Source organism: Cibotium barometz, chromosome 24 (genome assembly GCF_041138505.1).
Source record: "Cibotium barometz isolate CiBa-2024 chromosome 24, ASM4113850v1, whole genome shotgun sequence".
Taxonomy (NCBI): Eukaryota; Viridiplantae; Streptophyta; class Polypodiopsida; order Cyatheales; family Cibotiaceae; genus Cibotium; species Cibotium barometz.
Window position 1 is genome coordinate 48,899,999 of NC_141069.1, and position 72,089 is coordinate 48,972,087.

Below are 72,089 nucleotides of genomic sequence, written 5' to 3' on the forward strand. Positions count from 1 at the left end.
CAAAGTGCTCGACCAGTAGACAAATGAGGAGTATTATTATAAGAAAATTGGAGAAGATGAATGTACTTATCCCATGAATTAGGTTGTTGGGTGACATAGGCTCTGAGTAGATCCAAGATAGTACTATTAGTAATCTCAGTTTGTCCATTCGTTTCCAGATGGAAAGGTGTGGAAAAATCTACTAAAAAATATTGTGGCAAAGTTGGAGAATACCGTGATCCAAAAGTTACTAAAAAATCTTGAGTCTCTGTCAGAAACAATGACTTTTAGCAATCTGTGATGTACAAAGATTTTTTTGATAAACATATTCGTGGCTTGAGAAGTCAAAGTTTTCTTACAAGGTAATAAATATGCTTGTTTGCTCAAGCGGACAACTATAGTCCAAATCATATCATTAGACTCAATGTAGTAGGCAAATTTGTAATGAAATCCATAGATATTTGTTCCCAAGTATCATTGGAATTGGTAGAGGAGTAAGAAGTCCTTGGGTCTTACCTTTGTAGCTTTTAATTTTCTGACAACAAAACATTCAGCTACAAATTTTTCTACATCTTGTTTAATATGAGGCCAAAAGAATTCTCTAGAGACTAACTGTAGAGTACACTGAAACACCTCAATGACCCATATTTGGTGGTTGATGCATTTTCTCCAGTATGAATTGTCTAAAAGGTAGCGTAATGCACAATCTCTTTTGGAAGATAAGATAACCATCATGGTATGAATAATCACCAATAGGGTTCCAATTATTATCTCTAAGCTTAGTACAAACTTTGGTAAAATTTGGGTATGTATCATAGGATTCTCTCATAGGACTCAATGGTTCACTTTGAATAATAGAAATGTTGTGAACACTAGGACGTCTACTTAAAGCATCTTCAATAACATTTTCTTTTCCTGGTTGATATTGAATCATGGGTTGAAAATTTTGGATGAATGAAGCCCATTTGATATGTTGATCAGAGATCAATGGTTGGGTCAATAAATGACGAATGCTTTGCTGATCTGTCTTAATTAAGAATTCAGATCCCTTTGAATGTTTCCAAAGTCTTAAAGCATGAACAATCGCAGCTAATTCTTTATCATATGTACTATAATTTCTTTCTCCTAGTTTAAGCTTGTGACTTTCATAAGCAATGGTATGTCCATCTTCCATAAGAACAACACCAAAGCCTTGCTTACTTGCATCAGTAAAACTACAATGAAGAATGGTCATTAAAAATCTCGTTAAGTAAGAACTAGTGCATGGGTCAATGCTTTCTTAATTTCAGTGAAGGAATGATCATGTCTACTACTTCAATCAAAATGCCTAGCTTTCTTTAGAAGTTAAGTCAAAGGATGTGTGTGATGTAAGAAAAATTTCTAGCGAACTTCCTATAGTAACTGCATAATCCAAGAAAAGATCAGAGTTCGTGAATATCACATGGTCTAGGCCAATCATCAGCAATGCTTTCAATCTTTTTTGGGGTCTACTCAAATTCCATTAGCAGAAACAATGTGTCTTAGATATTCAATTTCTTCTTGAAAAAATTTTCTCTTTTCAGAATTGACACAGAGCTGATTCTCTTGAAGAAGTGAAAACACTTTTTCTAAATGTTATTTGTGCTCTTGACAATTCTTACTGAAAACTACAACAAAGTTTTAGTCGGACCATTAGTCAAACCGAATGGCATAACTAAAAACTCGTAATTTGTGTTCTAAAGGTAGCCTTGAAGATATCTTCTTTGTCCATTCGAATATGATGATAGCCCGACTTTAGATCATTCTTGCTTGGGCTCCCTTGAGCTTATCTAGCAAGTCATCCACTTGAGGTATCGGATATTGATTCTTAACAGTAATCTTGTTTAGTGCACAATAATAGATACACAATCGATATGTTCCATTCTTCTTTTTAATAACGAGAAGAACTAGAGCACCAAATGGAGAACTATTGGGTCTAATCAATTCTTTTTATAATAGTTCTTTGACTTGGCTTTGGATTTCCTTTTGTTCAAGCATATTGACTCTATAAGGAGCTTTACACGGCGATAAGCTACTAAGGACTTCTAGACGAGGTCTTGGTAAGCCAGGTGGTAAATCATCTATGAAGCAATTAGAGAACTTAGAGATGAAATGGTCATGAGAAACATTTGATTTAGAGTCATCCTCAACAATAAGCTGGTTGACAAAAATAAACCATTTCTTCTCCTTTTTTTGTATAGCTCTTTTTGCTTGAGTATGAGTAAAAAATGGGCCTAATTCACCTTTGGTCTGGCATTGAAGACAAATTTCTTGGTCACCTTTTGTTAACCACATGGTATGGGTATCAGAGTCAATCTAGGGATTATGCTCATGTCTCCATGGCATACTTAAGATGACATCTACACCTTGCAAAAGTGTCACTAAGAATGTTCTCTTTTCTTTTAGTGAATCAATTTGTAATTCTAAATTCTTAAAATCCTTTGTTTCATTGTACTGAATACCTTGAAATGTAGCTTTTACTTTGTAACTAGAGTACGATGCATCTAGGTTAAGTGATTTTAATGCTTTTTTAGAAATGAAATCATACGAGCTATCATCATCATGCAATATAGAAATTGATTTTCCTTTTATTTTACCTTGAATTCTCAATAAAGCATGAATTGAAAACTTACCTTCATCTGAATAGTCAGGATCATAGTTGTTGAGATATCAAGCTCATCTAGTGAGGTGGTGGACACTGATGACCCACTTGGGGGATAGGCCCCACACTTCACCCCCACACTGATGACCCGCTTGGGGGATAGGCCCCACACTTCACCACCACTGGCATGGTTGGTGAGATCATGGGTGATATGCGGCCAGTGGGATGACAAGCTGTGTGACAGCCATTCTAGAGACTGGCATAGTTATAGCGCCAGCTCATTTAGTTGGGTTCACATTATAGAGAACCCTAGTATGTATTTGGTTGAGTACCTTTTCATATTGTGTGTACTCTTATCTTTGTATATGGTGTGTTGAGTGTTGTGTGAAGAAGAAGAAGATTTTCAGTCTCTCACCTTGTGTGTTCTCTTTTAGGGTTTTGTGAGTGTATGTGTGCTTGCAAGAGCTCAAGCTCTCTTCTCCCCTCTCCATCTTTTTATAGTATCAGAGCCTGGTTCATGCTAAGGACTGAGTTGCAAGCAAGAGAAGCACTGGAAGCGTTACAAGGGTAAGAGCTTCATCTACTCTTCCCTATTTGTGTTGGCGACAACTACACCCTTGTGGGAGCTCTACGAGAGGGACCGGCAACCAAACGATCTTTGATTGAGGAGCTTTCTTCGTAGGAGTAAAGCTATAGGGCAACTATAGAGCTTTCTTCACGGGAGTAAAGCTATAGGACAAAAATTTTTGGGCCGAAAACGCGTTTCGGGCGCGTTGGGACCTCCGTTTTTCAAAAAGCACACGATTTCAAGCACTGCGGGTAAGTCATCGATTCTATGCAGAACTCTATTTTAAGAACTGCAGGAAGACAGATTGGTTGTGCAGACATTGTGTGTGCTACAAGGAGGTCAACAGTTACCATTGGGTGTATGTATGCATATTGAGGTCAGTGGTTGTGACATTTGAGTGTAGTACAGTACCGCTGCACTAGTTGTGACATTTGAATAACACTGGTTGTGACATTTGAGTGTAGTACAGTACCACTGCAGAAAATACAGCAGTTTGTGCAGGACAAACCAGAGTGCTATTTTTGGTAAATTTGTGTGTCTGCTAGGGACAAGATGTGGAATGATGGCATAAACCAGATTGTTGCTGAGAAGCTTGATAAGAACAACTTCCATGCTTGGAGGTTCAGGTTGACAAATTTCCTGATGGGAAAGGGTTACTACTGGGACTATATAGAAGGTGAGCATGAAGAGGCACCGAGATACCGGAGATCAATCCGACTACTCTGCAGATGTGAAAGACTTCAAGGATTGGAACCAAGGAGCCAGAAAACTTATGTATTGGCTCTCTACTATCAGTATACAGGGACACCATGATTGGGCACATACAGGATGCCAAGTCCCCCAAGGAGACGTGGGACACCTTAGTAAAACTCTATGAAACGAATACCAAGGCACGAAAGATACAGTTGAAGAATGAACTTCATACTGTGGAGAAAAAGAGTATGTCTTTGAATGACTATGCATTGAAGATCAAGGGTATTGTGGAATCCCTTGCATCTATTGGCGTTTCAGTAGATGATGATGATAAGATGGAAGTCTGTCTACGTGGTCTCGGGCCACAATATAAGCCGTTCAAGACATCTATTCAAACTCGGGAAAACATTCCCAATTTTACAGATTTGGTGTCTATGTTGATTATAGAAGAGAAGAGCTTGGGTGAAGACCAAGAGTCTTCACCCAAGCAAAAACAAAAACCAACAGTCTTTTTGTTTGTGAAGACCAACAGTCTTCACAAACAAAAACAGTTCAGAGCAACAGGCCTTCTGCACAAGTTCAGGAAGAGGATGAGGTAGAGGAGGCCGTGGACGTGGCCAAGGAGGTGGTTGAACAGGTAATCAAAATTATGGCCAGTAGCAGCAACAACAACAGTCCCAGAATTCACAAAAACAACACGCAGGTGGAAGAGGTCAATTCAGAGGCAGGGGGAGTCAAAGAGGTCGTGGAAATTGGCAAAGGCAGTATAATGATACACGTGGATGCTTTTATTGTGGTAAGCTTGGACATGTGCAGGGCAGATTGTTATAAGAAGCAGGCTGACATGCAAAATGGAAAATTGCAGCAAAACAACTATGCATCCTCGAGCTGCATCCTCGAGCAGAAACAATGAGGATAATGAAAGTGCAGCATGTCGTTAATGTCATGTCTGAAAATGTTGAAGCAGCACATAAAGATAATGTATGGTACGTTGATGTAGGTGCTTCGAACCACATGACAAGTCATAGGGAGTGGTTTAAGGAGATGAAAAACCTTGAAAGACCAAGTTTTATGGAAACAGGAGATGACATCCAATTGCCCATGTTGGAGATGTGCCATTGTCTATGCAGGATGGCAAAGTGAAGTACCTTGCACATGTACTTCATGTTCCAAACATAGCAAAGAATCTGGTTTCAATTGGCCAGATGATTGAGCAAGGTTTGCAGGTTCGATTTAATCCTGATGATTGTTATGTTGAAGACTTTAAACACAAGTGTAGGTTGGTTGCAAAAGGCAACAGAGTGGGCAGAATGTTTACATTGAATGTAAACATGCCTGAAGTGAGTGCTGCAATGTTTGCAAATGGTTCAGGAATTGTTGCAGACACAGACATTTGGCATAAAAGAATTGGACATGTGAATGTGCAGAGAATGAAGTAGCTGCAAATTTAACATGGTATCAGAGCCTTGCCTAGAATCCATCAAGTTTATGAGCCTATTATCTTGCTAATCACTTAGCTAATTAGGATTAGTAGATAATTAAAGTTTTTTTACCTCTTTTTCAATTAGCCTCTGTACCCCCAACTGGTGGAGGAGCTCTCTCTCCCTTCATACATAAAATTGGCCGATAGCTACAAGCCTTGTGCTTCAACCCATTCAAACGAATCGCCATTCAAACGAATCGCCAAACCGCCTTCTACAAGTGCAGATTTTCGCTTAGAAAGCAGTGTCCTTAGCTCTCCTCTCACCCCCCCCCCCCCCCCCCGTGTAAAGAGACTTACAGCAGCACCCCTCTCCGCTTCAGCAAAACGTTTTTGTTAAGGACATCTCACAAATCCCCCCCCCCCATTTTATGGACTTTAGCAAGAGGTTTTGACCTTAGAGAGGATTCATGCGCTGTGGTCTTTTGCTCATACGGTGAGCAAACGATCTCGGAATTGAGATCTGATTGGAGCACTACAAGGCAACGTCCAAGATGGCCCCATCCCTGAAACGCCAAAATATTGCCTCGGGAGGAGCACACAACAATGAGATTGGAGAAGATGATCCTAATGTGGCTCCAACCCTCCCGTTACAAGCTCCTCAAGGAAATGCGGGCCAGGTTAGCTTGGTTATCTCTTAAGGAAGAGTTTGTGTAAGTTTTTCCTAGCTTCGACGCTAACTCCGTTCCGTGTTTGTGTAGCCGAGCGGCATCGTTAGCAAAGCCCGGGAATGGCCCAAGGTATCCCTCATACCATTGGGAGAATAAGGTTCACCGATTGAGGTGAGATTATGATGCTGTATAGTTCTGAGGGCCCAGGCTAGTGTGGTGAATAAGCCCACCCTAGTGCGTAGACATCCCTCTGAGGGGAGGGAGGATCGAGCGACGAAGCCTGAGAGGGTGACAGGCTGGCTTGAGTCCTCTCGCCAACGGCCGACGATGAGGTGTATGGTGCCGTAGGGTTTTGCCCAGCATGTAGAGGCTGGAAGGCCAAATTCTAGATCATCGGTAGAATAAAGGAAAAGAATAAGAGAGCCGGTTTGGCTTGTATGGGATTGATTCATGTATAAACTTTTTTTTTAAATCTTGTCTTTGGCATTATTGTACTATGGAAAAGGGCTGTTTTAACAAACCTTGTGAAAAGGACCTTAATTAAGGAACATGTTTTGTGGTAAAATTAATTAGAAAACAAAATTGACACGTGAGTAGGGTGGAAAGTGGGAGGATGGAATGCCCCGATGGCACCATTCTATGGACGGGTGGACCCGATTAGTCGGGTAGCATTCCAACAGATTAAGTGAAAGCCCTATGCTAGATAAATAGGTTCTCGGGCAATTCTATTCTAGAAGACTAGACCAGCGGTTGTGCCTTGCATGGATGAGGAAAAAAGCGGTCTCTAGGAATCAAGACTAGTAGTTGCACAAATTATGATCAATTACCCTATGGGTGATTTGATTTTTAGAAGATCACGCTCCCCCTGCGGGATAAGACTAAGTCTTACCTATGAATCGTATCCTTGAATCTCTGCATGGTCAAGGTTTCGATGAATAGGAAATTTTCTCCAAGTTAAGACTTGTGGCCTATCTTAAGTGTTTCCCCTATTTTGGAAGGGGGGAACCTTACAGGTAGTCACACCACTTACACAACCAATATGAAATTGCCTTTTTCACAGATTCAGCTATCTTTAAAATAATCTTTTAATGAAACCATAGTATCACTGATCATAATCCTCCAAAATATCTGGTTGAATTCTAATTTTCAATCATTCCTTCATCGGTGTACCTATGGCATCATTGGCAACCAGAACGCTCACCACTTGTCTTCTCAGGGGCCTTTTCGATTCATAGTACCCGGAAATGTATTCACTTATAATATTCGAGATGGACTCTCCATTGAAGATCAGCAAGATCAACCAATAGATCCATATAAAAGAGCCATGGACTCATCCGTTGAAGACCAGCAAGTTCAATCAACCAGATCCATGCCCGAGTTCAGAAAACAACTCTAGCACCTTGTTCCATTTTCTTCCTCGACGTACGCATGGGTATCTTCGACGACCTAGAGCCGGAACACCGTATGGTCAGCACCTTGTAGAATCCTTTGCAGGTCACCTAGTGCTTCACTCATAGGCCGCTTCCTTGGTCCCTCATCCACCGTACCAGAAGCTCACTATTTAAATCGAACCGAGGCTGGTTAAGACCTCAGCCAACCTTGCTACGGGAGACGTCCTCCATTGACTCTCCGTCAGCTATTGCAACTTTATCACTTAGGTCTCCACGACCTCATTCACAAGACGGTCAAAATGCTTCCCCACCAGCATTCTTGACATAAAACAGTCATTTAAAAATAGGTCATAAATACAGTTTCTATAACAAACTCTCGTCTTTCCACATTGTTTCACATCAATCTACATTTCTTAACCCATGTCCAATCATATGTATTCCCATAGTCCTTCATCCATTCTCATCCAATCACATCATATTCCATCTCATCACATCTATCCACATTTATCCTTATCACATCTCATCCATTCGCATCTACCCTTGTCCACATCTCATCTATTCGCATCTACCCTTGTCCACATCTCATCACATCATATTCATTCACATTTCATCCATTCATATCTACCCCGATCCACATCACATCACATCCATTTCACATCACATCTCATTCACTCACATCTATCCCGATTCACATCACATTCATTTCACATCACATCTCATTCATTCACATCTATCCCGATTCATATCACATTGATTTCACATCACATCTCATTCATTCACATCTATCCCGATTCACATCACATCCATTCACATTTATCACATGCATTTGCATCACATCACATCCATTCATATCCATCACATTCATTCTCATCACCATCCCATCACATACATTCTATCCACATTACATCACGTCCACATCTATCCACATCATATATCATTCATTCCATCCACATTACATCCACATCTGTTTAGTCATTCACATGCATATCTATCCACATCCATACATACATTCACATTCACATTCACATCCACATATTCACATCACATCACATTTCATCCACATCTCATCACATTCACATCCACATCTCTTTACACCACATCACATCTCATCCACATCCACATCCACCTTCATTTACATCCACATCCACATCCACATCCACATCCACATCACATCTCATCCACATCCACATCCACCTTCATTTACATCACATCCTTTCACATATTCTCACATCTCATTCTCATCTCTTCATTCATATCCACATCCATTTATATCACATCCTTTCACATATCCTCACATCTCATTCTCATCTCTTCATTCACATCCACATTTAGTAACATTTTCTATTTTTGATACTGATGGGACTTTTCTAATATTTTTGCCAATTGCTTAGCCTAGGTAAAGGTTCTTTTTCTCAACGGATATTTTCATATTCTTTCTTAATTTTCTCAAGTGAAATATATTCAATATTCTTCTTTTTGAGTAAAAGATTCATGGGATTTACAAAAATCAATTCTACCCATATTTCCCAATAATGCTCAAAATTTCACTTTTGATAAATACTCATAATTTGAATTATGCTAAAAATTTCTCTTTTTTCCATTTAATTTCTTGGATCTCAAATATCATAGGAATTTCTCTTTTTACATTTAATTGATTGAATTCTAAATGTCATGGGAATTCCTCTTTTATCATCAAATAAATTTATCTAAAATTCCACTTTTCTTTAATAAAAATATCCATTAGTTCAATAAGCCAAGAATTCCACTTTTATTATTTAAATGATTGAATTCCAAATGTCATGGAAATTCCTCTTTTATCATTTAAATATTTCTCATGCATAAAATAAATTTATCTATAATTTCTCTTTGAATTTTAATAAAAATATCTATTAATTAAATATGCTAATAATTTCACTTTTCCATTTAAATGATTGAATTCCAAATGTCATGGAAATTCCTTTTTTATCATTTAAATAAAATTACCATAATTTTCTCTTTTCTTAACTATTTAATTATGCATAAATCTTAAAAATTAGAATGTGATGAAAATCATTCTTTTAGCATAGGATGACCAATCCTAGAATATGGTAGGAAGTCCTCTTTTCATGTTATGCATAAGAATGAATTATGTATCAATTTCTTAAAAATTGTGCCATAGCTCTTACTGATAATTTTTAATATTTTTGAAAAGAATAAACTTAGTAATACAATTATGATAGTATAACTATCTTCTAAACTTAAATCCAATTCATGGATTTAAATCATAAGATTATCATAATTTTAGAAGCATAAAAGTATAAAATACCACTTTCTTAACTTCTAGCTTCACAAGCCTAGAGTTTGATTTATGAATTGAGAATTTATCAGAATGACAAGCATCATAGGAATGACCATTCTTTTGGAGAGAGAGAGAGAGAGATAAACATAAAAGGCATCCTAATTAAGCATACAAAGCATCCTAATTAAGCATCCTAATTAATGAGAAGCATCATAGGAATGACCATTATTTTGGAGAGAGAGAGAGATAAACATAAAAAGCATCCTAATTAAGCATAAATGTAAACTTTTCTTAATTATTTATTACAACTCTTAAGAAAAGCTTGATTTGCATTATAAACACTTAATTTAGAAACTTCTCAAGCTTGAGAGGAGTTGAGAAGTGAAAACATTGAGAATAGTAGAGAAAAACCATGAAATTACACCTTACCTCTTGATTTTGCTTGCTTCTCTATCTTAGAAGAAGATCCCAACCAATCAATTGGTTAGTGTGTTGAGAGGAAAGCTCCAAGGATGGTTGAAGAGAGAGAGAAGCTCCACTCTCTCCAAAAGTAGAGGATTTTTAAGGGATAACAGAAAATATGAGTATTTTAATGTAATACTGGCATGGTATAGTTTTCAGAGATGAGAATACAAAAGAATGAGGGTCTATTTATAGGTGAGGGAGGCCACTAACTGAGTCCAACTAAGTTTTAGAATTTTCCAGCTTCAGTTTGGCTGAATTTGGACAAGATTTGAATTAGTTTGGCTCCCTTTTTTATTTGGTTTGATCCAAGAGAGAGGAGAGATAAAAATATCTTAATATTTTTTATTTAAAAACTCATTCACATGTGTGAAATAGGCGCCTCCTTAAAGTCTCCCCTCCTCCTTACCAAGGTGTCAAAAATGTATCATTATTCCAAAATATCTCATTTTTTTAGTAATATCTCATAGTTTTTAACTAATAAACCTTGTACTTAGTCAACTCTTCATCTTATGTGAGAATTTACTCATTTTTGGGTACTTTCTTTTATTCTTTGGATTTATCTCATCCCCACACTTGGATTAATCCTATTGGCCCATAGGAACCTTAATTGGACCATAATCCAAAATTTTCAGAAAATCTTGACCCTTAGGCTAAGGTCTTTTAAATCATTTTTAATTAATTCCAAATGCACATTGGAAAGTTCTTTTTGAATTTCTATTTCAGGGAAAACCATTTTAGACACTAGGAGGATTTTTATATCCAAAGATATCTCAATTTTGGATTATCTCTCTCTAGATATTTTCTCTCTCTAGGCCAAAATAGGGTAAAACAAGATCTTTCTTTTATTTCAGAGAGGGGAATAATTACAAGAATAGAAGGGGAGGTTCTTACACCTTTACACCTCAAAAGCTGGAGGGAGGAATCTTACATCCTACCCCACTTAAAAAACGTGAGATGTCCTCATCTCGCAGGTGGACTATAATCTCTTTCATCTTCTTCTTCTTTAATCACTTCCAGCGTTATTGCCTTGGAAGTGGACGGCCGATTTGGGAACGTCTCTCTTTGACTTCCCTTATTCTGAGACAGAGGTCTTGCATTACTTTGGATTGAAACTGAGGGTTGGTTAGAGAGTCTACCTCTGGGATTTCCCTGATTTTGGCAGAAAGGAACCTAATTACTCTAGAAGAAAGGAGCCGGAGTCTGGAATCTTGGTCCCTGATTTCCCCGCCCCGAAAACCTTGATCCAAAAGGAGCTGGGCAATCTATACTGCGATGTCCAAATCCTTGAGAGTTATAGCATTTCACTTCCTTGTTGGAACTTATAAAGTTGAATTCCAGGGGATTGAGTTCCCGGAAAAGGACCTTTCTTCCATTCTGAAACTTTCCATATCCTGAGCTTGACTTTGTTGTCTCTTAGGTGGTGGAAGGTTGGAATCACCTTCAAGAGCTAAAAATCTTTTGAAAGATGATGGTGCTAGCTCCGGTGGGACCTTGACATCAAAGGCCTTGGCGAAATCCTTCGCCATCCGCACTGCTTCCGCCATAGAAATTGGCTTGGCATTCTTCACTAGGATATTCAAAGGTTCATTCAGTCCTTGAATGAACCTGGCCACCATCAGCTGTTCTTCATCCAGAGCAGTGGCGAGTCACTTGAGGAGGAGAGCGAACGCTTAGTGATACTCTTCAATAGTTCTGCTCCCCTGGGTTAACTCTAAGAACTCGTTCATCTTGGTTTCCAAAAAGCCAAGAGGACACAATCTCTTCCTTAGGTAAATTTTGAGATCATTCCATGTCTGAGTGTTCCGATCCAGATGGTTTGTCTCGCAGTGGTTTCTCCATGCCACTCTGGCTATTTCTACTATCTTCAGCCTTGCAAGAGCCATTTTGCTCCTCATTGTACCCGGTGACATCGAAGTACTCTTCCATTACTTCGATCCACTTCTCCACAGCCTTGCCCAAGTTTTTCCCTTCACCCTTGAAAGGCCCAGGCTCCGACGATCTATGAAGAGTTTTACGAACATCCAAGTCAAGCTCTTCCTCATCGAGTTGGGGGTTATCATTCCTACCATGACGATCTCGATCCATGATCTTATCAATACAAAAATTCTTGTTAAGTCCCTTTATTTATAATTCAAATCCGACTTTAGATCCAACTAAATTCTGGGGTTCCTATAGTCTGGTCAACCCACGTAGAATCCCGGGATAAAGATCCCTTGTACAAGAAGAACACACATTTATATTCTTAACACAGTAATGGTCCATCAGATCGAAAATTCCATCTGAACATTCCTCCACGGGAATTTTAGTTATGCATGTTCTCAATTTATCATCCCTTAATTAGAGTCACTGGGTCAAGGTTAAATAACAGCAATCTGTCAGCACAATCCACTAATCTCATAGTGATTTGCTGAATTCACAATCATCATTCCAGTTACTATCATCTTCACTGGGATTCGTCCCATTCATCCTCATTGTGGCTTTGTTAAACTTATCTTCTTTTAACTAGAATTCAGGAATCATTATCTTTCAATCAGAATCCAAATCAACTCATCAATTGTCAACCAGAATTCTAAAATCATATCAACTAGCATTCGAATTCATCATCTGGATAGCATTTTTGCTTATAATTTCAAGGTCTTAGATTTACTCGTATATACTGCCAGTAAAGAGCTGCAATTATATCCTCCGTACATACAGGTAGTCACGGTCCTTGGAATTATAAGGTAAATACCATCATGTCTAGGCCTCAAGCAAGTCAGGGATTCCATAAAATTGTGGTACTTCCATCTGAAGACCCAATTACCTATTTATGAATCTTCATTCTGAATATCAATTTGTATGAATTTCATCACACAACTACAGCCTTTTACTGCTACTTCATAAATTTTTGGCATTTCTGGCTTCTCGGTTGATCCACTTTAGCCAATTCGCTCTAACACCAGCTGAGAGATCCCTGCCCCCTCCGCGCAACAAATTTGGGGGTGCTAGCAGTGGAAGTAGCACTTCTTGCACAGGGCAGAGCCTCTCACTCGAGGCCTCGCCCACGGATACCCGGACAAGAGACTAATCCCTCGGTTCCGAACCCAGAAAAACTTCCCTCATCCAGAAAGCATAGGCGATTTCTCGAGGATATTTTTATTCTAACGTAGTCAAGAGCCTTAACTAACCAAACTGATCCAACCGAACCAGTAAGTCATATAGTCAGATCAAGGAAAAGACTTGCACTTGGATCATAGAGACCAACGCTTTTTTCCTCATCGAGAGGCACAACCCTTGATTCTTTTCCATAGAACAAAGACTATTCGGGATTTAATTCATATATCGTACCATAACAGAATTGAGTCTCATTTTAGGATCCATCAGTCCAGCCTAACCCCATCCAACAGTCCCATGGGTTAGCCAACAGCCCAACCACTGTAGTGATAGGATCCATTTAGGGATTTGGTTATGTTTTATCCCGGGTACCAGGGAAAAGAGTTCCCAGCCCCCCTAGCCGGCGCTTCATGCAAACTTCAAGATAGTCACACCACTTACACACCCAATATGAAATTGCCTTTTTCACAAATTCAGCTGTCTTTAAAACAATCTTTTAATGAAACCATAGTATCACTGATCATAATCCTCCAAAATATCCGGTTGAATTCTAATTTCCAATCATTCCTTCATCGGTGTACCTATGGCATCATTGGCAACCAGAACGCTCACCACCTGTCCACTCAGGGGCCTTTTCAACAGTTCCAAGCTCATAGTACCCAGAAATGTATTCGCTTATAAAAATCCAGATGGACTCTCCGCAGCAAGATCAACCAACAGATCCATATAAAAGAGTCATGGACTCATCTGTTGAAGACCAGCAAGGTCAATCAACCAGATCCATGGCCGAGTTCAGAAAACAACTCTAACACCTTGTTCCATTTTCTTCCTCGATGCACGCATGGGTATCTTCAGTGACCCAGAGCCCGAGCACTGTATGGTCAGCACCCTCTAGGATCCTTTTCATAGGTCACCTAGTGCTTCACACATAGGCCGCTTCCTTGGTCCCTCATCCACCATACCGGAAGCTCACCATTTAAATCGAACCGAGGCTAGTCAAGACCTCGGCCGACCTTGCTACTACACGAGACATCCTCCATTGACTCTCAGACAGCTATTGCAACTTTATCACTTAGGTCTCCACGACCTCATTCACAAGACGGTCAAAATGCTTCCCCAACATTCTTGACATAAAACAGTCATTTAAAAATAGGTCATAAATACAGTTTCTATAACGAACTCTCGTCTTTCCACATTGTTTCACATCAATCTACATTTCTTAATCCACGTCCAATCATATGTATTCCCATAGTCTTTCATCCATTCTCATCCAATCACATCATATTCCATCTCATCACATCTATCCACATTTATCCTTATCACATCTCATCCATTCGCATCTACCCTTGCCCACATCTCATCACATCACATTCATTCACATTTCATCCATTCATATCTACCCCCCGATCCCCATCACATCACATCCATTTCACATCACATCTCATTCATTCACATCTATCAAGGCACGAAACAGTGTTGCTTGCCCAACGGTGCGCAAAACCATGCTCCGAAAAGATCAAAAGAACCGATTGTGTGCCATTCAAAAAAGAAGTGAAAAAGTCGTGACCCTAACGGCGCGCAAGAGGGGGATTCTCAAAATAGCTTCAGTGCGCTGTTAGGGTGAGGGCAGTTAACCTTACTATGTGCGAAAATACGAATGAAATAGGAGGAAACGTACCTTAAGAGCTGGTCGAATTTATACCCCCACCTTTTGACAGTTGCTACCACATGGCTAGTGACCGTTGCTACCACATGGCTAGTGACCGTTGGGGCCAGGTGGTTTGTGACCATTCTTACCACATCATCTGCTCGTGATATCACACGTGTACGACATCATGTTCTAGAGCCGTTAGGCCACATGGCCCCTGGCATGCACGCCACATGTCACACCACGATCATACTGAGATGGTATAAAAGGTTTGAATTTGCATTAAGTCTCGTTTTCTTGTCGTGTGCTCCCACTTTGTTGGTTCTTAGTTTTTCTCTATTTTCACAATTTGTCAGCGTGCGTTAATCTTCAATTTAACGGCATTCGGACCAATATTCTCCTTGTGAGAGGCGTTCGGACCAATGTTCCCCTTGTCTCCTATGGCATTCAGACCAATATTGCAGTTGTCCCTTATGGCACACGTTTCAACCATTTGAAGGTCTCTGACGAGCCTTTTGCGTGCCATTAGTGCCTCCTGCATCATCCTTATTTACAGAGATCTTTTCAACCCATTGAATCTTTTTGAAAATCCTTTTACGCGTCGTTTGGTTCTTGTGGCTTGTGCATTCTTGATCTCACATCTTTTCGGATTGCCCTTCTATGCGCCGTTCGGGTCGTCTTTAAAAGATTCTTATATCAAGTTTTTAGCAAGTATGAGGAGGTTACAAAAGCCCTTTGATGAGAATCCAGATATAGGAGAGATAGAGATTGTTGATACAGATGAAACTCCTTCAGAGAAATTGTTTGATCTACTTCACAAAGCAGGGCATCATGGAGCTTTTGACCATGTAAGAGCAATGTTTAATTCAGATTATTTGATCTTAAAAAGGTCATGACATGATGCTCTCCTTATCTCTCTGAGTTCTGTTGGTGACAACTACTTTGAGAGTGGAGAACTAGACTTTTGTCATTTTGATGTCTTTGGTCCTCCTTCCAAAAAGGTGGTCAAAGCTAGAGGACAAGTTATTCCATCCCATATCCAATTATCAAAACATTGTTCTGTTCATAGGGGAAAGATTTGTAAATTTTTGGAGTGTAATGCTACTTTTTTATGTTATCTTTTTGTACAAAAAGAGACAGAAGATCCTTTTGCATCCAAAGCTGATGAGGAGGGTGGTACACTCAAAAGGCTTGGAGAGGGTGATGATGATATTGAGGTTGAGGAAGTGTCCTTGGTGAAGAGGAAGAGAAGAAAATGGCTTTGACTCTTCTCAAATATTTGAATGAGTTACTAATTGAAGAAGAGAGCATTGTTGACATGTCTTCTAATCTTGATGCCATGACACTCCCTGCCCTTCCTTACTTTCCTTTAGAGGGCCAAGAGTTTGTATTGGTAAGTGACATTCAGAAGCTTATGAACCTAAGAGAGGACTAGTGCCTTGGCATCATTGCAGAAGCATGTGAGGAGGAGAAAGATTTTATTAATGACATTGTAGATGTTTTCTCCATACTTGATAAAGAGGTAGTGAACTTTGTTGAAGCAAAGGAAGCACTCAAGTTTTGCATAGGGAAAGCTTTGGAGTATGAGCCTCCATCTGAGGAAGATATTCTTGAGATCCAAGTGAGGGTTCGAATAGGAGGAATGGGAAAAATCTTGGTCATGCCTGAAGCTATCCCAGCAGGTTAAGGATGTCCAGATGACTGAGCCACATGATGATGATGTTTACTAGGTAATATGCAATGTCTTTTTTTTCCCACACTTTGACAATAGAATTTACAAGAACCTTGATAGACTCTTTGAATTTTTTGGTGTAGTCTCTATGAGGTTTGACTTGTCGAAGAAGCTGAACAAATGTATTGAGTTACACCCAAACCTCCATTATGTTCTTTGCCATGAAGGGATCACTTGCCTGATTGGTTGTACATTCACATAACTCTTCCCAGCACTCCCAAACTACATTCAATTGTTTCCCTTCAAAGTTTGAAAAAACACTTCTTGCCTTTGCTCCACCCATGGATACATCAGCTAGCATGTCACCTATTTGACCTAACTGCTTAGGATTCTTTCTAATCTCTACATGACCTCCATGAAAACCCATCTTTGATAACCAGGCTTCACATTTTGCAATACACTCATCAGAAAATTCAGATGATCCATCCTCTTTCCTACATTTTATGGAATAAGCATAATCTAAATGCAGTCTAAGCAGATTGTCCAATATTCGAAGCTGTGCATGCAAGGTGAAAATGTGAACCCTTTCGAGGAAAATTGGTAGCGCAGGATCCCAAACTGTTGTTAGTGAATCTTTCTTTCTATCTCTTGGCTGTTGAGCTAAAGATCCATGCACATGTCTCTCCCTAGATGGAGGTAGACTCAAATTTGAAGATGTGTAACACCAGCAAGCATAGCCTTGTCCCTATGTGCAATAGAGGCATGGGAAGAGTGCATTTGCACCTGACGTTACTCCAAACATGCACTGGAGAGCCTTGAGATCGGCACTCATGTGCCCCTCAACTATGAATGAGCCTATGCTCTCCACTACCAGACATTCTCCTTTGTTCTGAGCATCTATGATGCTTGGAATCTCTGTATGAGAAAAAAGCCATTTCAGAGTCTCATGGCTCTCATGGGAACCTATGTTGCACCCAACCACCAAAGCTCATTCTCAGATTGGACCACTATAGTGCAAGGTGTCCTCACTAACACCCATTGCATAGTCAAATGCTCTGTTCATCAATCCAATGCTGATTCTCTCCATCTTCTGGTGTTTTAAAACCTGGGCCTCATCTAATTTTAACACAAAGATAAGTTTACCACCTGTGTTTTCAACAGACTTCTCGCAGGCCTTCATCATAGCAGTCTGTAACTTCCTCAAGTCAGCCCATATATTGTTGTACTCATTATAATGGAATGAGTTTACATTATTTTCCAGTTGCTTTTTCTTTGACTTGAGGATCACAGGCATGCAATTTGTGATGAGCTCATACTCTCCTATTACCTCTATAATAGCCATGTTCTGCTTGTGCCTCTCCACTGCAACATTGTATAGTCAAGGCAGACCAAATACACGCAGTCAATGTGGTTTAATGCTGTTGACAAGAAATTTTGAAATAGTCCGATAGTAGCCATTTCTGCTTATGGATGTTTCATCACAAAGAACTACATTTTCAGGTCTAACTACACATTTTTTGCTTACATCCTTCAACACACAGACTCACATACGCCCGGCATGAACACACCACGTCTTTGCCGCACGCGGCCTCACCTAGCTCATGACTCAGCTCCACGGGCTCGTCGAGCGCGTCTCGTGCGTTTGCCTTGCGGGTCTCACTGATCACTTGCGTTCATGCCCGGCTCGGCTCCATCGGCCTCACACGGGACTTGCCTTCCATCCATGATCTGCCGGCCCGGCCTCATCTCGGCCCATCGGCACGGCACGGCGCGCCGGCCTCGGCAGGCGACCGTTTTTCCACCGTTTTCGGTCCCGTCGACGTTTTCGGTCCCGACTCCGTCAAGGTGGGGAGGGCATCCCTCGAGGCACTCGGCACCGCGCAACCCCACCCGCAACACGGGAGGCCTAACGTGCCTACTCGGTGCGTGAGTGCGTCTAGGTGCCTACCATGGGTCCATGCCTTGCCTCTCCAAGCACTTCCTCCCCATATAGATGCATTATATTCGGGGCGGTCAAGTATCCCCCTCGGGCACCAAGTCCCTCCGGATAGAAATCCCAACCGTGCGACGCGTCACGAAAAACGGCCGAAACGGCCGAAAAACGACGGACGCGTCACATACACCCCTCCTTTATAGAATTGACGCCCTCTTCCGTAGAAGATTAGTTTTGACCATGGAGATCCTCTCAATCTCATTTTTACAATCCAACCCCAAAGTCTTAAATTGTTTTCTAATGTGCCCTGTAACTAAGTGGAGTGATTTTTACTCGTTGTAGTTCTTTCTAATTGCTTCTCCAAGTGTTTCATCTGCTTCTCCAGGTCAGCTATATGTGTTTTTTTCCTCAATCAAAAGAGTGTTTTGGTCTGCCAAAGTTTTCTATGTTATAGCCATTTGCACCCTATGCACACTGATGGTGGGGCTGAACAAAGTTGCTCTCTACCTCTTGTTATGGTCCTATCATGTTAGTGAGCTAAACGATAGCAGTAACCTAACAATCCATCCTTTCCATCACCTACTATAAACCTGGCAACAGCGTGAAGAGTTTCAAACGTTGGAGGCTCACTGATCATTGGATCAATTGATGATATAGGTAGGTGCCCTTGCACCCCCAAAGGTCAATGCTTTTCTTTCCCTCATTCCGCAATCTAAAAAGCCTCATTCACATCCTACAAAGCTTTCTATTTAGTACTTCTCCATGTCGCATACTCTTCATCAAGCTCCAATCAAATCTAGAATTTCCTTTTTTTTGAGGGCATTGCTGCTGCTGCTGTTCTCCATTGTGTTGCAATCCTTCTCCCATTGGTTGGTGTTTTTTTTGTGTTGTATGTGTCTCCATGGTGTTGCTGTCGACCATGGATATGATGGGCCATGTTGTTAGTGGTCCACTGTTGCAGTGCATTGGCTGAAGGCGATCAAAGGTGTTCTTGCTATTCATACGTAGGTCTTTATTTTGAATCAAGAAAAAACAAAAAGAGCGTAAGCGGGAAAAGTGAGAAGAGTGATGTGGCAGCCCATTAATGATTGAGAATATCTTTTTGAAAATTCCCAAGATATGTGAATCCAGTGCTAACTCCACACATTGACCATAGCCAAATGTAATGGCCACAACTTCCTCTATTTGAAAGAGTTATGGTTTGATTAATGTTCTAATCACTTTCCTTACATGGCCCTTTTTTCTCTGTTGGACCTAATGTTGGAGTCCTAGAGATGGAGATGAGGTTGAAGGGGAGTGTTGAGATGTCAAACTCAACAAGAGCTGACACTTATGACATCACTGGCATGTTTGGTTGGATATTGACATGATGGATCTTCGTCAGTGATTCTACAGCTAGACTATACCAGCTACTAGTCCACCACTAAGTTATGGCATACTTATCTTATCATCTCACTCACTTAGCGTGTTCACACCATGGATCGCATCATGTACATAGTACTTTAGTAAATATATTGTATTTTCCTTATCTCTTTAGTAGACCTCTTTTTTTAGAAGAAGAAGATAAAACTTTCAGCCTCTTATCTTGTGTGTTCTCTTCTAGGATTTGTGTGAGTGTGTGTGTGCTTGCAAGATCTCAAGCTCTCTTCCCCCCTGCATCTTTTCGAGTTGGGCTTTCTAAAAGAGAACTTACCTTTTTCACAGTCATCCTCATATCCTAAATTAATTGTAAACATAACTAGGATCTAGCATCTGGCATCATAAATGGCATTGTAAACCTAATTGGAGTAAGACCTATGAGCACCAGCATGGTCATCATATCCATCATTATAAACAGCAGCTGCTAGGACTAGCATTGTCATGAACTTTAGTCATGGATATTTTTTCAACAGGGAGTTGGATTAATACTCCAAAATATCATTTATGACATTAGGGAACAAGGAACTAAGGTTCATTATGATTTTATCCATGTAAAAGCACCAGTAATTGAGTCAAAAGTCAGAGCCCATGAGTTATAGAGAGGTGGAGAGAATCTAGGCTTTTTGGAGGAGGTTTAGGAGATGATGTAGGAGTTTCCCTCTAGGTTTATTCCCACGAGTTTCATTAAAGGAGCAATTTACCATTGATGCCTATTTAAGAGGCCACTCATCTAATACAATGTGTGCATGATTATGCTAATCACACCAATGTTATGTTAATCATTGTTTTAATCCTTCTTGCTTAATTATTTCATTATGCTTTACCATGGTGTTTCTTGATTACTTTGAACCACCCTAATCACTTCAATGAGGTGGCATGCCATGTCATCAATGATGACATGGCATAGTGAGGTGGTATTCACTCACAAAAAAGGGGGGGCATCACCTGCATGCATAAATTGCAAGAAAACCCCCTATATATGATTCTCATAAGATGATAACACCCCCCTATTTAATCTTATAAGGATACCTTTAAAAATGACAATGGCACCCCCTTGCATATATCTATATTTTTTCTCTAGCATTAACACACCCCCTCTCCTTAAATTAAAGTATATAATTTTGAATCTTATTGAGCAACCATAAGTACTTCCTACATGCTACTGAAATAGATATTAAGTACTAGGAAATCAGCACTGTAAATCACCACAACCTACTTGAATCATTATTAAAGCATGTTGTGACCCTCCTCCCCATCCCCCCCCTCTCCGAATGTTAAAAGAGTGGCTAGCAAACATCATCAAATATGCTAATCACAAATATTAGTCTACTTGATTTACAAGAGACAACACAAAGATTAACAAAAGGAGCATTCCCAATCTATTCACAAGGAGCATTCCCAATCTATTCACAAGAGAGCAACCATAGATGTCTTGTCTCTTGAATAGATGACTACTCACAAAGAAATGAAGCTTGCATAAGCAAGAGAAAATGACTAGAGTATTGTTGCCACAAAGGCTCACTTCTCTATTGCTATCTAAAGGAATACACCACAAAGGCTACAACAAAGAAGTGTCCACCCACATAGGGTGTGGGGGTATTTATACATCAAGCCAAGGGGGGGGGGGGGGGCTAGATTAAGTGGGCATGCCACTTGACTCCACAAGATCATCCTCCACCACATCCAAAAGATGCTTGAGATACCTAAGGTCACCTTGGACCACTATGATTAATCACATCATAGTCCAATGGCTTACAAAGTATTAAAACCACCCACCTAAGGTAGTGTGCCTACAACTAATGTAGATCACATCTTTCAATGCCCGAGACCCCCTTCCCTTAACTTACATTTAAGATTTAGTATTCACCTAAATATATGGCCTTACCCCTCATTTCAAAAAACCCCCCTCTTGTACACTCACATGATATCATAGTCCAATGGCTTACAAAGTATTAAAACCACCCACCTAAGGTAGTGTGCCTACAACTAATGTAGATCACATCTTTTTCAATACCCAAGACCCCCTTCCCTTAACTTACATTTAAGATTTAGTATTCACCTAAATATATGGCCTTACCCCTCATTTCAAAAAACCCCCCTCTTGTACACTCACGTGATATCATAAGTTTTCTAAGAGTGAATCCCCTAGGATGCATGGCCCCATTAGGGGTCTCCACCTAGGTTTAGTACATTACCTAACCTACTTTACCAATCCTAGTTAAACTTGGTTTACACTTTGGAAGGGAAGAAACTACTCAAGTGGAGCTATTTTCACATAAAATGGATAAAAATAGACCTTTTCTTACTCCAATTAAACCAATTATTTTTCTATAGATTCACCATAATTAGCACTACTTTTTTTACATAAAATTCTTGCATAATCACATAAAAATAAATTTTTATGATTAATTTACTAATTATGTTTAGATGCTATGAGAATTTGAAGAAAATTTCTAATGGAGATCTTGGAAAATCTAACCGTTAAGAATGAAATTTGACCATATGGTCACATTATCCTCATAATTTTCTATCCTTGGATTATTCAATCAAGTAAAAATACATAATTTTTTATATAAAGATATAACTTTCAATACATATAATAATCAATTTAAAATAGAAATTATATGCAAAAATTATTCAATAAATCAAGTTAAGATCTCATGTGCAAAGTGGGGATCGAACTAGAGCTAAAACAAGAAAGTTATCAGCGTTTATGATCGTAATGTCTACTTGTCTAAGTTTGGGACATGCATATGTACTATATTTGTGATATAGAAAATTTGGTGTTTGAAATTATTTATTTTCAATTGGACCATATGTTTAAATGCACGAGTAAGGGTGTGATGTTTCATCAGAAGAGCTCAATGCTAAATTCCTTTACCACGTGGGTGAGATTAGCCAATTTTAGTGAAAAAATGATTTTTTTAGTTTTAAAAAATCTTGGGAGGTGATCCAAAGTGAGGACTCTTATTGTACAAGCACCCATGTATGTGCATGTATGTATAGTTTGTTGCAAATGGAAGCAAGATGAGACATATAAAACCACATAAAGCATGGAAACATACATACCAAGAATACCATGAAAGCTCCAACACATAGGGAAAGGGAGAGAGAGAGAGAGAGAGAGAGAGAGAGAGAGAGAGAGAGAGAAAGAGAGAGAGAGAGAGAGAGAGAGAGAGAGAGAGAAAGCATTGGCTCAATCGGCCCCGCAACTGAGTGCCATGAATGGTCTCAGTGGGTATTTATAGTTTTTATTAAGATAACTTTGGCAAAAGCTAGTTACAATGCCTTTTTTTGCCCAATTTAGAACTTTTGATACAAGAGGGTGTTCTCACGTGAAAAGTGTGTGTATACAAATAGTGTGCACATAATAGTGCATGGCCATACATGAATATAGGGTGTCCACATAAATCTTCATGGTTGAGAGTGTTCACATAAATCGCCAATTCCAACATTCTTCCCCGTTGAAAATGCAAAATTCTTCCCTGTTGAAAATGCAACTGTCCTCAGTTGCATAAACAGTCAGTTGAAAACTTTCACTTGTGATGTATGACCTGCACTCATAAAGAAGTAAAACTAGAAAGTAGATTGTTAAATAAAAAGTAAAATCAAAATACATATTACTTAAAAGAAATACAATGTCCCATACACACTATGCACACACTAATTGACTGTTTCCCACAAAACAACTCATAAATGCATCGAGTTAAAGGTGATCAAGCTCGCTCACGCATGATAGTCCATCAATAATGCTAGCATTTCCATCATTCCCATTGCTTAAAAACCTCGTGCAATACCTCAACTCTCGTTGACCTTTGCACGGAATAGATTCAACTGTAAAATATCATACCTCGTGCAATACCTCAATTCGGTGACCTTTACACGCAATAAATCCAATTGTATAATATGAAACCTCGTGCAATACCTCAACTCGGTGACCTTTGCATGGAAAAAGTATAAATTTTAATCGTGTGAGACCTCCATTGGTACCCTCACACGGATGCATTGGTAACACCTCAATCGGTACCCTTACACAAATGCATCAAGAAATTCGTGTGATACCTCACTCGATGACCTTCACATGCTTGCATCAGCCCTTGCACCAAATGCAAGATTAAATGAAATTGTTTGTGAAATAAGTCGATCAAGGCAAGGTGTGTGTGGCCCTAGCATGTTCTAGAATTGCAATGAAGTGAACACTTATCCATATTGAAGAAATAATACCATAGAAAGGGAACTCATCTTGTTTGAAAGTTGAGTGTTGAGCCATGACATCGGAGTCCATGATTTTTGTAGTGTTGCACGAATTTGACGAGGTGAAGGAAGTGAAAGGTTTGAGAAGAAGCTTATAAGGTAGGTGTGAGGGGTACGATGAGGATACACCTACAAAAGGATTAGAACTAGACAAACCTGGCCTATATAATTATATATACATATATATATATATATGTATATACATATATATATATATATATATATATATATATATATATATATATATATGTGTGTGTGTGTGTGTGTGTGTGTGTGTGTGTATATATATATATATACACACACACACACACACACACACACACATATATATATATATACACACACATATATATATATATATACACACACACACACACACACACACACACATATATATATATATATACATATATATATATGTGTGTGTGTGTGTGTGTGTGTGTGTGTATATATATATATATATACACACACACACACACACACACACACATATATATATATATATATACATATATATATATATGTGTGTGTGTGTGTGTGTGTGTATATATATATATGTATATATATATGTGTGTGTGTGTGTGTGTATATATATATATATATATATATATGTATATATATATATATATATGTGTATATATATATATATATATGTATATATATATATATATAGAGAGAGAGAGAGAGAGAGAGAGAATATATGCTAATAAAATCATAAACTTTAACTAAATATATAATTTAGAGAGAAAAAATATGTGCATGTGCATCTCAATTACAAAGCTTCATGTAAAAGAATATACAATATCTACATCGAAGTGTTGATCTGGGAGACTGGAAGATTCAAGTCTTGAAAATAAAGATGCTCGAAGTATGATGCCTTGAAAAACTCATAAAATCCATATGAAGTATTAATAGGTTAGTTCTTTATATAAAAAAAATCAATGAATATGCAAACTTTAAATGAGTTGATGGAAACATGGCTGCCAACCACCATAGTGTGATTCTCACCGCTCATGATGGATTATTTGATAAAGCATGCTAAAAAAAACTAATAATCTCAAAAGAACATGATATCCATATAAATAGAGTTGCTTTTTTGTTTCTAATTTTAGAGAAATATCAATTTATCACACTATAGATAAACATAGATCCCTAATTATTACTTTTTTTCTATTTTTATAAAGGACTTACAAATTTGGCCTATACGAGAGAGAGAGAGAGAGAGAGAGAGAGAGAGAAGCATTAGCTCAATCGGCCCCACAACTGAGTGCCATGAATGGTCCCCTCAGTGGGTATTTATAGTTTTTATTAAGATAAATTTGGCAAAAGCTGATAACAATGCCTTTTTCGCCCAATTTAGAACTTTTGATACAAGAGGGTGTTCTCACGTGAATATATGTATGTATATATGTATAATATATCTATCTATACTATCTATACTTTTGATACAAGAGGGTGTTCTCACGTGAATATATGTATGTATGTATGTATGTATGTATGTATAATATATCTATCTATACTATCTATTATGCACAAGTTTTTGGGAGGTGCTAGTTAGAAGAAAGAAAGTGTTTGTTATGAGAATTACTCTTGTGTTATTAAGAATTATATTTCTTATTTTATATCGGGGATGCCCATGTGTGTTGTGCCAATGAGTACATGTGATTGGATATTATAGTTACCTACTTCTCTTGTTAGCGTTGGGATTGATTGATGTGATTTCAATTGATTATTTAACTAACATGGACTATGTCTATGAGTATAGATAGTGACATATATGAGAGTACTGATTGAGGTATCGCATTGTACAAGGGTACCGATTGAAGTGTCCATACGGATGATGGACTGAGGGATGGTGTGAAATATAGTTAAAGGGAGTAAGAGAGATTTGAGAGAGTTAGACAGAGAGAGAAAGGTACAAAGAGTTAGAGAGAGCGAGAAAGATAGAGAGTTAAGAGTGAGATAAAGTTAGAGAGAGAATTAGGGAGAGATAAATAGGTAGAGAGAGAGAGAGAGAGAGAGAGAGAGAGAGAGAGAGACAAAGTTAGACAAAGAGAGACATAGTTAGAGACAAAGCTAGAGGGAGAGTTTGAGAGAGAAAGAGAGTTAGAGAGAGTTAGATACTATACTATACTAAAGAGTTAGAGAGTTAGATACTATACTATACTAAAGAGTTAGAGTCAAAGAGTCAGTGAAAGTTAGATACTATAATACTGCTTCTATACTATGCTATACTACTACTCATAGTATATACGACCATATATATATAATACTAGAGGAAAAGAGAGTTAAAGAGTCAAAGAGAGTTAGATACTATACTACTACTCTTCTATACTATACTCTATACTACTATATATATATATATATATATATATATATATATATATATATATATATATATATATATATTAAAAATTAGAGGATTAGATTAGAGAGTTAGACTACAAGGTTAGACATGAGAGAGAGAGAGAGAGAGAGTTACAGATAGAAAGAAAAGAAAGAAAGAAAATCATATTAACGTTTGGAAAACATACATCATCATAGAGACCAAAAATCATATATTAACGTTTCGAAAACATACATCATCATAGAGACCAGAGAGGTCTTAAGCCGAGTGTCAAGTCTAGAACAAAAATAACAAAAGCCTAAAATGCCATATTGGTGTTCCACCCATTTACCCCTAAGGCACTCTCAATAGAAATGAAGAATTTGGCTGTCCACTTGTCTTATTTGCGTAAAGAGAGTGAGTTAAAGAGTTAGAGAAAGATAGAGAGTGAGTTAGAGAGAGAATCTTAGAGAAAGTGTTACAAAGAGAGAGTGGACTAACTTGAAAGAAAGAGTTAAAATGTTAAAATGTTTGATAGAGAGAGAGAGAGTGAGGTGAGAGTTAGAGTGTTTGATAGTTAGAGAGAGAGAGAGAGAGAGAGAGAGAGAGAGAGGTGAGAGTTAAAGAATGTTTGATAGTTAGAGAGAGAGAGAGAGAGAGAGAGAGAGAGTTGAATGGTAAAGAGCGAGTAAAATAAAGAAAGTGCAAGGAAGTGTGTGAGAGAGAGATGGCCACTTCGAGACAGAGTAAGAGAGATTAAGAGAGCTGAGAGGAGCGTGAGCTAGTTCAAGAAATAGACAATTACAGAGTTTTAAGAGATTAAAGAGAGAGATTGAGAAGAGAAGGGTTACAAAGAATTAGAGACCACAAAGAGTTAGAGAGCACTTTGAGAGGAGTTTCAAAGAATTAGAAACCACTTCAAGAGAAGAGTTACAAAGAATTAGAGACAACAAAAAGAGTTAAGAGAAGAGAGTTGAAGCGAGAATTAAATATTTTAAAAGACTTTATTTTATTAATGAGACTTTTTTTAAAGGTAGAAAGAGGAGAAAGGAAGAGAGTAACATAAGAATTGATTTAAGAAAAATATTTTTTGTTTTGTTTTAAAGGAAAATATAAAAAAGAGCAAGAGTCACAAAAGTTTTTTTTTTTTTTGTGGCAAGACTACTAGATGAGAGCAAAGTCTTTTGTGAGGACCCCTCATATCCTCTACAAAGTGAGGGCAAGGTAACTATCGGGTGTCCAACCGAGGATCAAAACATGGTACCTCAAGTTACAAATCATCCCCTTCAACCACTAGAACAAGCACCCAATGTTAAGAGTCACAAGTTCTGTTCACACCGACAAAGCATAAAATAAAAAGGGAGAGTTCTGCTCACAGCAGACGCTGTTTAAAAAAGTCACTTTCAACTTCCAAGAAAAAAAACTTCTAGCAACCACGATTGCAAGATTCTTGAGAGATTCAAGAAAAAAAGAATATTTCTTTTATTTCGACCTGACAGAGAAGAAATAGGTCGAAGCAAATGGGTTGCACGAGATTTTACAAAACAAAAATCTCTGCACTAGAGATTACATAGACGATAGTTCTACATGTAAGTTCCGCGACACAAAGATCTATTTAAGGATCATAGCATAAGACTTTTTTTTCAGGTACAAAAATTTATACGTTCATTCAATTTATTTGATCCATTTCAAAAGCAAATGAAAATTGTATAGATTAAGCTTCGATTTCATACACACGCGCAGTTTGATAAGTAAAAATTGTTTGACTAATTCCAACTAACAAAATTCTCTGACGGTAAGGGGGCAAAAATTTATATGTTCATCAATTTATTTGATCCTTTTCAAAAGGAGATAAAATTTGTACAGATCAAGCTCAAATTTCACACACGAGCAATTTGATAAGTAAAAATTTGATAAGTAAAAATAGTTTTTCCCTAATTCCAACTAGGAAGTTTCTCTGACATTAGCATATGAAGATTTTGTACAAAGCAAGCCCTAGATCTCGGTTCACATTCATATAAAGATTTTGTACAAAGCAAGCCCTAGATCTCAGTTCACATTCATATAAAGATTTTGTACAGAGCAAGCCTAGATCTCATATACTCATCATGCGCAGTTTGTTAAGTAGACACGTTTTCCCTAATTCCAACTACCTAGTTTCCAGCCACTATCTTGTCTTCACTTGAGTTAACCAGCAACCAGGTATACTCCGTATACACAACTTCTCCAGTTCGCGTATTATTCAACTACAGGACTATCTGCGTACCTAGAAGCATAAAGCAGATCTTCTATGCACATGTGTGAGAAAATTAAGAGTCCATCACATCACTTGAAGAGAGTTTTTTAGTCCACCTCTTCAATTTTGGGCCCAGAACCGGTGTTGGTACTTCCACCTCCATAGGAAGGTCTCTCCCCACCATACCCACCAGGCATGGGCATATCACCCGCCCCAGCTCCACCTTGATACATTTTGGCAATGATGGGGTTGCATAAAGATTCTAATTCCTTCATCTTTTCCTCAAACTCATCCACTTCGGCCAACTGGTTACCATCCAGCCACTCTATAGTGCTGTTCACTGCCTTCTCAATCTTTTCTTTGTCTGCAGGATCCAACTTCCCTGCAAACTTCTCATCCTTCACAGTGTTCCTCATGTTGTAGGCATAGTTCTCTAGGCTGTTCTTTGCCTCTACTTTCCTCTTCACCTCCTCATCTTCAGCCTTGTACCTCTCTGCATCCTGCACCATCTTCTCAATGTCGTCCTTGGTCAACCGTCCTTTGTCATTGGTTATGGTAATTTTGTTTTTCACACCTGCAGTCTTGTCTTCAGCAGAGACATTGAGGATGCCATTAGCATCAATATCAAATGTGACATTGATCTGCGGGACTCCTCTTGGTGCAGGGGGGATGCCACTGAGCTCAAATTTTCCCAACAAATTGTTATCTTTTGTCCTGGCTCTCTCACCCTCGTACACTTGGATGAGCACACCAGGCTGGTTGTCAGAATAGGTTGAAAAGATTTGCTCCTTCTTGGTTGGAATAGTGGTGTTTCTGGGAATGAGAACAGTCATGACACCACCAGCCGTCTCCAGACCTAGGCTGAGGGGTGTAACATCAAGTAACAGCAAGCTCTTCACCTTGTCATCACCTTCCCCAGTTAGGATGGCAGCCTGCACAGCAGCACCATAGGCTACAGCCTCGTCAGGATTGATGCTTTTGCACAGCTCCTTGCCATTGAAGAAATCTTGTAGTAGCTGCTGCACTTTAGGAATCCGAGTAGACCCTCCCACAAGGACAACCTCCTGAATCTGGCCTTTATCCATCTTTGCATCCCGCAGACATTTCTCTACTGGCTCCATGCATTTCCTGAACAAATCCATGCAGAGCTCTTCAAACCGAGCTCGAGTGATGGTAGAATAGAAATCAATACCTTCATACAGGGAGTCGATTTCCATAGTTGTCTGTGTAGAGGATGACAGGGTCCTCTTTGCTCGTTCACATGCAGTCCGCAAGCGGCGAAGGGCACGAGCATTCCCACTGATATCCTTCTTATATTTCCGCTTGAACTCTTGGACAAAATGATTCACCATTCGGTTATCAAAGTCTTCACCGCCAAGGTGTGTATCACCAGCTGTGGCCTTAACTTCAAAGATGCCTTCCTCAATGGTGAGGATTGACACATCAAAGGTTCCACCTCCCAAATCAAACACTAGGATATTCTTCTCACCTACAGAGGTGGATTTCTTGTCCAGACCATATGCAATGGCAGCTGCAGTAGGCTCGTTAATGATCCTCATCACTGTCAAGCCGGCTATGGTACCGGCATCCTTAGTCGCCTGCCTCTGAGAATCATTGAAGTAGGCTGGCACTGTGATCACAGCATTCTTGACTGAGGTACCAAGAAAAGCTTCTGAAATCTCTTTCATCTTGATCAAAACCATGGAGGATATCTCCTCCGCAGAAAACTGCTTCTGCTCCCCCTTGTAAGTCACCACAATCATAGGCTTGTCACCAGGACCAGGAATAACCTTGAAGGGCCACAGCTTCATATCATTTTGAACCGAGGGATCACTGAAGCGACGGCCAATTAAACGCTTTGCATCTGCAAATTAAAAAAGCAGAAAAAAAAAATGTTAATAAACAAGCGAAATCTCTGAAAAAATGACCATGCAAGATTTTTCATTAAATTTTCCAAGCGCCCTACATCTGTCGAGGTTAAATCTTGATCCTATCAAGCTAACCATCTGTTCTGAGCTAAAAGCCCAAGATTTTACTAAATTTCCAAGCGCTCTACATTTGTATGTGAAAGCTTGATCCCATCAAGCTAGCCATCTCTTCTGAGCTAAAAGCCCTTACAAAGCTAGGAGCTAAGCTCCTACGAAAATTTCTTATCTATTCATAACTAATTTGACAAAGCTACCCTAGCAAGTAGAGAAATGACAATTTTCCCATACAAGTCTCTGTCAGGAAGATCCAAGAAGATCCAATTGACAGGCCTACTTATCATCAGAGAGGAAAAGAGGCTGAACTGCTAATGCTAAGGCCGTTTCCCCCCCTAATTTTGGCAGGCCAACTTGTCATCATGTTAACAGTAAAAGCAAAAGAAGTCTGCACTACCAACGCTAGTAGTTTCTACTTGAATTCCTGATTGTCTTGAAAAAGACAAAATTAATCTATCCATGTTCATTGAACTGACTTCTCAGAGAAAAGGCCTAGCATCCCCAACAGCAAATGGAAAAAAAAAACCAGGCCTTGCTTTCTCAGGAAATCCAACAGCAAAAGAGGGAAAAAAACCCTTCATTAGACTGGCGAACTTGAGAAAGAAAGCTTTGCTTTCTCAGGAAATCCAACAGCAAAGGGGGAAAAAAAAAACCAGGCCTTGCTTTCTCAGGAAATCCAATAGCAAAGGGGGGAAAAAAACCAGGCCTTCTCTCTATCTGAAAATCTTTTCCAAGGCAACGTAGAAGAAGTCGCTACTAATACTAGCGAGGTAAACCTGTCATTCGACGAACCATTTCGACCTCATGCAGCTTCGATTTAGCATATTAGACCTCATGCAGCTCTAACCTGGAGTGCATGATGCAGAGTGATGATGAAGAAAAATAAAAGGATGATGCTCCTTACCGAAAACAGTGTTGCTTGGATTCATGGCGACCTGATTCTTGGCAGCATCGCCGATGAGGCGCTCGGTGTCAGTAAAGGCGACATAGGAAGGGGTGGTGCGGTTGCCCTGGTCGTTGGGAATGATCTCGACACGGTCATGCTGCCAAACTCCCACGCAGCTGTAGGTAGTTCCGAGGTCGATTCCGACGGCCTTACCCTCCACTTTGGCCATGGCGGAGAAAAAGGGCAAAAGCAGGTGATGGAGGAGTAATGGAAATCAGAGAGAGACAGCAAAAACACTAGGGTTTCAAGTTTCGACGTAGCGATGGAGTTTCAACTGTGAATCAGACAGGTTACACAGGTTGATTCTCTTGATTGCTATCGATGTGAAGGAAGGCAGCTGGCAATGGTGCTCGTAATATAGAGAAGCGAAACAAAGAAGCTAGAACCTTCGGGTTTCTTCCTATTTCCTAAGTGTGATCAAATGCTTAATTTGGCCCCCTCTTGATTCCAGTAGGTTCTCGCTTATGACTCATCACTTTTTAAGCCTCTCGAAAGTTCATACACCTACCCTCCACAGGATGATGATTTAATCAATCGATTTTATGACGTCTATTTATTATTCATTTTAAGTTTTCTTTCCTAAATCCATAAGCTTTCCAGACATGAAGCTTTGATTCTTGATAAATGAATTTTAATTGCGTAGCTCTATTCTATTTCTATTGAGGTTATAAATTAATTGTACTACTAGATTTATTTAAAACTAATATTATATAAATAATTAATGATATTCTAACTGATATAAATTTAAAAATCATTATTGTTCTTGAAATAAACATCTTTCAAAATTGATTTTTACAATCTGAGGTTTAAACCTATGTAATATATATGAACATACATACGTACATATGGATGTCTTTATGTTTGTGGGAGAGGGCGGTGTCATTCTACACTTATGTAACATAGCACCTTAGTGTACGGAAGGGAGTTTGTTCGTTTGGGGGACTTATATGCAAAAAGGAGATAAAGAAATAGTTATTTCATATAACTTATTTGTATAAATTTGAAGGCAGGATTTTTAATTCAGAATCCAAACATGTATACTTACAAAAGGGGGGTGAACAATCGTTTTTAAAAATGTATATGGTTGCACGATGCTCCTACTTTATGGATTTACATCCTTTTTTTTGCGAGGAAGTACTCTGTATTTTCAACAAAACTGTATGGGACAGGGTTTACATCTTTAGATGTGATTATATTCACCAAAATCATGATTGGCACTATTTTACTACCCTTTGAGAAAGATTAACCCAATATCCTACACTTTCACATATAATGGCCAATTGTATGACGTTTAAAACATGCCCCTTTACAGGCCTCAAGGGGCATATCATAATCTCAAATCCATTCTTAATTTTACCCTAACACAATTATTTTTCTTGATTTTGTTAAATGCCACCAATGGTGTGAATGTTATCAACGTTATCTACCCTACAAGCACCTAGCATGGTTTTAAAATCCTATCTAGAATGACTTACTTTGGAATTAAGAATGGTTGTGTTGAAAAAACACGCATATTTGTGTTTAAATCATATTATAGAGTAAGCATTGCACTCATTAAAAATGTAGCATCCCATCTTTCATGCGAAACCAATTACAACCAATCTAAATTTTGAACTCTTTTACCATATAATTAACTTCGTTAAACACATGTCAACAAATACATGGCCAGGGTGCAATTGATGTGAGGGTAAGAGTATCCATATGAGAGACCGGCTCATGAGAGGCCAGCTCATGGTGGGCAAAGATAACATGTTCATAGGAGAAAAGTGTCTTGAAAGTCAAAACCTTCAACTTGTGCAAAACCTTTTGCAAACCAGACTTGCCTTGTACTTTTCCAAAGTACCATGAGATCTATATTTTTCTTTGTAAACCCACTTAGTGCTAATTATCTTGCATCTTAGAGGGAAATCTACAAGATCCCAAGTGCGGCTTTTTAGAATGGAGTTATATTTTGCTTACATGGTTGCCCCATCACTTTGAATCCCCTTCTTTAGGCTCCTAAATCTTGAGTACCTCTGTCCTCAATAAGAGCAAAATTCACAAGATTCTCGAGTCCTATTTTGCTCCCTTAAACTTTTGGATCTATAAACATCTTCAGGTGCATCCTTGATGGTGGCCGAAGATTCTTCTCCATCCAAACGTTGCTTAGGGAATGGCTTACCTTTTTGTGGCACATCATGTTCTTCTTCTTCTTCTTCATAATCCATGTCCATAGCAAATGGTATGTGTTTGTGGCACATCATGTTCTTCTTCTTCTTCTTCTTCTTCTTCTTCATAATCCATGTCCATAGCAAATGGTATGTGTTTGCTTCCATCAGAATGCAAGGAATCATGGGCTCCACAATTCTACAGATGGCATGTAGTGTACAAGGATGGACTCGTGTTAAAGGAATGTCAAGTATAGGGTCCCACTTTGGATCCATCCTAACCATTTTTCTGCCATCCCATATGAACGGATCATGAGTCGGTGCACCATCCTTCCCAGTATTCATATTCACGCCTTTTTTCCATTCTTACCCTTTTTCCTCAATGAGCGCATGCAATAAAAGCAAGCTAACCTTGCATTTGCAGCATTTGAGATACCAAACATGCACTTTAGTGTCTTAGATCACCTACAAGATGCCATTCCGCTAAGTAGTCTCCGAAACCATCCACATGTAGAATTTCACCTACTTTTTAATGTTGAACCATAGTAGGAATCTCTATTAGATTGAAAAACATCTTTAAGATCCCATGGTCCTCTTTTGGAACCTCAAATGCTACGAGCCACCAGATTTCATTTTCAGATTGAACATTGAAGTATTGAGGATAACCTGGCTTTATGGAAGGATCCAATACATTGTTCATCAATGTTAAACTTATTCTTTCTATCTTTTGATTCTTTACAATTTCACTCTCATCAAGTTTTAGTACAAATTTCAGTGTGCCACCACATTCTTGAGCAGACATATTATAGAACTTCACCATTACAGCTTGCAGTTTGCACACATCCAAGACAAAATTGTTGTTCGGATTCAGATCAAAGGTCACTTCTTTAGCACAATGCTTGAATACATGTGAGTGAACTATGTGTTTAGGCCCTCACCAAATGAGTTCAAGGACATTATTATTCAATTGTTGTCTTTCTTTTCTAACACTAAAAGGGAATGGCAACGGAGTTACCCTTTTGTTTTGCAACACGGACTTAAAACTTACATCCATTTGTATGTACATCATTGTATAGGATTCTCTACTTAAACCAACTTTGTCACAAATATCTTGAGCTTCAGTTTTTGCAGTAAATGCATTCTTCATATTTTGCAATCATGCATGCATGAGATCATCACTAATTGTTCTGAACTTTGAATGAGAAAGTGTAGACTTCACCATATGTCTTGAGAAGAAGACTTTTGAGAGTGCTCCACTGCCTTGTTTAAGGCTCTTTAACTTATCAATATTTGCATGTATACGACGTTTGTAGTTTTCACTATTTTTTGACAATGTATTAAGTGGTCTTTGTTCTCTTATTCGTTCACGTGCATCCAAATTAGAGGTGGGTCTATGTTTGATTGTCTTCTCTAATACCCCTTCTAATTTGTTGTTCTTGGCCTCTAGATCCTTTGCTTTTTGTTCCAATTCATGGTTCTGCAAAATGCTGAGCATGAACAACTTCTACCAACTCATTGTATTCATTCTCCTTGTAAGACAGTAGAGCATTTAATTGCTTGATCTAAGCTTCCTTCATCTCATCAGCATCCTTAGTGATGATATCCAAACGCTTTGCATATGACGTAATTGTTGAGATTCAAGCTCGATGTCAGTGTGTCCCAGCTATATTATGTGCTGGCATGTTAGGTAGGAACATGTGTGACACATAAATGACCACGTCCAACTAGTCATAGTGTGTGGACATTAGCTAGGGTTAGCTGAGTGTGGACACAACACATAGTGTGTCTTGTGTATTATGGACTATGGCTTTATGCATTGGTTGAGAAGGGAGATGGCTTCCCTCTATGGTTAGGGTTTGCAATATACATTAGGGTTTGCTCCTGTGTGTGTGTCTCCTCTCCCTCTACTTGTTTTTCATCATGGTATCAGAGCCTGGTGCTCTCTATTAGGGTTTATGAGTGAGTGAGTGAGAGAAGAGGGAGAAGAAGCTGTGAAGCTTGCCATTGATGCTGTGAAGCTTGGAGCACACCAATTTCTATCAGATCTGAGAGCTTGGCCTATCGAGTAAGGTCTACTAAACACCCTTGAGCGGATTGCAGGTGATTCAAGCTCAAACACGGCAAATTAGGGTTGCCCAAAGCAAAAGAAAATTTTGTTTTTTTGCAAGCTTTCCATTGGAGCTTGGAAGCAGTGATGTATGGTAAAAATAGATGCAATCTGGCAAAGAAACATGTATCTGGCAAATGGGAATGTATTGGCAGCTCATGTGCAAGCCCTACACTGAATTTGGAGCAAATATGATACATTTAAGTGATTGAAAATTACTATTTTTAAAGCTCTCACAAAACAGAGAAAAAGAGTCACCTGGTGGATGAAATTAGAGCAAGTTTTTGGTAAAAATCAGACAATTGATGGGTTACACACATGCCTTGGAGTGTTAGGCAACTACACATGCTATTAATTGATAATAAAATCAACCCAAATCCCCTCAGGAGCAGGCGGTGCAGCTCATACAGAGAAAACATAGTATTTTTGTTGAAATTTTGCAAGAGAAGGTCAATTACAAGCTATTTGATTGGTTAACTTCAAAATTGGCTTAGCAAATTTGTGATTCACACTAGTGAGGAGGTTGCTACATGATGGGTGAAACAGGCTATCTACTGTGATTAGTGAAACAGAGTGTGATTAATCGGCTAATTACTCTCTCATCTTAAACAATTGGTCTAATTCCTTTTACATGGAGTTAGTGGACATTATTTCTAAGCTAATGAATGCTTTTTCTCTCAATTTGGACAAGCATTGAAGAAATTAGAGCAATTCTACTACTGGTTTTTTTGGTTTTTCTCAAAACAAAGAAGGGGGTTTGACAAAATTGGTATGTACGCACCTTGGTTGGTATTGATATGCAACATTGAGCTTGTTTACGTGTCAATACAAGTTATCCATACTTGATTGAACCACTACATTGCAATTTGGAGCCTTGGAAAGCGTGCCAAAACAGGGTACCTTGGACTGCGTATGCCAGTTCATTTTGGATGCAATCAGTTTGATTTTCTACATCAAAAGTGAAGTTCATTATGTACATTGGAGTATCTGGAACACTTATAGGAGTGTGGTTGAGCTAAGGAAGGCTCGTTTATAGATTTGGACGTGTGTGGAAGATACATTTGCATTGAGCAAATATGTCAGATAATCTAGTACAAATTGAGGGTGAAAAGTTGGATAGGAAGAACTTCCAGGCATGGAAGTACAGGATTAAAAGTTTTCTGAAGGAAAAAGGTTTTTGGAACCTTATTAGAAGTGCGAAGCCAGAGCCGGAACTACCCCGACAACCTACATAGCAGCAGGTTGTAGCTCATAAAGCAATGGTCAGAAAGAGCATACAAAGTTTTGCATTACCTGTCTATATGTATCTCGGATGCTATACTCATACATATACATGATGCTGAGAATCTCAAGGATGCATTGGTAAAGCTGTTTAATATAGACACTAGTGCTCGCAAGTCTCAGTTTACGGACAACATATTCATAATGTGAAACGGAAAGGAAGGAGCATCCATGATTATGTACAAGAGATAAAGAAGTATGCAGATGCATTGGCAACAATCAATGCCCCCATGCCTGATGATGATTTGGTAGACATTACCTTGCGTGGTCTTGGCAACAAGGAGTATAAGTCTTTTGATACATACATCTCGGTTCGAAGTACAAGTTTACCAGATTTTGATGAGTTGATTTCACTCTTGCTTATTGAGGAAATCAAACTCAGTGACTCTTTTCATGATGCATCTACTAGCCATGATGAGATAATGGCAGAAATTAGGCTTTCTATTCACAAAGGGGATTTAGAGGCAAGGGGAGATTTGCATCACGTGGCCGTGGTAATGGTCGTGGATGGCAAGACAGGTCACCACAACAGAATTTTCAACCTACATATGGTGCTAGAGGTGGTCATGGATATACACCTCAGAGAGGTAGAGGTAATCCTCGTGGTAGAGGACGTTGGCAAGGCTAATAAACATCTATGCAAAATGTGGAATGCCATTATTGTGGGAAATTTGGTCATATGGCACGTGATTGTTTTCGCAAACAAAATGATTTGAGAGGGGGTAGACACAACATGGTGGACATTATGCACAACATGGTGGAAATTATGCAAGTGGTGGAAATTATGCATCAAGCAGTAATGATGGCAGTGCAAATCACTTGTTTGCCCATGAAACATGTTGTGGGATCTATGATGTCGAATGGTAAAAGTGATGACACTTCGTTGTTAAGGATTTCAAAAATGGATGTAGAGTCATTGCCAAAGGCAAGAAAGAAGGTAGGTTATTTAAGTTGGATGCTGGGATTCCTGAGTTGAAATCAGCCATGTTCTCTAAAAGCCGAAATGTGGTACAGGACATTAACATGTGGCATAAAAGGATTGGACATGTGAACATACAAAGGTTAAAGAACATGCAGGCAAGAGGCATTGTTAGTGGGCTGCCTAGATTCAAGAATGATGGGAATATGCATGTTTGTGATACCTGTCAGTTTGGAAAGCAGGCGAGGTTGCCGTTTCCTAAAGAAGGCAACATGAGTAGCAGGCCACTTGAGATAGTTCATAGCGATGTATGGGGTCCTGCACAAAACCCATCCATTAAAGGTAGCTTATATTATGTGACATTCATTGATGATTTCAGCAGAATGACTTGGATATACTTTCTCAGAGAGAGAAAAGTGAAGTGTTGGGAAAGTTAATGGACTTCAAAGCTTTTGCAGAGAAGCAATATGGCTCCTGGATAAAATTTTTGAGGACAGATGGAGGTGGTGAATACACCTCACATGCTTTTGAGCATTTCTTGAGAAAGCATGGCATAAGAAGGTAGTTAACTTGCAGGTACACACCTCAGCAAAATGGTGTTTCTGAGAGAAAGAATAGAGTCATTTGTGATGTGGCCAGGGCAATGCTCAATGAAAAGAGCATGCCAGACTATTATTGGGCAGAAGCATTTGCCACTGCTGTGTATGTACTTAATAAGACACCCACAGCAGCCATACATGGAAGTACGCCAGAAACGGCTTACAGGTTTTAGGCCAGAATCTCTGTGGATGACTTGATTATCACAGGAGATCATGCTACAGATGTTATGCATGTCAAGAAGGCATTGAGTGGACAGTTTGACATGAAAGACTTGGGTGAATTAAGATATTTTCTTGGGATTGAAGTGATCAAAGACCATGCAGGTACATGGTTAGTGCAACGCCAATATGCATTGGATATGTTGCAAAATATGGGATGACATGGTGTAAGCCAAACAATGAGTACACCTTTGGAGCAGAATGTAAAGCTACGGGCTGATTTTGGTGAAGAGTTGGATGATCCATCTATGTATAGAAAGATGGTTGTTGGCAGTCTTATTTACATGACTATCACACGCCCGGATCTCAGTTATGCTGTGGGGCTAGTAAGCCAATTTATGCAGAGCCCCAGAAAACCTCATTTGGATGCAGTGAGACGCATTATGCGATATGTAAAGACCACTGCACATTATGGTCTTTTGGAAGTGCAGTGGTGAGTTGGAGTAGTAAGAAGCAACCTACTGTTGCTTTATCTAGTATAGAGGGTGAATACAGGGGTGCAGCTATTGCTACATGTGAAGGAGTATGGTTAAAGAGTCTCTTGGCTGATTTGGGTGAGCCTATTGATGGCAAGGTTGTCATTTATTGTGACAACATGAGCAGCATACAATTGGCCAAGCATCCAGTTTTTCATGCGTGGACCAAACACATAGAGGTCCACTATCATTTTGTCAGAGAGAAAGTGTTGGATGGTACAGTGGATTTGCAATATGTGAAGACTGAAGAGCAGGTGGCCAACATCTTTACAAAGCCACTGAGCAGGGAGAAGTTTGAGTACTTCCGTACTATGTTGGGAGTACGTGGGATGAGCTTGAGGGGGAGTGTTGAGAACTTTGATAGCCCAAGCTCATCTACATCTTCATCTATGGCAGTACATCATGAGCTTGAGAGGGACTGTTGAGATTCAAGCTCGATGTCAGCTTGTGCCAGTTTTGCTATGTGGCATGTTAGGTAGGAACATGTGTGAGACATAAATGACCACGTCCAGCTGGTCATAGTGTGTGGACATTAGCTAGGGTTAGCTGTGTGTGGACACAACACATAGTGTGTGTTGTGTATTATGGATTATGGCTTTATGCATTGTGTGAGAAGGGAGATGTCTTCCCTCTATGGTTAGGGTTTGCAATATACATTAGGGTTTGCTCCTGTGTGTGTGTCTCCTCTCCCTCTACCTGTTTTTCATCAAATCCTGACATTCTGTACTTCTCAAAGCATGTCCTAAGATGGTTGATATGATCCACCACTTTTCCAAACACACTGAACTCATCCAGAAAAACTCTCATGAAAGTTGTAAGAAATGGTGAAAGCACCTACAGTACCCATTTTTGAAATGTAGGAGGAGCATTTTTCAGGCCAAATGTCATCACATTACTAGTAAAGACTCCCCATTTTGTCACAAAAGCTGTCTTATCCCTATCTTCAGCTGCCATCAAAATCTAATTGTAGCCACTAAAGCCATCAAGAAAAATGTAGCAAGAAAGAAGGCACGTTATTTAAGTTGGATGCTGGGATTTCTGAGTTGAAATCAGCCATGTTCTCTAAAAGCCGAAATGTGGTACAAGACATTGACATGTGGCATAAAAGGATTGGGCATGTGAATATACAAAGGTTAAAGAACATGCAGGCAAGAGGCATTGTTAGTGGGCTGCCTAGATTCAAGTATGATGGGAATATGCATGTTTGTGATGCCTGTCAGTTTGGAAAGCAGGCGAGGTTGCCGTTTCCTAGAGAAGGCAACATGAGTAGCAGGCCGCTTGAGATAGTTCATAGCGATGTATGGGGTCCTGCACAAAACCCATCCATTAAAGGCAGTTTATATTATGTGACATTCATTGATGATTTCAGCAGAATGACTTGGATTTACTTTCTCAAAGATAAAAGTGAAGTGTTGGGAAAGTTTATGGACTTCAAAGCTTTTGCAGAGAAGCAATATGGCTCTTGGATGAAATGTTTGAGGACAGATGGAGGTGGTGAATACACCTCACATGCTTTTGAACATTTCTTGAGAAAGCATGGCATAAGAAGACAGTTAACTTGCAGGTATACACCTCAGCAAAATGGTGTTGCTGAGAGAAAGAATAGAGTCATTTGTGATGTGGCCAGGGTGATGCTCAATGAAAAAAGCTTGCCAGATTATTATTGGTCAAAAGCATGTGCCACTGCAGTGTATATACTTAGTAAGACACCCACAACAGCCATACATGGAAGTACGCCAGAGATGCGGCTTACAGGTTTTAGGCCAGACATTGGACACCTCAAAGTGTTTGGGTGCATAGCTTATGTACATATGCCTGATGACGAGAGAAGGAGGAAGTTGGATCCTAAGGCAGAGAAGTGTGTGTTTGTTGGATATGCACAGGATCAAAAGGCATATAAATGTTACAATCCACAAACTAGGCAAGTGGTTATCTCACGAGATGTGGTGTTTGATGAACTTGCTAGTTGGTACAAAGCAAAGGATGAGGGTGTCATTGATTCTCTTGATGCTGATGTGCATGTGAACTTGCCACAAGCAAGTTCTATTTCTATGTCTGGGCCAGCAGAGTCTGAGAGTAGCACTATATGTCCATGGTCAGGACGCTTGAGACATGAGAGTGTGAGCACAGGGAGTAGTGCTGTGGATAAAGGGAAAAAGAAGGTTGAAGGAATTGGCATTACAGGTTATGAGTCGTCAAGTTCAGAGAGTTTGGATGAGGAACTTGGCATACCAGTTTTACCCACACCTGGTGCAAGGCAGGATAGATATGTACCTCCACATGCTAGAGTGACAGGTGTTCATCAGAGTGATCCGCATGCATTGCGGAGATCCCAAAGGGTCAGATATCCAGTTCACAGGTTGACATATCATGATTTTGCTATGCATTACGCATATATGACCTCTTTGGTGAAGCATGTGGAACCTACATGCTATACAAAAGCTATTGGAAAGCATGTATGGGAGAAGGCAATGGATGTTGACATGGACGCATTGGTTCATTAATGAAACATGGGATTTGGTTGCATTACCACAAGACAAAAATGTTATTGGTTGCAAATGGGCTTACAAGGTGAAATGCAAGTCAGATGGTTCCATTGAGCGACATAAAGCGAGATTGGTAGCTAAGGGTTATGCACAAACCCAAGGCTTGGACTATGATGAAACATTTAGTGCAGTGGCAAAGATGGGAACAGTGAGAGCAGTCATTGCTATGGCTGCAGCAAATGGTTGGGAAATGCATCAAATGGATGTGAAAAATGCATTTCTAAATGGTGATCTACAAGAAGAAGTTTATATGGCACAGCCAGAAGGATATGTACACCCAAGGTATCCCACAAATTAAAGAAAGCATTATATGGTTTGAAGCAAGCACCTCGTGCTTGGAGTGATAAGATGAGCAGATATCTTATCTCCCTTGGTTTTTAGGTTTCTACAGCAGATTCTTCATTCTATGTGAAGAAAACAGATTATGGGATTGCCTTACTTATCATCTATGTGGATGACTTGATTGTCACAAGAGATCAACATTATGATCTTCTTTATGAGCATGGTAAAGGCTTGGATATACATGGCTACACAGACGTAGATTGGGCAGGTAGCTTGTATGACAGGAGGTCTACTAGTGGTTATGCCTTTATATTTGGAAGTGTTGTGGTGAGTTGGAGTAGCAAGAAGCAACCTACTGTTACTTTATCTAGTACAGAGGCTGAATACAGGGGTGCAGCCATTGCTACATGTGAAGGAGTGTGGTTAAAGAATCTCTTGGCTGATTTGGGTGAGCCTATTGATGGCAAGGTTGTCATTCATTGTGACAACATGAGTAGTATACAATTGGCCAAGAATCCAGTTTTTCATGCGCGGACCAAACACATAGAGGTCCACTATCACTTTGTCAGAGAGAAAGTGTTGGATGGTACAGTGGATCTGCAGTATGTGAAGACTAAAGAGTAGGTGGCTGACATCTTTACAAAGCCACTTAGCAAGGAGAAGTTTAAGTACTTTCGTACTATGTTGTGAGTACGTGGGATAAGCTTGAGGGGGAGTGTTGAGAGCTTTGATAGCCCAAGCTCATCTACATCTTCATCTATGGCAGTACATCATGAGCTTGAGAGGGGCTGTTGAGATTCAAGCTCGATGTCGGTGTGTGCCAACTGTATTATGTGCTGGCATGTTAGGTAGGAACATGTGTGAGACATAAATGACCGCGTTCAGCTGGTCATAGTGTGTGGACATTAGCTAGGGTTAGCTGAGTGTGGACACAACACATAGTGTGTCTTGTGTATTATGGATTATGGCTTTATGCATTGGTTGAGAAGGGACATGGCTTCCCTCTATGGTTAGGGTTTGCTCCTGTGTGTGTGTCTCCTCTCCCTCTACCTGTTTTTCATCAGTAACCAAGCAAGCCAGCATTGCCCTCACAGACATATTTGATCAAAGAAGTTAGGCCTAAAAATGATATATTAAAAGATTGGAAGACCGATTGGATAATATCTCGTCACGTGAGCAATTTCTCGAATTGGGAATCTCTGACTCATCTAGTCAATATGAAAAGGTGGTTGTTGGGTCAAGGGACAGGTGGATAAATTGATCCGTCCACACATATATCAACATGCCTTCTCCCTAATTCCATGGCTTATTCTATTACGGAAGGGTTGACCTTAGAAGCCTCTGTTCTCTTATAGAGAGGAGCATACTAATCATCCAGGTCCACATGTATACATCACTTCTTAGAATTATCTCTCATGTTCTACAGACCACAAAATAATACTGAAACTGCAACTAACTCCTTTCTTTGTAAAAATATATGGTGCAATAAAACATTATCGTTAATTTCAAACACTTGTATTTCAAATAACACTTGCATTTCAAATAACATAAAAATTAATGCCATACCTCCATTGAGCTCTGTAGCAACGCTTCTTGATGCCCTTCTTAATGAAATAACACTTCTTGGTAGAAAAATAATCGAGTATAAAAAATCAATGAAGGTAAATATGACTTTTTGGTTCCACTTAATGGCACCACAAAGCCAAATCTCTCTTCATTATTGTTCATGTATAAATAGTATGTGAAGAAAGTGGAGATTCAAGCGAAAGCCTAGAGGCTTCCTTAAGAGATTGAAGATTTAAATGGAGGGAAATTCAAATGGAGAAGAGTGGCTATTGAATTAGAAAAACTCACCCAATGACAACCACCATAACTTCATGAAAATGCACTAGAATAGAAATTAAGTATGTTTAATTGCGTTGAAAAAATAACTTTTCAAAATACTAAGTTCGCTTCCAAAAATATATTCAAGTTCTCTTAAAAAATGCCACTATTTCCAATCAACATCTTCTAATTCCATGTTGTACTTATGTCAGAAATATAGTTACATAGTTACATATGTCAGAAATATCCTCGTACTTGTTTTCTTACTTTATAGAGTACCAGCTTTTCACATTTATGAATTTTCACTCGTAAAATGGTTGAAGTTATGTAGAATTTAAGAGCATTAGAATAAAATAAGCATTCAATCTCTTTAGAAAATATGAAAAAAGGCGAATTTAGATTCGAAAAGAAGAGAGAGAAACCCAATATAATAATATTATTTTTGTACTTTTTCGGGATTCTAGGAGGATAGAGAAAGCCCTTAAAGGGCCCATTTATAGAGCCTGAATTTTTCCTAATGTCTTCCATTATTAGAATTTTCTTATAATGGTGCAAAAATTCTGCTACTACCGGTTTTAGTCCATTGAGTGGTTGCATGCACAAAGGAGGAGCATGCAGATTGGAGCTCATGAAAGGCCATGTTGATGGCTATGGGAAAAGCCTTAATGAGAGAGGTTTAGAAGAGGCAAAGAGACTGAAACTTGAATGGATGCATGCATATTTGGAGCTCAAATGGGAGCTCACAATGGCTGTATTGATGGCTATTAGAATCCAGCCTGAACGCAGGCTATCGAAAGTTGAAGCAAGCTTCCAATGGAAGCTTTGAGAAAAGCACATGCAAGCTTGCAGTCTTGGTAAATTGCAAGCGCCATCAGTAGAGGAGTTGATGGCGGCAAAACAGCTGTAGCAACAGACGGACAGCTATGGCTAAGATGAGCTGTAGAAAACTGGCAGCATAAAGATGAAGCACGAACACAGTTGAAGACAGAAGCAGAGAAGCACTAGAGTGATGGGGCTCTAGATGCTGATTTACGAGACTAGCAGACTTTAGGGCTAAGAGACGAAGCGCAGCTAAAGCAAAGATCAGCAGCGTATGGAGCAGAGAGCTCAGCATACAGTTTTTGCAGAGGGTAGCACAACAACCTGTGCTCGGTCGAGAGTCAACGTATCAGCAAGCAGCAACAAATGGAGGCTAGAGCACGAAGGCATGCATCACCTGCTCAACTTCATCATCGGAAAGAAGGACAATTGCAACCTGCACAGGTAACAAAGGGGCGCATGCAAGGAAAGAGCAGGGTAGGGTTGGCATTGAAAGCATAAGCAATGCTGGGCAACGGGTAGCAATCCCAATGGCAGTGAGAGGCGACACTCGTGCAAGAGAGAGGCTTGCAATGCAGAGAGCCACAAGCAGCAAGAAGGCAGCAAGGGTACCCGCCATAGCTATTGCAAAGGTAGCCAAGTTCAGAAGCAGTCGAGAGGAAGGTGTCAGGAAATTCAACGCAGTGCACAGAGGCGCATTCCATTCAACGCGCATTAGAATTTCAAAAAAAAATTAAAATAAAAAATATGTGGCTCAAAAATCGACCCTTAGCCACATTATTTCTATGGTGCATAGCCACTTTAGCCCTTGTTTTATGGTCATGGAAAACCACATGTATGGTATCCATATTTGACGGTGGTCACATGTAAAAGCACCATGGGAGAGCTCAAAATTTATTTCCCAAAATGTGGTTGGATCTCTCCTATGCCTTGAAATAATGGGCAAATATCGGCTTGTAAAAATAAAGCCGTGGAATTTTTTTCTCTCTCAATTGGATTTGATGGGTGCCCTGCCCTTGCACACGCATAAAAAGGATTGTATTTGTTTCACCCATGTATATGAGGGCAAACCGTGCCCGAGCTTGCGTGCTCAAAACAAGATATGTATTCACCCATGGTATGAGGATAACCATGCCCGAGCTCACCGCCGAGAGTATCTCTCTATGGTGTCTTTGTAAAGAAGTAGCAATGATAGTGGCCCATGGAAGTAAAGAACATTATGTACACACATGCTTTCATGTATTATTGTATGTGTTCAACATCTCGTAGGTGTTTTTCATGTAATGATGTGGTCTTGTAAATTTGCTTTGGAATATAATGGATCTTTTATATCATAATATTGTGTCTTTGTAAATGAGTTGCAATGATAGTGGGCCATGGTGTCTAGTGCTCAACATCTCGTAGGTGTGAGAGTAGAGAGAGAAAGAGTAGACAGAGATAATAAGAGTAGAGAGAAACTGCTCGCCCTTAACACCAAAAAGCGCTTGCTCAAAAATGCTCCAAAATACATCCAATGTCTTGGTGCGGCCCTATAGATATCAACGCATCCCTTGATAGGCAAGGATGGGCACCCTCTAGGGCTAGCTAGATACCAAATCTTTCTGGGGCGGTACTTGGCCATCATCATCAACCTATATCTCTTCATAGCCACCTCATGACTCTTCTCGATTCTCCTTCTTCCATCTCTTATAATCATACATAGTCATGAATGTCACAATTACAATTTCTAGTAGGCTAGCAACCCATGGGTTTACAAGTCTAGAGCTTCTTGCTATGTTTTCCCACCACAAAACCTCTAGTTGGTTCAAATATCCAAGTTCTCTTGACTCTGCCTCCGACTTGTCTCCTACCAATGGATATGGAAGATCTGCTGCTTGTGGGGCATTTGCATAGGCCTAGACTTCAATCCATGTTGTTGGATCAAAGGGTATTATCTACAAGAGGGCTTGCCACATGAGATGAGGCTTGAGCAAAGGATTACCTAGTCTGATTATTTGCTCATAGTCCTCTAGTGGTAGATCCAAGATTCGATCTTTATGGTAGTTTGCCGGCTCCTCTTGATAGTGCCGAGTAGAAGGTTTGGCCTCTTAGGCTTGCCGTTTCCTCGAGGTTGTGAAATTAAATAGGGTGGAAGGAAAATTACTCTCTGTTAGTGCACTACAACAAAAAGAGGGATTAGAGACGGTTATAGTGTGGCTTTTATAAAAGGATTTGGAAAAGTGTTGGGATGTAAGCATCACTTTTTTTCAACGCTATAACCGCTGCCGTGCTATATCCCATGTTATAACTATCGCTGTATCCCATGCTATTTTTGCCGCTCATCAATGCTAGAAAAAAAATTAGCATCGCTCGCTATTTTCATCGCTTAGCGGCGCTGATAAAAAAATGAGCATCGCTATTTCCCCCGCTCAGTGACACTGATAAAAAACTTTAACATCACTATTTTTGCCGCTCAGTGGCACTATAAAAAATATTTTTTGGGAAACAAATTTGGGGCTAATACCCCAATCTTGCCCAAAACAAAATAAATTCAATATATTGAAAATAGTTCTAATTTATACAAATAGACATATCGACATATTAAAATACAAAACGAAATATAGTAACTTGTAAAATCTTAATTGTATTAAATCCCAAACACCATAAAAGGTGAGTTATATCCAAAATACCATAACAAGCAAGTTACATTGAGTATGTAGTTACAAAAAATCAAACACAATAAGCCGGTCTCTACTCATCCTCGCCCTCCTTGCCTATTGCCTCTTCACATCTTCCTGTATCACACAAGATCAAGTAATGTTAAAACACAAACTAGTTAAATTTCTAAAAGCTAATAAAACCAAAATAATCTAAACTTACAGGACCAGGCATAGCTTCATAGTTCAATGCAACACCCTCTTGTCGGCAACCATTCAAATGTGGTGGAGATCCCATTGCGATAAGCAGTCATACTCCTCATGAGAGAAGGAGAACGGCCCACCACATTTTCCTACATTAAACATACATTTAAAAAAGAATAATTTATATAAGATTTAATTCTTTGGAAACCATAGTTTTGAATACAAAATGTTGAGAGTTCAAATACTTACAAACTGAGCAAGGAAAGATGGCCTTCCACCCGATCTAAGATGAGAAGCCCCTCTTTTATGCATGCGTACTCGGGCTGCTTCTCTTTGTTTGCTTAAATAGATTGGGATTTTCCCAATACATCTTTTTGGCCTTCTTCCAATCCTTTTCTGATTCTATTGGTGGCTTGATGCCACCACACATAATGGCCTTGGCAATCAATGATTTCCTATGACTTACATGACCCCATATACAATCCAACATCTTAAGGTCATTAAATTGTAAGTCGGAGTGGGGCGGCACAAGAAACTCTGTCTTCAATGCTTGTAGAATTTATTGCTTCTTTGCATTGAGTTCTCCAATCAATGCCCCAAATGTTTCTAAACTCAAGATTTACAAGGTTACGCATGCGTGCTATAACATGCTCCCCCTTGCTATCCTTAATGATCGACCCATCTGTCCTCCTCACATGGTAAGGAAGCGTCGCTGGGTCATAGGCATTTGGATCCACCACCAGCTGTGCTGGCATATCATCTACTGTGATGGGGAATTGGAAGCAGATCTATTACTTCCCCCCAAAACAATCCCCACTAGAATGACTACCCCCACTAGAACGACGAGAAGAGGCAGACCTCCTATCTGACGAGGTCATGGACTAGGTTCCACAAAAGAGAGTAGAGTGGCTTGGTCGCAACCTCCATGAGTACCCCTAGCACCTAGATGTGGACTAGATCCTCCAATTGGAGTGGACATGAGTATAGGAGTGCGTAACCCAGGAATAGACCCACCCATCAGAGTACCCCCCATTGGTGTAGAGTTAACTATGGAAGGAAGCGAGGGTGGAGCAAAAATGTTCCACACTCTCTCTCCCATATTGATGGGATAGACTGGCGGCCAACTATGAGAGACGCTCCATGTTCAGATCATCAACGATGGACATTGAATGATGTCGCATTGGGCTTCTCGAATGAATCGTTCCCCCACTGATGTCTACATTATAAAAACGAGGCATGCTCAAACTTAAATAACACAAGAATGCATTAGAAATCTTATACCTTATGCATGCTCAAACTTAGAACTCTTCTACTACTCATGTGATATTAGAACTTTATTTGAGGCCTTCTAGAATACTACTTAGACAAGCATGGTGGACAGTGCCCCTTCAGATGATAGCTTCTGAGGACTTTCTACATGCTCTCCACTATTAAAGCCAAAGGCAACTTCTCTTTTACAGGAGAAGGATAGTGAAAAGATTGAGGGCTTCCCCTCCACTATAACCACCTACTCGTCGCCACGGATAACCACTCCTAACTTGACTTAAGCAACTTCTCTTTTAAGGATAGTGAAAAGATTGAGGGCTTCCCCTCCACTATAACCATCTACTCGTCTCGCTGCGGTAAGCAACATTCTAAAAGGCCTACAATAATGTCCCATATCTCTATGCATAGATCTTAATGCATACATAGAGCTCAATACATAGATTAAGCTCTATTCATAGAGCTTAATGCATAGATTAATCTCTATGCATAGAGCTTAATCTATACATTAAGCTATAGTGCTTAATCTATCTTAGTCTATGCATAGAGCTTAATGCATAGATTAATCTCTATGTATAGAGCTTAATGCATGCATTGAGCTCTATGCATAGAGCTTAACACATAGATTAAGATCTATGCATAGAGATTAATCTATAGATTAATCTCTATGCATAGATCTTAATCTATGTGTTAAGCTCTATGCATAGAGCTCAATGCATGCATTAAGCTCTATGCATAGAACTTAATGCATAGATTAATCTCTATGTATAAAGCGTGTGCATAGAGCTTAATGCATGCATTAAACTCCATCCATGCATTGAGCTCTATGCATAGATTAAGCTCTATGTATAGAGCTTAATCTATGCATAGAGCTCAATGCATAAATTAAGCTCTACGCATAGAGCTTAATTCATGCATTAAGCTCTATGCATAAAGCTTAATCTATGCATTAAGCTTAAGCTAAGCTAATCCTAAACCCCAACACCCAAGGATGTAATAATAGGTAGATGAAAAGCATAAATGATTATAGGGCTTACCTCTTTTTGGTGAAATTGAAGGAGGGAATTAGAGGACCTACAAAACAAAGATAGGTTTTGAGTCAATTGTTGATGAATTAGAACACTTTGTAGTATCACAACCAAAGGATTTACAATATATGCAGTACAAAAAAACAAGTGCCTTGTATGCACAATGGGGATCGGAATGGTTGTAGTGATTGCACTGGACACAAGGCATTTCGCTCCTCACTTGTAGAGGCATTAAGGATGTTCAGCTTCTTTGAAGGATTTCATCCTCTCTTAGAGATGTCAATTGAAAGCTTTTAAGCAAGGTTATATAGAATTCTGGGAATGACAATTCCGAGATCGATTGTTCTTTTTCCATTAGCTTAGATGCTACATACACGTGAATGACCTCTTAGGGATATTTTTTTAGAAAAAGTGCATGCTAATAACTTCCCAGATGGAAGAGGAGGTCCTAAAACCTATTTTCCATCACTGTCTCAAGAATTAAAAAAATCTTGAGAATTTTTTCCCTATTTCGCAGCACGTTTTTGAGGGTGTTCCAAAAGGAATTTGGAAAAACTCTGTATAAGAGAGTTGTAGTATTTTTGGAGTACTACAACTTTGTCTCTCTTAGTCATTCATGATTTTGTCGTTTAGACACTCACAAAAGTAGTCTGAACATGGTTTGAAGTGGTTGTCACACTATTTTTTACAATTTTTTGTGCTTTTCAGACTATTTTTACCTCGATTTTTGGGTCAAATTTTGAGACTACTGGTCGGAAGCCAAAACGATCAATTTTGACTTCGGACAGCTAAGACCAAATTTGAAGAGCTCGATGTCGGCTTTCCGATTAGCATTAAAGCGCCCTTATCAAATTCAGGGTTTAGGAGATACGAGCCTCCAAACAGGGGTGTGTTTTTTGTTTTCTTATCGGACCCCCTTTCACGTCGTGAACTATAGTATTCACTGCGTGAAGCGGACTTCACAGATTTTATCAATTTTGATTTTATTTTTTGGGACTATTTCATATCGTGAGATGCTTAATGCTTCACGCCGTGAAAGGCTGTGTTTCACGACGTAAACTCCGTGGACTTTATAAAAAATTTAAATTTGATTTTTTTTTTGCGCACGGGGGATTATTTCACGACGTGAAACACATAGTGGTTCGCGCCATGAACCACTTAGGACGTGAATAAATTTTTAAATAATTTTTTTACGCGGATCCCTAGGGCGTGAGTAGAAAATGGTTCACGCATGAATCATTTTTTTACTTTTTTTTGGGGGGGGATTGTTTCATGCCATGAGATGCCTAGTGCTTCACACCGTGAAATGTTTAGTGTTTTCATAATGTGAACCGGACTTCACGAAAAAATCAAATTTGATATTTTTGACATGCAGGGACTGTTTCACGATGTGAAACACTTACTTGTTCACTCCGTGAACCACTTAGGACATGAACTGATTTTTTTTTCTTTTGGGTGCGGACCGCTTAGGGCGTGAGTGCAGAAAATAGTTCACGCTTGAACCTTTTTTTTATTTTTATTTTTTGGAGTGTAGTGGGATATTCAAATTTTCTTGTTTGGGGGGATATTTTTTGAATTTTAAATTAAGGAGAAATGGCGATTTTCCCAAAAAGGTAAGTGGGAATCAAAAACGTCAACCTTTTTGTGACACCTCCTTACACCCTTCATAAATGACCCCCAAAATGGACAGTTTGACAACTCATGGGCATCTACTCAATGAATGCTCATTAGCCTTAATGAGTTATGTAAAAAAAAGTAATTAATAATTAATTAAAGATTAATCTTTTCACTAATCTTTCCCTCTTCTATACTAATCAAGAACTCTAATTAACCACTAATCCCTAATTAATTCACACAATTGAGCACATCCTTGGATAGAGCAAGGGAATGCTAAACTATGTGCATCAACAAATGTGTAAATTAATCTAAAATAGGAGATTAATTAGACTCTTAATTTTGGTCTCTTCTTTTAAGGTAAAATTAAGCAAAAGAGAGTCAAATTCCACTGATTGATGTAATTAGGTGTTTTGAAGCATGTAGAAGCTCTCAAAACACTCAAAAACATTAATTTCGACTACTTACATGATCAATTTGGACCCCAAATAAAACATTTTCTAAATTTTTTATCTTTTGAACTGGAGTAATCACTCTTAATGATAAAAACCAGTCAATTAAGAGAAATTAATCATTTTCAAGAGTTTTTTGATGTTTTTGAAAAAAAATTTGAAGGATTAAGCTACTTCTAATACTTGCTAACACTCTAATGCAAACAATTTCAACAACAAATACATAAATTAAGGTAAAATTAATGATTTTAGTTCTATGCTTAACACTAAAGAGAGCTAACATTCACTAAAAATTGCATTCTAATGCATGGGTTGATGTAATGGATGCAAACTAAGCCTAATACAAACTATGTGCAAGCCCTAAGAATATTAAAACCACATTAACAAACAACAAAAATAATAAATTAAGCTAACAATTAAGTAAAAAACATTCTTTACAAAAACAAAAAAAGAGAGCTATTTTACACCAAATCACCCCATCAAATCCACATCTCTTTCATGGGAAACCATTAATCAAGATAATAGGCAATAGGTAATGCATAGATTAGAGGAAAAATGATGGAAAACGCCAAGGGATGGCTCCCCAACATGCAATGCCAAAAATGTTATGGCTCACCCTCACCTCCCTTGAAACATATCCAATAAGAGATTACCTGGTGAACCACAACTATCATGTGAGGATCTTTCCAATGGCCAAGCTCGTAACCCTTGAGGTCTCCAAGCTCTACAACTCCTTGAGAAGCAATTTCACCGTGCCTCCCGATTGTTGTCATAGCGCCGCGTTGCACTACGAGTACTCGTCCCTCCTCTCACGTCACATCACTCACACACACACTCACTAGCATGCATTAGAGAGAGAGATTAGCAAGAGGATTATCAAGAGCAAGACTCAATTGCACAATGGGAGAGTCTGTTGTATTATGAGAGAAATTCACTTATATACATGGTCACAAGTGTTCACACACTTAAACTATGGCCGACCGAGCACTTTAAACTCATGAGGCCTAATGCTATTACAATGACTAATCTCATAATATATCCATGATGTACATCACTTAGGACTTCATCCTAACTTATTACCACACGCTCTTGAAGTGGGAATCACCTTAAGTATTCCATCGGACCATTACGAGTGCCCGTCCAAGTTGTAGCTTTGGACACCATTGCTTCATATCTTGAATGTATGACCCTTTGGTGTATCTACCTTGACTCCTTGATGTAAGATAATGGTGGTAGCTCTTATTAACCCTAATAATGGGTTAACATCCATCACTTGTTTTCAAACAAGCACATGCACTAAAGAAAGTGGTGTATGATGACCATCATTGATTTCTTCCTCCAAACCACCCAAATTATGCTCCAGCAGAGGTTTCTCCAATTGTGATGAGAGGTGCAGAGTGGGAGGCGATGTGGCATTCGCCTCCTATAATTCCATCAGAGGGAAGGCGAAGAGATGAAGAGTGGGACAAGAGATGGAGGGTGACTCCCATCACAACACCTACGGGCATGAAAAGGTACTCAATCTTCTATCGTCTACCATATTCAACAGAGTTAAGAATAAATCATCTTTTGGATCCAATGCACATTCTTAAGAGTGTGGCATCAATGAGTTGGGACCATCTAATTTGGTAAAAAAGACACCCATGCAATAAGGGATGACCTAGCGGCGGATATCGGACACATGGAAAATGCATAGCCAAGGGTAGTCAATGACAAGGTGGTTTTACCAAAGGCGCCATGGAGGTTGATAAGGCAAGAGGAAAAGAATGTCCAAAATCAAATTTCATCTTTTCATACACCAACTAGTGTAATGCACTCATTAAAGGGTGCATTTACAATAACCAAAAAGAAGGGCGAGCATCAATTATATGGTCTCAAATCACATGATTGGCACAAGATGATGTAGGTATGTACATAACTATATCTATTTTTTGGGCACTCCTCGGTTTATGTTTTGTGGACTCTATATTGATCTTTTATTGTTTTCAAAAATTGATTGCACTAGTTCATACTTCCAATATCAATTGGTGGGTGCAAAGAAGAGAAAGCTCGGAATGCCATTTATAAATTAGGTGGATTGGCAAGGTGAGTTCCAATCAAAACTACAGATTTGTGTGTTTGGTATAACATATAGCTTTGAAATTATCTATTATTCTTTAATTTATCATTTATTCCTTTGTTGAATAGGTGGATAGTGTCAAAGGAGATTCATCTAGATTCCATTGAGAAGGCTCGAGTTGAGTCAATTGAGGTGGTGTGTATGATTGAAGAAATCTTTCCAAGAAGCATACTCACAACCCAATTGCACTTTCTAGTACATTTCATGGATGAGGTGGCTATAGGTGGCATTGTCCATAGCCGGTGGATGTTCTTTCTTGAATGCTTCATGAAAACCTTGAAGGGATTTGTGAGGCAAAGGGAAATGCCAGAAGGAAGCATGGCAAAGAGATGGTTGGTGCAAGAATCCCTTAGACACATCTCTGAATATTTGAAACAAATTGATCCATCTATGTCTAGATTCATTCATAACAATGAAGATGAACGAATGGTGTCACATGTGCTACATGGAGAAGGACACATTCGAAAGATGGATGAGTCCATGTGCAAAAAGGTCATTACATTTTGTCTTCTTGACACTTTTATGATAGAAAAGTGTATTGAGAAATATGAAGATGCAAGAAAGATAAGGACAGAGGAGAGAAGAGAATTTAAGAGATCAACACAAAGGCACATGGAATACCACCCAACCTAAAGGCTCTTCCAAAGGATTGCAATATTGAATGGGTTAGAGATGCCCTAGAGCAAGCCAAAAGGACGGGAGAGGAGATTACAGGAGAAGAATGGGAGTATGCAAGGGGATGTAACTACATGTAAGTAAAGATGTTATGCTAGATATATAATATTGAATAATAAATTGTTTACATTTAAGCTATATTAAAGATTTTTTATTGGGTTGCGTATAAAGTAAATAATGCAATGTGGTCAGATGGTCGACATTTTCACACTCAACGTGTGGACTCCAAGAGAATCACATATAATTGTGGTGTAATGGCAAGTTTTGACCAATAAAGTCGAGCTAGTAGAAGAGATAATAATATTATAGTAGAGAAACTTGAATATTGTGGAACAATTCAAGACATCTTAGAGATTGGATTTAGAGCTTTCAAAGTGTTCATCTTTGATATTAAGTGGTGCAAAGTGGTATATAGAGGTACTCAAGAAATCGTCAAGAAGCATCCAAGTGTTCATCTTTGATGTTAATGTTACCATATTATAGTAGTGATGTGTGTGAACACACTTAGGACCGCCGGGGCACTTTTTCCCTCACTAGGAGGTTTTTTCCCCTGTGCATTGTATATACGCCCATTATCTTCTAGGGCTTGTAATCTTTCATTTTGGCACTCATAATACACTACTGTGTTGTGCTCAAGCTTCCTCATCTTCTTGAAGTTGTGTGTGCATTCCTGCAACCCTAATTCCAACAATTGGTATCAGAGCAGGCTTCCTCCTCCCGGGCAGCATCACCGGCACCTGCCGCTTCATCTCCTCCGATTGCAACGAGGTTTCACGAGCGTCTGCAGGTTAGTATATGCCGTGGGCTAGTAGTACAGTCATTGGCCATGGCTGACAACAATGATGTATTCCGCATGTTGGCTGCTGAGGATAAGTTGGATGGCACCAACTATCCATTGTGGGCATATATGATGCGACATGTATTGGTAGCAAAGGGGTTATGGAATATTGTGCAGGGTATTGATGCACGTCCTATTGTGGCTGGAAATGCTGCAAACACATCAGAAACAGGTACTGTTGATGATGGTGCAGGCACAAGTGCTGTAGCAGCTGTTCGAGAACCACCACTTTCAGCAGAGCAGATTCGTTGGGATGGTAGAGATGCACAGGCTCATGCCTTGATTGCGCTGTCTGTCAAACGTACCATTATCCCACATATTCGCTCCTGCAGGACTTCTAAGGATGCTTGGGATGTACTTGCCACATTGTATCAGGCAAGAAATGAGGCTCGTGTTGCTTATCTCCGAAAACAGTTGGAGAATGAGCATATGAATGAAGGTGATTCTATGGATAGCTTTTTGACAAAGATCAAGGATTTCAAAGAGCAGCTCATTTCTGCAGATGAAATCCTGTCAGACAGTTCACTTGTGCAGACTGTTTTGAATGGTCTACCAGATTCTTATCAGGGTTTTGCTTCCACTCTTCGCTTGATGATGAAAGGCAATCCCAATGCCTTATCATTTGAGGAGTTAGTTTCTGTTTTGCTGCAAGAAGACCAGTCAAGGCAAAACAGGAATAGTATGCGTGTCGCAGATCAAGCTTTCGGTGCTAGTCAGAGAAGCGGGAAAGGTAAAGCTGGCTTTTCTTCTAGTAAGCAGAAATCTGCAAATGCTGCGCAACCAAAGAAGGAAGACAAAGATGAGAAGAAGGGTGACAAACAGAAGACATTTTGCAAGTACTGTAAGGGAAATGATCATGTCATCAAAGCGTGTCCTAAGCTGGCTGCGAAAGAGGCTAAGAAGAAAGAGGCTGGTATGGCTGTTGCAGATGCCTCTCCTTCTAACAATGAATCTGCTAATGTTGTGCTAGATACAGAATGGGCATTCAATGCGCAGTGCAGTTATGACCCATCTTTGCATGACACATGTATGTCTGCAGTAGATTCAGATGTATGGTACTTTGACAGTGGTGCCACTAAGCATATCACCTCGCAGCGCAGTTTATTCACTTTCCTTGAGTCTGCTCCCACAGGGAATACTGTCACTTGTGCCAATAACTCCTCTTATCCCGTTAAAGGAGTTGGACAGATTGTGCTGAATGTTGCAAATGGCAACACCTTTACACTTTTTGATGCATTGTATGTGCCAGGGATCAAAAAGAATCTGCTGTCAGTCTCCGCATTTGCCAAAACAGGTTTGGTTGTAAAATTTGTGGATGACAGATGTACTGTTCATGATCTCTCTTGTGGTGACATCATTGTAGCATCTGGTTCACTATGTCGAGGGCTGTATAAGCTCAATATGGATGGCAAATGTGTAGAGGATTCAGCATGTGCTATTATGGATACGCAGGCTATTTCAAATGCAAAACTGTGGCATGCACGTTTTGGTCATCTGAATTTTGCAAGTTTGCTGCGCCTGCAGAAATCTGAAATGGTGTCTTCTTTGCCTAAGCTTGAGGCACCTGTCAAGCATGTTTGTGAGGGCTGCATATTGGGTAAAATGCAGCGTGCTTCCTTTCCCAAAGATGGATCAGTGAGAGCTGAACGCAGATTGCAGCTTGTTCACAGTGATGTTTGTGGTCCCATGCAAACTCCATCATTTGGAAACTACCTTTACTTCGTGACTTTCATTGATGATTTTACCAGGCATGCATGGGTATATCCTTTGAAGGCAAAGTCCGAAGTGTTTTTGTGCTTCAAACAGTTTTTGGTTATGGCTGAAAATGTGTCAGAAAGTAAGATGGGCACCCTCCGTTCAGATCGAGGGGGGGAGTATATGTCTTCAGAATTTAATGCATTTCTGGCTGAGCGTGGGATAAAACACCAATGTACAGTGCCGTATACACCACAGCAAAATGGTGTGGCTGAGAGAAAAAACAGGTCTCTCATGGAAATGGCAAGATGTATGGTTAAGAGTCAAAGTCTACCACATGGTTTTTGGCTTGAGGCTGTCATGTGTGCCACTTATGTACTAAACAGGTGTCCCACCAAAGCATTACAGGTTGTCACTCCATATGAGGCTTGGCATGGCCGCAAGCCATCTGTTGGCCATTTACGTGTTTTTGGTTGCCTGGCATATGCATTAGTGCCTGTGCAACATCGCAGAAAATTGGATGACAAAGCTGTCAAATGTATTTTTGTTGGATATAGTGCTGAGAGCAAAGGCTATCGTTTGTATCATCCACAGACAAAGCGCATTTTGGTTAGCCGTGATGTTGTTTTTGTGGAAGATGCAGTTCAGCCCTTGGTTTCATGTACTAAGGAGACAGATATCAGCTCACGTGATGTCTATGATACATTGTTGCCTCTTTTCAGTGGTGCACAGTCAAGTGCAATACCTCATGAGGCAGTTTTTCAGCCTATGCAGGTTTTAAATGATGGCACAGATCAGCCTATATCTGATGCAGATGTGCATGATGCACTTGAGGATGAGAGACAAGAGATTGAGGGCTCTAGGAATATGCCTAGATGGCTGGTGCAGACTTTGCGTGACAGCAAGTTGGATGCCCCTTTGTCTAGTCGCACTCGTTCTGGCTCTCATGGTGCCTCTTATGCGTCAGATTGTTATGCATTGGCTGTTTCTAGTATGTGCGATGAAAGTGAGCCTGTTTCATTTGATGAGGCACAAAGTTCAGAAAATTGGATGGCTGCTATGCAAGCAGAATACGATGCTATTATGAAGAATGGTACATGGTCTTTATGTGACTTGCCCCCTGGCAAGAAGGCCATTGGCACTAAGTGGGTATACAAATTGAAGCGTAAGCCTGATGGCACAGTGGATCGCCATAAGGCTAGGCTTGTTGCAAAAGGTTATGCTCAAGAGAAGGGCATTGATTTTGATGAGACTTTTGCTCCCACATGTCGTATGACCACTGTTCGTAGCATCTGTGCATTAGCAGCTCATAATGGTTGGAATGTACATCAGCTGGACATAAAGACTGCGTTCTTAAATGGAGATTTGCATGAGGAGGTGTATGTATCGCAGCCTCGTGGTTTTGTTCAAAGAGGGCAGGAAAACAAAGTGTGCAGGTTAAAAAAGGCTTTATATGGTTTAAAGCAAGCTCCACGAGCTTGGTATGAAAAAATACATGCATATTTGACTGCACATGGGTTTCAGAATAGTCCAACAGAAAGCACTTTGTATGTTAAACGTGTGGATGGTGTACATCTAATCATTGCTCTCTATGTCGATGACATGCTGCTCACAGGACCAAATGAGAGTCATATTGCTGATTTTAAGGCTGATTTGAATGCCTCTTTTGAGATGTCAGATTTGGGGCATTTGCATCATTATTTGGGGATACAATTTAAGCAGTGTGATGGAGGTATTGCTTTGTGTCAGACAAAGTATATTGAAACATTGTTGCGGAGATTTGGCCTTGAAGACTGCAAACCTATTGCTACTCCAATGGAGACAGGTTTGAAGTTGAGTCTTCATGATGCTGGAGATCACTTTGATGTCACACTCTATCAGACAGCTGTTGGTTGCCTCATTTATGTATGCATTACGAGGCCAGACATTCAGTTTGCAGTCTCACAGGTGAGCAGATTTATGCATAGCCCAGGCATTAAGCATTGGCAGGCAGTGAAGCGTATCTTTCGCTATTTGAGTGGTACTCGGCATCTTGGGTTGTTTTATCCCAAGGGGGGATCATTGCCGCCAGATTTACATGCTTTTTCAGATTCTGACTGGGCTGGTTGTTATGACACACGCGTGTCCACGAGTGGTTTTTGCTTCATGCTTGGAAGCTCATGCATATCATGGTTGAGCAAGAAGCAGCCTACTGTGGCCACTTCTAGTTGTGAAGCTGAGTACAGGGCAGTTTTCACAGCTACGGTTGAGTGTGTGTGGCTCAGACGCCTTATGGCTGATTTGGGTGTTGGGCAGCCATCTGCCACCACCATCTTCACTGACAGTCAGAGCGCATTGGCAGTTGCGCGGAACCCTGTGTTCCATGCTCGTACGAAGCACATTGAGGTGCACTACCATTATGTCAGGGAGAGACTCTCTGCAGGAGAGATCAGTTTGGCTTATGTGCCAACACAGGATAACCTTGCAGACCTTTTCACAAAGGCTCTGCCTCGTGAGAAGTTCGAAGCTTTTCGCAAAGCTTTGGGCTTACTCCCTTTTGTGGATTCGTCCACATAGCTAGACACTTCCCTATACATGAGTGCTAGCTCTTGTTCACCGCATCACTCCAGGGGGGATTTGTTACCATATTATAGTAGTGATGTGTGTGAACACACTTAGGACCGCCGGGGCACTTTTTCCCTCACTAGGAGGTTTTTTCCCCTGTGCATTGTATATACGCCCATTATCTTCTAGGGCTTGTAATCTTTCATTTTGGCACTCATAATACACTACTGTGTTGTGCTCAAGCTTCCTCATCTTCTTGAAGTTGTGTGTGCATTCCTGCAACCCTAATTCCAACAGTTAAGTGGTGCAAAGTGGTATATAGAGATACTCAAGAAACCGTCAAGAAGCATCCAAGTGGATTTTTTGCAATTGACTCAACTAAATTATGATGAAAAACAGGTAGAGGGAGAGGAGACACACACACAGGAGCAAACCCTAATGTATATTTTACAAACCCTAACCATAGAGGGAAGCCATCTCCCTTCTCACACAATGCATAAAGCCATAATCCATAATCTACAACACACACTATGTGTTGTGTCCACAGCTTATCTAGTGCCACTCAACAGCACTAATAACGGCGCTTATTAGCAGTGTAATGTAAAATGCCGCAAATAGGGCCTTGTCTTGTTGTGGTGGTGGCCCTAGTTTCCCCTTTATCTTTATTTTTATAGATGCTAGATAAGTATGATGTGATGGGACTAAACATAGGGTAGGTGAGATCCTCATCTTCTGCATTCTTATCTTTATCCCCTTCCATCAGATGGTGGTAGAGGCTTTTTAGAGATGAAGAAATCATGAAGTGCATAAAGATCTTCTTCCTCAAGGAATGTTGGGTATTCTATGTGATTTTGATCAAAATCATAAATAAGTGAGTTAATTAGGGTATATAGATGTGCACAAAATTATATAAAAAAGCTAGGGATGATAAGTTTGGATATTATGCAAGAGTAAATGTTGATGAGAGTGTCCCAGGCCTCCACCCACCTGTGTGTCAATATCCACTCTAGGCTTCTTTATATTTTGGGGAGGGGGACTAAATAAGAATCAATGTTAGTACACTTCATGAGCTCCTCACCCTCATTACTGCACTCAAAACCCTGAACTTTCTCTCCTCTCCACTCCTCTGTTTTGTAACAAGCTTTTCTTTTCCCTTCTTCTCTTTTCTTACCACCATGGCATCTTCCAGTAATGTGAGAAGACCTAGGGAGAAGGTGGAAGAGCTTGTGCTTCATAACACAAGAGATGAGCATGGAGTTTGGGCTCCAAGAAGATTCAGGGTTGGGGCTTGGGTCTACATGCAGCCAAGCTCTAAGGGACCACATCGAGTGCGTCAACTAGGGAATATGCTACATCATTGGAAGGGGCGACTACAAGGCTTCAAGCATACTAAGAAGGAAGGACTGGTTGCCATAGTGCAACATGTGTATACCCTTGGAGACCTTTACATTCAAGGCCAATGACCAAGGTTTCCTTCAAATTGTCAGTGTAATATAAACACACCTTTAACAACATGCTAATATTGGATTTTTTGTTTCAAATTTTCTTATGATTCTCCATTTTCTTATGTCTCTATTTGCAAATATTTTTCCCTCTAACTATGTTGAGGAACAACCACTCCAAAGCCTCACTGGAGTTTTCTATGCTATGTATGCATCCATTGGAGAGATAATGTTTGTATCTCAAATCCCAAGTAAGCTTTTACATAACAATATCTTTTTCTTTTCTCACTCATATTTTGTAGATTAAAAAACTAGGTTTATTTTAGCAAGCTAGAAGATACCCCCAACCTCGCTCTTAACAATCCCGAATGGCCCAAACCTAATGCTTGGACCATCTTATGCTTAAAGTTTAAGATGGTAAGTGATATCAAGACATCACTCAAGTTTTCAAAGGCATCTAGGTCAGTAGGGCTAAATTGTTTTTGTCCTTTACATGTTTTTGTGCACACGTTCAATTCCATGCCAATGCACTAAACAAAAACAATGTATATTTATAAGAAGGAACGGTCTAACCTCATTCAAGGATTACTAGGAGAGGGTTGGGAGGTTGATGAGGGGTCATATCAAGGTGATGTGTACAAGTGCAATGTAGGAGATTCTACAGTGTCTATTAAAACCCTAGGAGAGGGTTGGGAGGTTGATGAGGGGTCATATCAAGGATTACTAGGAGAGGGTTGGGAGGTTGATGAGGGGTCATATCAAGGTGATGTGTACAAGTGCAATGTAGGAGATTCTACAGTGTCTGTTAAAACCCTAAGATCTCTCTAGATAATTGCTATGCACATAAACATGCATAAATCAGGCATAAACTCAACCACCCAACCACCCCCGAGCCCAAGGGAAGCACACATGAATTATAAATGAAATACATCATACCTCTACCTTGATGTCCCATACCATCAAGAGGTATAACACAATCCAATAGCATGTAGCTATAGTGTGAAATGGTAGGTGAGTAGATATGGACCTCTACATAAGAGACCATAGCATAAGCCTCCAAGTCTCCAAGTTCCCAAGCTCCCCAAGCTCCCTTGAGTGTGCCCCATGCCCCTATTATATAGGAGGGCCCTCAATTGACTCTTGACTTTCCATTTCTCATGTGTGACCCTTGGATGCCTGACCCTAACCTTAACCCTTAAGGTTAGTCCTAGCCCATGCTCCACTAGAGCTTCCCATGCTCCCATGCTCACAAGCCTAATGTGGGTTAGCCTCCTAGTATATGCATAAATAATGTGTATATAACATAGCACACATAATGTACATATAACATACTTCCTCTCTCTCAAAACATTGCACTCTTGCAATGAAAAGAAGGAGAACTGCGGTGAACAATCTCAACCGACTCCCAAGTCGAATCCTCAATTTTCCTATCTTTTCACCTAATTTTAACCTCAAGAATAAGTCAACTACAAAGTTTCCTTTCCCTGAATTCATGTACCATATCAGGCTCATGTGGAACATAGGATAAATCTTCGACTTCAACGAGTTCTTGAGGAGTAACTCTGTTATCCTCACCTCCCAGTTTCCCTTTCAATCTATTGATATGAAAGACTGGATGAACTCTAACAATTGGAGGTAGTTTTAGTTCTTACGCAACCGTGCCAATCCGATGCATAACTCGAAATGGACCATAATATCTAAGAGATAAATTCGAGCATTTTCCCATTGACAAAGTCTGAAAATCTTTAGGAACATTAAAATAAACCAACGCTCCTGGTTCAAAAGACCGAGATGAGCGTCCCCTATCAACATAAAACCATGCTATATCACCTGATAGAATCCCGAGCTTCGATCAGCATTTCCTACATATCTCGCAAGAAATCCCTCGATGCATCAAGCTCGATGTCCTTAAGACCGACATCAATAGGTGCCCTGGGTTGATACCCATACATAAGTATGTACGGACTAAAAAATAATAGCCGTAAATTTAGAACTGTTATAGGCAAATTCCATCATTGGAAGATATTTTTTCCAATATGATGATTTTCTAGAGACATATGCACGAAGCATATACACTATAATCTGATTCATACACTCTGTTTGCCCATCAAACTGCAGATGATCAGAGTAATTCACATTCAAAGTAACTTCCTCGTTGTAAACCATTTGGAATAAAAAGTAGGAAAACATGGCATTATAACAGCAGAAACTAGGGATTCATCCGGCACCCCGACATACCCACATCTGCATATGGAATAATCGACATCTCGAGTTACCCATATCAACTAGAGAGTCATCAGCGTCTCGATGAGTTACATATGTCCATCCGTAAACAATCAGGTTAACTATATAAATCACCTAAAGTACGGAACTAGTCAATAAAGGAAGAATCCAAATTTCCTTATCCGAACACAACAAGATAAACTTGTTTGAACTCTAAAGAAAGAGATTTCAACAAGTGAAAATGCCGATGAGATTACCCTCATCAAAACATGCAGGCTATAGATAAAAGAAATTTATCTAGAGCATTCCCACACTATAACTTCTAGTGAATTTAGAAAATAAGATTGTCTTTGAATGTTGAGGTCAACATGCTAAGTGATGTAAGCAAAGCAACAATCTTGAGCCCAAATTATCCCATAAGATAATATATGTGAGGGATCACTAGCGTCCCATACCACCATGATACCACCCATACATACCTTAACAATTTGAAACTCCCTAGTATGCCGTCTAGAAAATATGAATAAAATCCTGTATAAAAGAAATAAGATGGCTTTATCCAGACTTTCACATACTAAACCTGTCTCTATATACTTGAGATTACATCAAGGAATAACTCCTTCTGAGTACATCATTAGAAAAGAAATTGAATTATTGGTGCCTTTCTAATGATAACTACCTAAAACACAATAAAGTTAGGGTAGAAAAATAACTCACCTAGATATATAAGTAACTAGGTATCCGAGTTGAAATATGTACAAGAGTATAAGAAATATACTCCAAAATTACGTGCAAAAAACGAAGGCAAATGCTACCTTCAAAGCACATGTAATTATTCAAAAGATCAAAAGATCCTTATAAAACCATGGATAAAAGCATAGAAGCTCCTCGAATCCATGAAAACCATAGTTGATCATAAAAATCAATGCATACCATCTAATGGACATAAATCATGCCAAAAGAAGCATTAAAATTGATGGCCAACTCATCAATCTGGAGTATATGAACATTGTGTTGTTCAAATAAAACTCCAAAGTAAGGAAGTGAAACACATGTGTGTAGCACTCAATAAAAAACCCCTAGACACAAGTGATCTAGGCAGAACCTGATGAGTCCATATAAAACTTTGAAAACATCCAATAAAAATCCACCAAAACAAACCGATCAACTAACCTATGATAGAATTTGTCTTAGGCTTAAGAAATTAAGCTTAATGAACACTTTAATAAGTGCAAAATAAATTATCATGAAAAAGTGTCAAAGGTGAAACACACTTTGAACGCTAATTATAGCCATCAAAAGAAATTAAGGAACATGTCCAAAAAGAATGGCTAAACAATGGTAAAAAAATCATGAATACATCGTTTAGAATTAATCCAAACATAAATATCCATTAATACGAGGTATAATCGTATTAATAATATGCGAATAACCCGTATCTATCTAATGTTAGCACGAGAAAACGTACTTCAACATTAAATAACCCGAGAAAATATTAAATTCTCGAGAAAAATAATTATCATGATTTTTTTCTAATTTTTCCTAATTTTTTAGGGCCTCAAAATATAATAATTTTGAATTCCACCAAACCTATCTTATGGCATTCCCAACCTATATTTTTTCAGAAAATTTTTAGCAATTTAATTTGCCAAAATACATTGATATTTTAAAAATACCAATTTTTTAGGATTTCTAAAAATAATTTCTAGAAAATTTCTAATTTTTCTCGAGAATCCCATCGTTCACGAAATTTCCAATTCCGCCCGACAATTCTCAAATCCAATGAAAATTTACAATTTTAATGGATTTTTCTAATTTTTTGGGTCTAAAAATATATTTTTAAAGGAATTTGAATGGTCATGGACGCCCGAATGGACACACCACATGCCAAACACCAACCCTACATTTTTTCAAAATTTAAAATAACCTTTGTCTAATTTTCCACTAATTTTCAAGAATTTTTAAAAAAATTTGAATTACCCCGAACGCATTTAGAATACGAACGGTCAAAAAATTTCAGAATTCCAGCGGTTTTCCCGGAATACGGAAAGCCAGAAGTTTTGGGAAAATGAAAAGATAAAAAAAATCGGAATGTGAAAGGTCAAAAGTTTTCGGAATATGGAAGGTCAAAAGTTTTTTCGGAATTCGGAAAGCCAAAAGGTTTCGGGAAAACGGAAAGCCAAAGGTTTTCCGGAAGATGAAAAGCCAAAAATTTACAAGAAAAAATTTCCAGAAAATTTTCAGAGATTTTTTTATCTCAAATTCCAATTTTTCTGAATTTTTCAGGCTTTTTCTAAGCTTTTTTTGAAATATTATCAAAAAGCTTTTTTTAATAAAAAATTTTTTTAAAAAAATAAGCTTTATTAGCTTATATAGGATTTTGATTTTTTAGGGGGGGCGTTTTTTTCCGCCGGCTGCTATGCGCAGCCCCCCCCTCCCATCGCCTGCGCGTAAGACTGTGAGAGAGAGAGAGGGACTCTCTCTTCTCCCCTCTCTCCTTCCTTTCCTCTCCATTACAATCCTTCTCCTCCAATCTCTTCTCTCTCTCTCTCTTAATCAGAGAGATTAACTTAATCCATGATTAAGTTTTTAATTAAACTTTTTTCTAATCATTAATTATGATTAATGTTAAAAAATCATTTTAAAGAGATTTTCTCACGGAAAAAAGAAGGAAAAATCATATTTGAGAGGCGGAGAGAGTCCCACGCACATGGGAGAGCATTTCATGCATCAACACGCTGTCCCCTACTGAATTTCAGTAGAAAATTGACAGAAATTTGATCGCATTTCCGCGGAAAAAACCCACAAAAAATGTATAAAAATACATTTTAAATAAAAAAAATGCTCAAAAATTTCCTAAAAATTTAGGAAAATTTTCTAAAAACTCTAGAAATTCAGGGAATCCATTCTAACAAAAATATCCACCATAAACTCTATGGTATTTTTGTAAAAAATTCCATTAATGCTTGATTTTAACCATAAAAAATAGAGAAAAATAGCATTAACTCACGGTATTCCCCCGCAACGTCGATTTGTCCATTGAATTGTAGTTACACACATTTCAATCACCATATCGATGATCCACGTGCAATTCATCAACACAAATCAACAACATAACATTTTTATTAGTAAATATTAAAATATACTAAAAAAATCAACATTTAAATAGAGATTGCTCTGATACCACTGTTAAAACCCTAAGATCTCTCTAGATAATTGTTATGCATAAACATGCATAAATCAGGCATAAACTCAACCACCCAACCACCCCCGAGCCCAAGGGATGCATACATGAATTATAAATGAAATACATCATACCTCTACCTTGATGTCCCTTACCATCAAGAGGTATAACACAATCCAATAGCATGTAGCTATAGTGTGAAATGGTAGGTGAGTAGATATGGACCTCTACACAAGAGACCATAGCATAAGCCTCCAAGTCTCCAAGTTCCCAAGCTCCCCAAGCTCCCTTGAGTGTGCCCCATGCCCCTATTATATAGGAGGGCCCCAAGTGACTCTTGACTTTCCATTTCTCATGTGTGACCCTTGGATGCCTGACCCTAACCTTAACCCTTAAGGTTAGTCCTAACCCATGCTCCACTAGAGCTTGTTCCCATGCTCCCATGCTCACAAGCCTAATGTGGGTTAGCAGTTGCGGGTCACCAGGTAATCTCTTGTTGGATAGCCATAACACTTAGGTATTACAATACATATTAATTAAGACCAGCAAGTAAAGAAAATGAAGCCCAACACTTTCTTTCTAAGAGGTTTTGTTTGTAGCAAAAATGTCCCACAACAACCAAGTAAACACTGAATCAAATGCAAAGATGATAAGAAAACAGGCTGTGTCTAACAAGGAGTCAAAACAACAAGGAAAACCCAAGGGGTTAAACGGAATACCAAAGATACCGAATAAGTTGTTACAAGATGCTGAAGGTTGGGTAACTAAGCATGGTCATTCATCTAGTTGGCTGGGTGATATGCGCACTAATGGAGAACACACACGCGTTTGAGTGTTCCAAAAGAATACAAAAAAGGAGCCCTAGTTGTTTACCTACCATGCACCAGAATGCTACTTACTGAGAGCTCTTAAGGGAAAGTGTAATGGAGAAATTGCAGGCAACTAGCTTGCATAAGATGGCAACTTTCTGGAATCCTTACTATGACCCTGTTCTCATCATAACTAAATTCCTAAACTCTTATGATGCAAATAGAGGCATGGCTATAGTAACCATAGGAGACTATGAGGCTGAGAAAGTTAATCACTAAAGTAGTCGTCCTGCCTTTAGGGGTGTCATAGTCAAAAGTCAAACTAGGCACCATAAATATCAGTACACACATGAAAAAATGGAGTAAGTCACCACATGGAGAATTCTCTGCACCAATGATAGGATAGACTTGAACCCCTCCTCATTATCCTCATTAACAATGACTACAAAAACATCAACCCCTTACAAGAAATGTCAATGTGTCATAGTTTTCTAAAAGGAACTGCATCTATAGGTACTAGGGTCTATACGGGATGTGAAAGGTGCATGGGAGTCAACACTTGCTTAAACTAATGATCAACCCATGCTAACATAGTACAATTTGTGTAGTCACCATCCATACATAACCCATAAAAGCATGCAAAATATCTAGTGAAGATCTTGGGCTTTGTTGCCATGGTGCTCCTAAGGGAATAGAGTCCAAGATTGCTTGCAATTGTTTCTCACAATCATGTAGTGTAAGATTAATTATGCTACCATCCACACACCAAAAATGCCTCTCCTCACAATCCTTGCCTCATATAGTAAATGATATGAAGATGTTGCATTTCCTGCCAAATGCACAACACCAATCCACCACTTGGGTTGTACCTCATAGTAAGGGATATGAAGATGCTCATAAACCTTACCTCATAGTAAGGGATATGAAGATGCTACACTCCCTACCGAATGTAATGCCAAATGCACCACACCAATCCACCACTTGAGATGTACCTCAAAATATATCTACATCATGTGGAAGTTGTTAATGGAAAAAGAGAATGTTTAACACATGCTCCTGCTCCATCATGCTCCCCCTTCTTGCACCTGGTCTGATAGAGAACCTCCAAATCACCTTAATGTTGACTTTGCCACACCTATAAAGATAATAGTACTATCATGTGCTCTTAAACTGGACACCACATCCATCTAACCATACCCATCATTGTTGCTAAGTGATACCACGTGCCCTCATCAAGAAAGAATCATGGAGAGAGAAGCAATATTGCACAAAGTGTGCATCATGTGAGAGAGATAATCAATGATGTAGAAGTGGTAACCCCTAACAATAATGTGCAAATCTAGGGTACTTTCCACTTCATCCATATCAAACTCTGTATGTCAATAACTAATGTGCACCATGATTGCAATCTAATGGAGGGCGAGTAGAGGAGAGGGTTTGCAAATTGTGATAAAAAACAGGTAGAGGGAGAGAAGACACACACACAGGAGCAAACCGTAATGTATATTGCAAACCCTAACCATAGAGGGAAGCCATCTCCCTTCTCACACAAAGCATAAAGTCATAATCCATAATACATAACACACACTATGTGTTGTGTCCACACACAGCTAACCCTAGCTAATGTCTCACACATGTTCCTACCTAGCATGCCAGCACATACCGCAGCTGGCACAAGCTAACATCGAGCTTGAATCTCAACAGCCCCTCTCAAGCTCATGATGTACTGCCATAGATGAAGATGTAGATGAGCTTGGGCTATCAAAGCTCTCAACACTCCCCCTCAAGCTCATCCCACGTACTCCCAACATAGCACAGAAGTACTCAAACTTCTTCCTGCTAAGTGGCTTTGTAAAGATGTCGGCCACTTGCTCTTCAGTCTTCACATAATACTGCAAATCCACTATACCATCCAACACTTTCTCTCTGACAAAATGATAGTGGACCTCTATGTGTTTGGTCCGCGCATGAAAAACTGGATTCTTGGCCAACTGTATGCTGCTCATGTTGTCACAATGAATGACAACCTTGCCATCAATAGGCTCACCAAAATAAGTCTCATCAAGAGACTCTTTAATCATACTCCTTCACATGTAGCAATGGCTGCACCCCTGTATTCAGCCTTTGTATTAGATAAAGTAACAATAGGTTGCTTTTTGCTACTCCAACTCACCACTACACTTCTAAATGTAAGGGCATAACCACTAGTAGACCTCCTGTTATCATACGAGCTACCTGCCCAATCTGCATTTGTGTAGCCATGTAAATCCAAGCCTTTACCATGCTCATAAAGAAGACCATAATGTGCAATGGTCTTTACATAATGTGTCTCACTGCATCCAAATGAGGTTTTCTGGGGCTCTGCATAAATTGGCTTACTAGCCCCATAGCATAACTGAGATCCGGGCGTGTGATAGTTATGTAAATAAGAATGCCAACCATCTTTCTATATATAGATGGGTCATCCAACTCTTCACCAAAATCAACCTGCAACTTCACATTCTGCTCCAAAGGTGTACTCATTGGCTTACACCCTATCATCCCATATTTTGCCAACATATCCAATGCATATTGGTGTTGCACTAACCATGTACCTGCATGCGTTAAATGTGAAAGCCGGTTCTAATACTACCTGATCCAAGGATACATGGAAATTGACATGCTGGAGCCGCTAGAGGCCAAGGCAGGGGTGGAAACTACAAGGACATGAGGGACGTGCCATCGGACACGGTTCAACACTTGGAAGTACTTATCACATGGAAGTCTCAATGATAGTCAACATCCTTACTAGATGAATCCAATATTGCTCAGTAATTATAAAGGAGTAAATTGATAAACTCATTTTGTTGCAAATTTTATTATGAGATTGACACACAAATTGGGTATCTCCGATTGTGATTGTACCCAAGAAAAATGGAAAGCTTCGTGTGTGTGTAGATTTGAAGAAAGTGAATGTGGCTACGTGTATATGGATCACTACCCATTTCCATACAATGAGCATGTTTTGGAGAGAGTGATTGGGGATGAGCTTAAAGCTTCCTAGATAGATTCTTGGGATACAATGGTGTCCATTTCCTTGGAGGACCAACACAAAACAAATTTAACTACTACATGGGAAACTTTTGCATATAAGGTCATGCATATTGGGCTGGCCAATGGTCCTGAAACATTCCATAGGTTGATGAGTACCAGCTTTCAAAGACTTCGCAAAAGTGGTTGAAAGTGTCATCGATGATCTTTGTGCACATTTGCAATGGACGAGGCATTTAGCTTGCTTGAGAAAAGTGTCTAAAAGGTGTTGATTATATCTTATACCTTTGAACCCTTTGAAATACCAATTTTGGGTAAAACATGGAGTTATATTGGGGTACATAGTGTCCAAAAATGGAATTTCCATTGCTGACAGTAAGCTAAAACTCATATCAAAGTTTTCACCGCACATTACAAAGGGGTGCAACAACTTATGGGCCATGTAGACTATTATCAGAGATTCATTACATGTTCTACATTGATATAGCCATTCCATTTTTTAAACTTTTGATTATCTTTGAATGGACTAAGAAATGTCAACAAGCTTATGATGAATTGAAGAGGGAATTAGCCAATGCACCTATTTTGAGACCACCAAATTAGGACATTATACATTAATGCCTTAAACTTTGCAATTGGGTGTATTTTGGCATAACCAAGGGAGCATAAACTAGACTATATAATATTCTTTACAACTCGATAGCTCAATGAAGGAGGTGAGATGAACTACACCACAATGGAGAGGGAAGGATTAGCCATGGGATATGTGATTAAAAAGTATAGACACTATCTATTGGCTAATAAGTTCATATTCTTTGTGGATCATCAAGCTTTGCTGTTGTAAAAAAAAACCTTTCATGACAGGGTGGATTACCACCATTGCTTGTTGGAGTTTGAATTTACCATCACAGCGAGAAAAGGTTCACAATATGTATTGGCAAATCACATGTCAAGAATACCTAATGGAGAACCTATCTTGTTCGAGTTGATGAGATGAACTACTAGATGTTGTGCTATAGATCTGGTATTTAAATGGGGTGAAGAGATCTTAGAATATCTTGCCTTTGGATTCCCACAGGACAAGTGCTTGAACAAGGATAAGATGTGATGGCTCATTAAGCTAGCATCACCTTACCAGTTGATATAGCAGGTTAACTATACAATCTAGGCAAGGATCATATGCTTAGACATTGTGTCACAGAGAATGAGCTCCTGGCCATTCGTGAAGAGGATCATAGTGGAATTATTAGTAGAAATTTCACGAGCAAATTAACTACTCATAAGATCTTGCAAGCTAGGTTATGGTGGCCAACTATGTTTGGTGATGCCATGGAATTCGTCAAAATTGAAATGAATGTAAATGCTTCAACATTCCTCATGAAAAATATAGGATGCCTTTAGTTCCAATCATTGTGAAACAATGATAAGATCTTGCAACCTATGTTATGGTGGCCAACTATGTTTGGTGATGCCATGGAATTTGTCAAAATTAAAATGAATGTAAACGCTTCAACATTCCT

The 72,089-nt window shown here is 39.3% G+C and overlaps 1 protein-coding gene across 1 annotated transcript; it reads right to left on the reverse strand.

The window, feature by feature from the left end:
* Nucleotides 1-28,407: 28,407 nt before the first annotated feature.
* LOC147625395 (heat shock 70 kDa protein-like) lies at nt 28,408-32,033 on the reverse strand. The gene is made up of 2 exons (XM_086818732.1): nt 31,553-32,033; nt 28,408-30,530 (listed from the first exon to the last, which is right to left on the reverse strand). Exons 1-2 carry the CDS (start codon nt 31,761-31,763, stop codon nt 28,774-28,776), a joined length of 1,968 nt encoding a protein of 655 aa, XP_086674858.1. The 5' UTR covers nt 31,764-32,033; the 3' UTR covers nt 28,408-28,773.
* Nucleotides 32,034-72,089: the final 40,056 nt, after the last annotated feature.

Bases quoted from the DNA above. Each gene is read 5' to 3' on its own strand.
- LOC147625395 (XM_086818732.1), bottom strand. From the start codon at position 31,763: ATGGCCAAAGTGGAGGGTAAGGCCGTCGGAATCGACCTCGGAACTACC. The intron at 30,531-31,552 runs GTAAGGAGCATC...TTTAATTTGCAG, and splicing joins TCCAAGCAACACTGTTTTCG to ATGCAAAGCGTTTAATTGGC.